We start from the raw sequence: 72,089 nt of genomic DNA, 5'->3' as shown, positions 1-72,089 counted from the left end.
GCAGCAGCTGAAGTTTTTCTCTCCACAGCAAGAAAATGGCGAAGAGATGAAGGATTTTTCACACTCATACCATCAGTTCTGTCCCTTAAGCACAAAGAGAAAAACCCTAATGATCTGGGCAGCTTGCTGCTGCTCTTCTTTTCCTTGAGGGGTTCGGTTTTTCTTCTCCGTATTGATCTTCTAGAAAGCTCCAAAATGCTGGAAACGCCTATAAGGCTCCCAAGCGTGACGCTCCTGTCATGGAAAAAAGACCCTGTAGACTGCAATTATAATGCAGTACCACAAAGGCATGTGGTAATTCAGCAAAAGATCAAAACATTTTTGTCCAAAAATCTCAAGACATTATAATAAAGTACTGTTGCTGAATCTCGAACCGAGTGGGTCGAGTGATCATTTGCCAAATTCAAAAAGCTGTTCAATTAGAATATTAATGTTTAGACAGCAATTTATAATGATTTGAAAACACATGATGTCTAGTCATGTGAGATAAATTAAACTTGTAAACAGTTTTGATTAAACTCAATTCGAGCATTCCCAAGAGTTCATTTATCTTATTCTTCAAAATACATTATAAAAATTCATTTTTTTCTATTTTACATATTGATTTTTACAATAGGTCATACATCATCTTATCTATTTTTTTTCTATATCATTTAAATATTTTTTAAAATATTTTTTATTTATTTTAAATATTTCTTCTAACTACTAATAATTTTGCAAAGGAGAGAGAATAATTAAAAATGTTTTAGAGTTGTGAACAGTATTCACTACATCTAGAAGATTATTGTAGTAAAATATAAAATAAAGATCAAAATACAAAATTTATGGGAAGGGTTATTATGAATGATCTTAGGTTCGCATTGTAATATTATACTAGAGTAATTCTATATACAACCGTAAAGTACGTAAACTTCGCATAATCGTTTTGAAAAAGAATGAGATCCACTATTAAAAAATTCACTTTTTTTAAAACGATTACGTGACGGTTGCACAATTCATAGTTGCGACTATATTTTCTCATTATACTAGAATTGTAAAATTTAACTCCCTCGATCCTAATGAATTGTCTCTCTAGTCGTGAACAAAATGAAGATCAACTAACCAATCAAATGAGATTCGATGAAAATGGTAACGGCCTTAGAGAGATCAGATGATCAAGAAAATGACATTCAAACCACCAAGAATCTTTGTTCATAAGAGGACAAACAGAGAGAAACTGAAAAAGGCAATAGTTCATTCCAATCATGTCAAATGACTTTGTTTGCTTGTCCAGAAATTTGAGATCCCAATAGAAATATCAGAGCCGAGACTCCTGTACAAAATAATGTACGAAAGCAATTTCTCTATTTTTTAATTTAAATATTGCTGACCTCTGTGTCCAAATCCGATGAGGAAGAATCTGTGGAGCACGTTGGGGAGCCAGTGAGTAGAGTGTTGAATGATACTGATCCAGAGAAATCATGGTTTCTAACCAACCCTACTCTCACATTCAATGGCTGCAGACCCAGAGGCCAGCCTTCCTCCTACAATCAAATCAATCAGAAAAAGAAAAATATATGAATTAGACAAAAATGAACAATGGAACTCGGCAATAACAAACAAGACAATGCTCAGGAAAGTCAGACCCACTATCAGAAAATTATAGGAAAAAACAGTACAAAACCACCTCAGAACCTGGGCAGACAGAACAAATCTGAGGGAGAGAACCAGGGAGAAAATCCAAATGAATTAGAGAGAAGACAAACGAATACCTGTCCAGCGGCCATGTCTGTCAAGTACTATAACAGTACTTATGCTGATTGATTATGGTAAAAACAAGTCCAATGTGGTCACTTCAGGTAGCAGGAATGAATGAACGAACGAATGAACTGTCATTTAAAAGAACTGCTGTAATTTGATGGCTACTGAGAAGACGAATCAGGTAAATCTATATATAGGGGTCTTTCAAATGTACAGTAGTTCAGAATTATTACTTGAGAGAGAGAGAGAGAGAAGTAAAAACAAGCAGAAGGGACTAAAAAAGAGTGATAAAATGAGTAAAAGGAGTTATCATTTGGGTGCACACTTTTCTCTCTGCATTCCTTGGTTTTGTTGACCAGAAAACGAAAAGGGAATCATTTTGTTTCTGAAGTAAACAAAGGCAAAAGTCCAGAAGGAGCCAGTTCATCAGAAACTGTCCTGACAGATATACCCTGCCGCGAAATCTTCATTTATTTGTGCCTTTCTACATCCTCAATTGGGTGATCACTTTGAAACCCTAGGCTAAGTTTTTTATTTTTTATTTTTATCTTCATTATTTATATACCCTAAATGAATGATATAACATTTTTATTAAAATTATTTACGTAAATTTAATTTATCATATAAAATCATATTAATTTATAAATTTATTTTTATAGAATAACGTAACATTTTTTTCCTACATATTTATTACATTTTTTTTCAACTTTTAACCTATTTCTATGATAATATATAGGAGAAAACCCATATATATATATAATTATCTTGGGAGGGCTAAAGTAATAAATACACGTGCATGTGTACTACGTGGCCAGGATTAGAGGCTCTTGGGGGGCCAATTACACTCGATAATGAAGGCATATGAGAAAGGAAAAGGACGATTTACATGATGAGGTTGGAAGAAGAGGATCCTATAAAGTGGAAAAAAAGTTTGAAATGCTTAATGCGTATCAAGAAGTCCACAGCCATTGAGTGCAACTTTTCAATTGGAGAAATGATACTTATAGTTGTGAGTATATAAATACTGTATAGTCATTTTAAAATAAATAAATAAATATGAGACTCATATGAAAATAAATTATTTTTTTATAAGTAAACTATATTATTTTTTAAAATGACTATATAACGTTTGCACATTTCACGACTGTATGTAGCATTACTCTTTCAATTGAAACGAGAGATTGTCCCTCTTGTCGTCTACGTTCTCATCATATGGCCCACATTATATGGGCCTTTGGATTGCAGATTTTGGTCTAGTTATTCTTGTGGCCCAATATAAATTATCCTTTATTCATTTACTTTCTATATAATAATAAAATATTATTAATTTAATAATTTTTTTATTTAATTTATTTTTATCACATTTTATAACTCTACCAATTAAATATTAATAATAATTATATTCTAATTAAATTAATATTAAAAAAACATATTTTCAAAAGTCATTTAATGCTAATATAAAAAAATATTTGATTAAACTTATTTAAAATTTTATCTAAATTTCTTAATTACAAAGCAAATAATATTTTTGCTTGGAGTGAAAAACTAATATTTTAATGTTTGCTTAGAGTGAGAAATTAGTATTTTAATTTTTGGTAAATCAATTGTAGTTCTCCATCTTTAGCCAACTACTATAGTAAGAATCTAAATTATTTTAGATTTGCACAATTCAATGTGGGATTTTTTAATATCAATTATATAAATTTTAGCCAATCTTCTTATTTGGCCAAGCCAATGATGCTTTAAATAGATGTATTTCTCTCAAATTTGCAATCTAATTTCCAAATTAGAATAATGACATTATTACTTTTCATATAATTTACCGATAATGCTCATCTCCCATTAACATCGTCAACATTGTGAAGAAGAGAAGCGCTTCATAGCGGTCGGGCTGCAAATCCCACAAAAATAGCCCTCTATTCATTTCAAGTCACGTAGGAAAAAATACTATAACGGAAATACACTCCACCACAGATAATCAATTCGTATGTGCTCCCGTTTCTCATTTGCACCATCATCTGCCCTTTCTTCGTCGCTGCTTTCATCTTCTCTTACCGCCGTCGCCAAGCATCTCCATTGTGGCATTGCCCGTCATCTCCGCCATCACCCATCTCTATCGCCAACCTCCCCCATTTTTGTCGATCATCTCCATCTTCTCTCCATCAAAACCCAATCAAATCAAAATCCACAATCAAACTAAAATCAACTCACAATCAAACCATAATTCATTCAAAATCGCAGTGAAATCCATCTTAAACTTGCAATCTCAGATTATCAAATATAGAGAATAAGCTCAAAATTACAGTGAAAACCATCGCAAACCCGCAATCTCAGCGGCATTGGGTTGGGGTTGATGCCAAAAAGACGTCGGTGGCGACATTGGGTAGAAAATCTCGTCAACGGCACTAGGAGGGTCAAGATTAGGAGCGGGTAGTGAGGAGAGTGGCGGAAAGGGTGGCTTTGGTGCGAGAATCAATTAAAAGGAAGGGGATTATGGCAGAGAGAGGGGCTCAAGTTCCTCGTGCGACGACGGAGAGAGGGGCCGTCGTCGTGGTGGTGAGGCCAGTCGTCGTGGCGGAGAGGATTCTATGGGAGAGAATGGAAGCCAAATCGTCCGAGTTCGTGAGGGAGAGAAGGGAGAGAGGGAAATCACGTAGAGAGAGAAAGAGAAATTCTGATGTAGTGTTAGTCTAGGATAAGTGTGGTGGAAGTCTTAGGTGTTGCTATGTGATTGAGAGGCTGTTATTTGACTAAAATCAACTTGACCGGCTCTAAGAAATTCTCTGTGAAGAAAAATGGTTCTCTTTTAGGGGGGGAAAACGTTATTTGCCAAGGTTTATTTGGAAAAGCTCTGGTCTTTTTTATCCTAGGAAATCATTTATAAATAAATAAATAAAAAAGGGGAAGAAACTAATGCAAATATCTTCTTCTGTTAGTGTCTCGTTTTAAGGCCTAAATAATTACACTCTTTAATTATCTCAAGAACGTAGTACGTATGACCCCTCACCAATGAGGAATTGATTGCCTTGATGAAACAACCCCACTTTTTATAAAATGCATTCAAATTAGAAATTGATTGGTTAGCACTGGCACTGGCTTATGATGCATCTTCAAATTTTGAACAAATGTAAATAAAATGGTCTAGATTGACTTCTTCAAAAAGAAAAAAATTTAAACTATGAATTATAGTAATTTTAAGTATATATTCAAATTTAAAGATGTACCGTTCATATTTAAAACTAATATTTTATTATAAAAATTACCCTAATTTTTTTGCTTTTCAGTTTTAATTTCTCAAGGTTTTCACTTCCCTCGAAAGTCCTTTTACTTTCATTAATTAAAAATATATTATTAATTAATATATAGTTAGTTTTGAAATATGTGAATGAAGAAATATTATTATTAATTAATATATAGTTAGTGTAATTGTAAAATATATAAAAAAATTAAAATTATTATTATTAAAAAAATAATATTATATTATTATTTTGACTAATTCAATGTGAAATTCTGGCTAGAGAGATTTCGGATTTATGAAAAATATGTACTTTTCATCAAATTTTGAAGATGACTTTGATGAAGCCAATCATGTTAATGCTCTAAAGCTTTAGTTTTGCATTGGCTTGAGATTGATCTATACTTAAGAAAAAAAAAAAAAAAAAGATTATTTGCAAACTGGTGTGAAGGATACACTCTTCATAGTGTAGAAGTTTAAAATTTGTAGTAATATAAGCTATATAAAAAGTGCATTCTCGATACTAACTTGCAAGTAGAAGAACTCATTAGAAATAATTACTTGAATACACAGAGAATTAAAGAAGGGAAAAAAATGATTTCAAGATAATGGACCTGGTAGATCCTCTCTCTATAAAGCTAGAAAAAGTACCTAAAATTACCTTTCAAATTTTCCTAGGAACGTTTAAAAGGCATGTTTCTTTCGGCGGGTGGGGTTAAAGAAACATGTCATAAATTCCTGAATCGACTCATTGTTTTTAGATGGGGCTGGAGAGATTGGGCCAGAAGGCTGGGCTTTCAGCTTAGTTACGAGAGTATCACTTAAGGTTGCAATATGGGAGCCCATTACAAATGACGACAGCCCATTAAACTCATTTTATTTAATCATTATAATTTTTTCAAACTCTTAAATAGAATACAAAATCTTATACTACTTTCTCAAACTTCTAAAGAAAAATAATATTTAAATATTTTTTTAATTTTATAATATTTTTATTTAATATTTTCTCTCTCATTTTTCAAATATTATGATATATTCTAAATATTCAAACAAGAAATATATATACATGTATATGAGAAATAATTAGTTGGGACAAAACCTAGATCTGTTAAAAACAAAAGAGAAAAATACCAATGTGAAATATATATATACATGTATATCTATTTTTTTTTTTTTATGAAAATAATGGATGAAGATAATATTTTCAGCTGGCATGCAATATAGACTAGTTATTGGTCAAAACTGACGACTTTGGAACTATGATCAGGACTAAATACAAAAGCTTTTGAACAAAACTCTTCACGATAATTATGTCTTGGACTCGAAGACAAAAGGAATGACCATTGACCAATTTAAAAAATATCTTCCTATTTCCAAATATCTATCATATAAATTAAAAGATGTCGAGTCCAATACTTGATCATCAGGTTCTTATGCTTTATATATCACCTTCATCTTGACCTCCTGATTCTATTAGGGGTGGGCAGCCCGCCCCTGCTACCCCGCTTGCCTCGTACCTAACTCCGCACCCTCTCATATTTATAATAAAAAATATTATTTTTTATATTTATATAAATATATACAATTTGTTATAAATTTAAACTCAAGTTAATGGATTGTCTTGACCTCTTAGGCCAACTTTTATATATGAGATAAAAAAGAACTCTAATGAGTCTATATTTTTTTTGAATAAAATTAATAAATGTATTATATTATAATTTGGATCTAAAAAAAATTATAGATCCAATGAATTACTGGGTTGAGCAGGAGGCGGGGCAGGATGCAGTTTCAACCCCACCCCACCTCCCGTACCGGGATGGGGTTGAAAACCCTTCCCCCCACCCCAGGCGGGGGAGGGGGTGCCCCCGTCCCGCATCCCGCACCATACGGATAACACCCTTAGATTCTATAGGTATATATGTTTTACATTCTCAAAATTAAGGTTTGAAAAAAAAAATTAAAATCGAAAATCATATCATTCAAATCATGAATTCCATTTGTCGAACTGAGTGGTTCAGCATCCTAACAAATTTAAATTGAATATTTTAATATTAATAAAAATATTAAAAAAAAGTACATTGCTGATTTTCAAGCATTTAAAATCACGTATGGAAAAGCTTAAATTATGAATTTCTTGACTTGAATAAAAATATGCTATAAATCTAAATAGTTTCTATAAGAAGGCAATTAAGGTATTTGACCCAAGTGTTCTCCTTTTATTCTCTCTCATCTTCCAAAAAAGGTAAATGCCCTTAAGCTATAAGGTCATATATAGTAATGATCATAATATTTTGTGCACAGTCACATTTTATTACAAAATACTGATTTATTTTCTAATTTGTTCTTCTTTTAAGTAAACAAAGCAAAAACTCCATGAGTTAACTCAAGTTTTCTAAACTCTTAGTGAACATAATTATGAAAAGAGTTTAATATGTGTTTAGTTTTATCATAATTTGATAATAAAGAGAGAAAAAAAAAACTTGCTTTTCAAACCTCATCCAAAAAACAAACCCGCGCAATTTTGATTAAGTTGGTTTCAAACCAGCTTGGAGTGGTTGATTGAACAAGTTCTACGAGCGATTGGAAAAATATGCAAAATCAGACCAATTGAAATAGAATCGATTGAGCATGTGTTTGATGTTGAGGTGATCTCAAATGATCTGAATTGATTTGTGAATAATGGTATTTTGTAGGTATCATTGAGACTTGTTTGAATATAAATAAGTTGAGGTATATAATATATTTGAAAGTATGAAGTAAGTTGAGATGAATTTTAACTTTTATGGGAAATAGAAAAAATAGTATAACTCATTAATGATTAATTTGAGATGTGTTGATCTGATTTTGACATCCTTGAATCAGTCTTACTAAAACCATTTTTCAACTATGAGTAGAACAAAAGAAAAAAATTGAAAAAATGTGCAAAATCAATTTTTTTTTTTGGCCAATTGAAATAGAATTGGTTGAATCGGTCTGACTAAAACCATTTTTCAACTATTTGCAGAACAAAAGAAAAGGAAAAATGATATTATGTACTAAATGTGCCTACTCGTATATTTTTATTTATATATATATTTTTATTTTTTTTTAATGGTTAAGGATGTTTAAAAAATGCTTAAAGAAAAATAAAAAAAAACTCATTTGTACTAATGTGCACATTTAGTAGGCACATTTGGTAGTCACTCAAGCATTATCCAAAGAAAAAATCAAAAGAAGAAACGAAGCAATATATCTCGAAACAAGAATAAATAAACTTATTTGCAAGGATCTTTATTGACACAAAACACACCACTCCAGTCCACTGATGTGACAAATTTTTACATCAACCTATATTAAAAAGATCAGAACTGCTTCTAAGCAGTCAGACTGTTATATGAAGTAGAACAACCCTCCTATCAACTGCTGCCATGTCAGAAATCACACAATAATTTCAATACTCTTAACCACACATAATAGATCATTTGCAAGACACAGATTTCACCCACGAGTCCCTCCCTTGCATATTTTCTTCTTCCCTCTTCCACTGAAGCCCCCAACCCCAGAAATTCTCCTACCCAACTTGTGCGACGAAGATCGACCAAGAGCCGCAATGGAGCTCGACTTCACGGTGCGGCATGAACTCGACCCTGAGCGTGTTTCTCATGGTGCGGTAGGTCATCTCTTTTTCTTCTTCCCTCTTCCACCGAAGTCCCATTCTCAGAAACTCCCCTACCCAACCTGTATGACGGAGATCCAGTACCTCTTCAATCTAGTGTCTGTGCCCCCACCATTGATTTAATTCCAAATCCGATGGTCGAAAACCTTTCTCTTCCTTTATACCAACGATTCTTCATTTTTTTCTTTTTTATACCAAACTTCTATGGTCGTTCAATCCACTTTTATAAGCTTTTATCTCAAACAATTCGATTATTCACAACAACAACAATGAAAAATTATTTTCTTAAAATCAAATACATTTAACAGATTGTGGTTTGAGGAGAAGGGTCAATGCCGGTGGACTAGTGGATGGGCTCTGGGTTTCGTGAGAGCACGGGGAGAAGATTTGGAGAGTTTTGTGGGTTTCGTCCATTGCGGCTCGGTGGGTTGATGTCCGCCCATCACAGATCTTGGGGCAAGCCAGGCGAAGGTAGCCGTGTGAGAGGGGGTACAAAAGGGCTGAGAAAACTAGAGGGGGTGCAAAGGAAGGGCAATATTTTTTGTAATTTGATGTAGTGCATATACAAGATAGTTGTGGTGGAAAGCTTAGGTGCCACTTAATTATTAGTGGGCTGTTATTTGGGTAACATTAACCCGACCAGTTCTAAAGATTTCTCTAAAAAATTATTAGTATTTTGAGTTTTTTTATAAAAAAACAAATTCTATGATAAGTGATAATTCTATACCAGGTTTGTAAATAGTATATTTCAACTAAAATTTACTTGCGATCAAAACAGCAATAACAGTACGAGGGGTAAAAAAATATGAAAATTCTAAATCCAGCAGCACCACCTCTCTTACAGATCAACAAGTCTTTGCTGTTCATGTGTGAAACAAAAGAGTCAGCTGCAATTGGAATTCAAAGTTAGACATTTACATTTTGCCAGTTCCCAATGATTTACCTGTCATCTCATGCTATGAATGGCGACAAAAAAATTCAAAAAGATCAGAAGCGGAACCAACAAATTAATTAAACCAAAAGGATCAGATGCCTCCATGATGATACTCATCTATAGAGAAAGGTGGGGGCCAGCATGAACAGCCTTGAAGTTAGAGATATATAGCTCCTTATAATGAGTACCACTGGAAAAAAAAAAAAAAGCTCCTGTCATCTGAGGGAATATCCCCACATGGGTTTGCTCAAACGACCTTCTGCTAATTTCAATGGAGGTTGTTTTGCTTTCTCTCTTGGGAAAGTCAAAATGCAGCCCCATTTTATCATTTCAACCAAAGTCAATGCAACCCAGAGAGAGAGATATAGAGCTGAGAGATCCACTTTCAAGCTTCTCTCTTATGAAATAATATGACGCATAATATATTTAGAAGAATCATGGTGCAACTAAATGGGAATCCTAAGTATGGCACTACTTCTTTCAAGACTCTTGCTTTAATTAGTTTTGACCTCTTGCTCATGATACATTTATAGAGATTCAGATCTGCGTCCAGTTCGAGATCCCTAGCTACCTGCTTGATAAAATTCTTTCCAGCAAACAAGATAAGAAAAAAGGACAGATCGATATGATAGAGTTGATATGAAAATGGATCGATCGAGGAGAAATAATTCACACTGATGACAAACATGACTATTTTCATAGATAAGATGCCACTTTATGTGGAAAATTCCACTTTTAAAGAAGTAGAAGTAGAAGATATAATTAACCTTCACATAATAACATACAGAAAACCTGATATATATGAAAAAGAAAAGAAAGAACAAAGAAAAAAGAAGATTAACATATAGAAAACCATCATCTGGTTTCATCTCCTTCTCTAATTTTCCTAATCTTACCACTAAGATCTAGTACTTGAACAGTACTTGGAGGGAATAACAATTCAATCTCATTTGACAGATCAAGCGGAATTCTTCGTCTAGCGGCTTTTCGCTTTGTCGTCACTACTGCTTTTGGTTTGAGTTTTCTTGGTGCAGGAGGGCATTGCAGAACCACTGGGATTTTATGATCCAACGAAGTTGGAGTCTTGAACCCGTCATCCTCCTCCCCCTCCATGTCCCTGAATTCTCCTAGAGAAGGAATTCTGACCCCCAGAGATGAAAGAGAAATGCTGTCATGTTTATCTTCTTTTTCTTGTTCTTGTTCTAGATCTTGTTCTTGTTTTTGATATTCTTGTTCTTCTTCTTGCAGTACTTCTGGAATTTTGCGAACCCCGCGATCTTCTGGAGGTTCTGTCGGGCACTCATCTTGAAATTCCAACGCGGGTCTTGTTGCGAAATTCAATTTCATAACATTCAGATCCTTATCAGGGACAAGCATCTGAGAATCGGACACACCCATGAACGAAAAGTACTAACTTGATCTCAGAGTAATTAATGCAGGACAAAGTACATGTTTATAAGAAGACGATAAGAATTGGAATGAAGAAGCAGTACCAAAACAATCGGGTAAGAAGATGATGATGAAGAAGAAATCTAAAGATCACCGACAAGCCTCTCTAACTGGGGAAACAAGAACGATGATCGATGTATAAATGTAACGATGCCCTGAGAATATAACCATAAAATCACCATCGATCTTTTCCGTTTTTAAGTGATTTCTTCGACCTTCTTTGGATGTTCCCGATCAAGATGTTTTTAGGGAGACACGAGTGAGAGAGAAAGTGGGAGAAGCTTTAAACCCACTTCGATCGGTGGAGGATCCAATGCGGATGTAACCTTTCTCTCTCTCCTCCACGAGTCAGCCATTAATATCCTTTGGCCGAAGTCAAATACTACTTTCAATTATTCATTCTTGCAAACAATCACATACAAAATATATTTATAAGTTTTATTTTTTAGTTACGTTAATCAGAAATCTTTTAGGGTGCGGCTACAATGCCGCCCCATTTTGACCGCTGGGCGGTAAAATCTTTTTTTTTTTTTTCACATTTTTTTATATATTTAAATATATTTAAAAAATAAAAAAATACACCAATACATTTAAAATCAATTTCTTAATCATTAAGTAAAAAAAAAAAAAAGAATTTTAACCAGCGGTAAAATAGAGGTGTCACTTTGGAAAGGTAAAGTAGTGTTTCTCAATCTTTTATATCAATTATATTAAAAAAAAAAATTTATTTGTAGTCTTGAGTAGGGGATTGTATGTGCAGGTTCTATTGATAAATAGGAAATCAAGGATAAAAGGAAAAAAAAATGATTTTAAAAATGATATTATTGTAATTTAATTTTTTTTAAAGATAACTCATGTATGGACTTGTATGAGTAATCTCCGGTATATGGCGACTAACTCTATTAAAAATTATCTTTCAATATATATATATTAAAAATTAAGTAATATTTTAATTTTTTTTAAATTATAATGAATTTCACTGTAAATGGTGTGTCAACGCACCAAATTGTATGTTTATATATATATAAAAGACAAACAATTAGTTTATAATTTCATTGATTTTAATTTAGAATTAATATATAAACATTTGCACCTAAAATCCCTTGATTTTCAGTTACTAGTTAAAACCGCATGATCATATATAATTAGCGATGCAAAAACTTTGAAAAATCAAATCAATTTTAAAAAATCTAAATAATTTCATACCACTTGAGATCACACAAAGCTTAGAACTAAATATATGTACAAACAAAGCACTACCACAAGTCGAAATCAGGGGCGGTGGACCCTCCAAAAACTTTGGTATATCATGTATTTTTTTTATGAAGTGACCCCTCCAAAATTAATTTGTTGGCCCCAAACTTCACTTTAATAATTTGATGTGTTCATTCTGAAATTTGAAAAAATACAACCAGATGATCAAGCTAAATTTGATCAGTTGCTTAATTAGGCAGCTTCTTAATCTAATATGCCTCCAAGGTGAATTAAACAAATACATGTACAAATCACTTAAAATTTATGATATTCTATGAATAAAATAAGAGAAGTGATAATTATAGTCGTAAGTGTGTAAGCGCCATGCAATCACTTTGAAAAAAATAAATAAATACGGAACCCACATGAAAAAAATTAATTTTTTAATAATAGACCCCACTCTTTTTCAAAGTAACTGCACGGTGCTTGTGCACTCCACGACTGTATGTATCATTACTAATATTAAAATTTTTATAACGGGATTAACAAAATTAAGAGAAATGCTTTAGTTATAAAGAGATTTCATAAAAATGTAACTCACAAACTGACGTGGCTTAATGTGATACGTCAGATTGTAAAACTATTTTTATTGTAAAATAGATCTAAAATATCAAATGAAATTACATCAATTTCTAATTTGACTAATTTTGTGTAATCTCTTTATTGTTGTAATACTTCTTATTAACTAATATGATCGTGAGCTGATCAACAAATTAATATATATAATCTCGTTCAAGCAATTGTTTTTTATTTTCACGGACCGATTTCTACGGATTTTGATGCATGCATCTGTGCACGTGGTTTTACTACAGAAAAACCATATGATGTTAACGTGCATGCTCGCTGTTCCAACATCCATATTCTCATTTGGCCCAATGTCTTCAAAAGAATCTATCAGAATATCAACTGCTTGGTTGAAAAAGATAACACATCTTTCATTTTTTCAGTGTTGTACAAACTGTGTAGTTGTAGCTTTTCTCAGAAACCTTTTTTGCGGGTGCTTTCTGCCTTCCCTGCATACAATATTGGCCGCATGCAACAAGACAACTTCTAGTAGTTGGTTCCTATATATTGTGGGCAAAACCCATCTGTAGCATGCATCTGCATGCTTCTTTGGCTCTCTTGCTCTAATGTCATTGGTCCATGCAGCATTTTGCTCGTTTCATTCCTTTAGAACCAAAAATTGGAGATTTTGCGGTAAAAAACAAACGGGAGAGAGACATAAGGAATGTTGTCACTGGCTATCCTTAGCTGCTTGTCAGACACCACTGAAAAAGATGATACAGATGATGAAGAAAACAGATAAAATGATAGATTCAGATGACCTAACCTTTTATCAGAATTTCAAAGTCTAGAGTAGGAGAGTAGTTAGTCACAAGATCATGTACGATGGATGTTGTGAAAATGATGATAGACAAAGCAAAGTAAAACACAAGCGAATCAATCACATACACAAAATTAACGTGATTTGACAACGTGTCTACATCTATAGAGCTGGAGATGATTTTATTATACTGAGAAATCACAAAACATACTTTGAGGTGAAATTTCACTGTTAAGAACTCTCAGTAGTACTACTATACTATTTAGTAGACAGTAAGTACATATTTATAGTATGTCATGATGAAAATCTTTATTTTCATTTTTTAGCATTATTCGCTCAAGCGAACTTTCTATCCGATATTCGCTCGAACGACTTGTCAAGCGAACTCTCTGTCTGAGGTTTGGTCAAGCCATCTGTTGTGCAAACTTTCTGCCTGGCGCTTCCCGAGTCACAAACAGCATTGCAACAAAAAAAAAATCCTCCTTCAAAATCTGCCAAAAAATATAACTCATTATTCTCGGATTGGGTCATCAAATCTAGCTGTCACACCAACAAATCAGACTCCACAAATTCAACAATATAGCATAAATGAGGTAATATTAAATTTTTAATAAATACTGGCACGTTATATGTCTATCTCTCTCATTTTAAGCGTTAAATTTTGGGTAAGAATTCTACAAGTTGAACGGTTCAATTTGGGTCCACAGATTATTAGATCACCAAATATATATGTTGGCATCCCTATCATGATGAGATGCTACCATTAAGCTAGACCACATCATCTACTAAGAAAGACTAATTGAGCAATATTAATGCCGATTGGTATCCACCATTTTGGATTCAGAAGATTGCTGCCATGCGTTGCTGCATTCCACTGGCTGTGTTCACATACAGGGGGCCCTTCTGCAGGCCATAATTCTCATGTCGTGGATCATATATAGAGTCGAAGGTCATTGCTTTGGATTCCCAGTCCCAACGTTGAACATGGGAGTTAAGATTTGGTACGTTCTAGTTATATTCTAGGCCATTTCTTTTACCCATATATATAGAAATAATAAAAAAATTTGGCGTGTGAAAGAATCATAAGATTCAATGAAAGCAATTGCTCACCAAATTATAATATGTTTGTCAAACGTATTTATATTTAGTGCTACCTAGTTATCTAAAGAAAGATGGATAAAGATTAACTCCAACATCTCTCCATTTGAATTGTATATATAGTTCGAAATTAGAGATACAATATATGAATCCTATAATATTTAGAGCTCGTTTGAATTTAGAAAGTATTTCATTTCATCTCATCATTATAATTTTATCTAATTTTTACACAAAATGTAATAAATAATTCAACTTTTTTAAATTCTAAAATAATAATAATATAATAATAATATTTTATTTAATTTTTATTTAAAATTATCTTATTTTATCTCATCTCTAAATCAAACGAATCATAATAATATTTATATATTGTACGTGCATATTTGAGATAATATAAAAAGTTTATGTAAATATTTGATGTTGTCATGTATCTCTTTCTAAATGATAAGAAATTAGAGGGAATTTTAATACAAGAAAAATTAATTTGTAATTAAGATAATTTTATAAAAATAAAATTTAAGAAACTCTTATAGTCAGCATCACGGGAATGGAGAAGGAAAAAGAGAGATCACAGAATCTGATCCTAAGGCGAGAAGAGGGCGCAATTAATACATCTTTATTGACTGGAAAGTAGCTAGTGAGGGACCCAATTGGATTGCTTGGATTTCACCGCATCTTTACATCATAGGATTGCTGCTTAATTTCAGGACCACTCTTTTAGCTCTGAATCTCCTAAAAAAAAATAAAGAAATTAAGAAAAATTATATATTACGTATGGATATTTTTATAAAATAATTTATAACAATAATATTATTTTATAAAAATATTACCATATTAAAATATAAAATAATGATACATATAATCGTAAAATATATAAACATTAATTATTTTGAAAAAAAATAAAGTTTACAATTAAAAAATTAGTTTTTTTATTTTATTTGAATCTCTTATTTATTTATTTTTTTCTAAATGACTGAATGACGTTTACGTATTCACGACTGTAACTATCATTTTTTTAAAATATAATTATGAAATATATTGAGCAATTATCATTATTGGTTTGTTGAAGTGGATTTTCACTTTGTTCCTTATAATCAAATCTATTTTTAATTAAAGTTATAAAAATAAATTGGACAAAGATTGGAAAAAAAAAACTTTGGCCACAAGTACAAATTAGGCAATATCTGTTTATTTAACTATTTTCACAGAACTATCCAGAAGTGCACTGATTATACATATATTAGTGTGTCAATGGGTGATCAAAAGCATCAACATGTGAGGATGTGGGGGTATGATGATCCTCAAAATATAAAAGTGACTCTCCCTCTCTCTCTCTTAAATGAGTGCCTGTGCCTGTGCCTGTGCCTGTGCCTGTGCCTGGCTCAGGCTCAGGCTCTGGCTCTCACGCTCATGCTTAATGATTTTGCTTCCCATCTCCGATCATGACCATGTCCCATCTCTAACAAACATCTCACCCCAAATTTCTGCTCTCTTGCTTCCTACTTTTCCTCATAATTTACTTCATTTTATTTTTCCCGCCGGCTGGCCATTTATACTTTCTGGGTCTCAGCCGCGCAATATTAATGCATCTATATATCTACCAACCTATAATATTATTGCATATGCAATACATGAGAATGATGCAAACCGTTGAAATCAAAGGGACCTGACTATGGCATACATAGGATACTCACTATAATAGGTTAACTAACCAATTCCAAAGGTCTCATCTGTTATTATATTGGTTGGCCAGCTCACATTTCCATGGAGATTGATATTTCCTCGGGGAAGCATTACCTTAGTTCAACCATTTTAACTAACATGTACTTTATGTCACTCTCCACAGCTCGATTGCCAATTAAATTAATTGGAATTTTATCATTGATGGTTGATTGATTATAATCATGAGGGGCTAAGTTGCAGTCGTGGAGAACGCAAACGTCATGCAGTTATTTTGAAAAAAAGTGAGATTCACTATTAATTTTTTTTTCACGTGGGTCCCGTATTTTTTTCCTTTTTTCAAAGTGATTGTACGGAGCTTGCACATTCACGACTACAACTATCATTTCTCATAGATTTATTAAGACATTTTTATCTCCTCTTGAGAGATAAAGAGGATGTATTTTTACCCACTCAAATATTATAGACATCGCAAACTTCATCAAGACTATACACGATTTCATGTATGATCGACGAATGTATTGTTAAATTACTAAATAAAAATAATTACAAAAATAGAAAGAACAAGAAGGAAAAATCTGTTAAATTAAGGGAAAAAAAAAGGTGGTCAGCAGCAACCCATGGCACTGCAAGCCGCAAGATTAATGGCTAGGTTCTACAACCCACATTGCTCAAGTTCGCCCAAGTAGAATTCCTGGGGGCAACCCAAGTTGCACCAAGTTTAGGAGCCTAAGCTGATGTGGTTGTCCCACATCGATTGTGAAAAAGGCTAATAGTTAGTTTATAAGTGTAAGGAAAAACCTCATGAGCTAACTTTTGGGGTTGAGAGATGTCCAAAACCACCCAACTCTGGTATTAAAGTCCAGCTTTACCAACAGTTTTAGGCCCAATAGTTTGCAAGAGAAACGAGTTGTGGACTTTTTTTGGATTCATATTTAGCCTATTTTTAAAAAATAATATTTTGTGAACTTTCAAATTTTAATTTTTTCAAAAATTAAAGAATAAAACTAAATCATTCACTGCTGATTTGCTTCTATACTAACATCTAACTTATTTTTATACTAAACTTATACTATAGTGTCTAATTAAATGTTATCATACTATAGTATTGCATATTATTTCTAATGTCTAATTACATGCTATTATACTATAGTATTATAATGAGTTATTAACTTATTATATTAGAATTATTTCTATACTAGTGTCTAACTTATTTCTATACTAGACTTATATTACAGTGTCTAATTACATGTTATTATATTTTAGTAAATTAGTATTATGTGTTAATAACTTATTATACTAGAGTTTTTAGTTATTTCTATACTAGTATCTAATTTATTTGATCTATACAAGACTTATACTATAGTGTCTAATTACATGTTATTGTACATTAGTATTACATATTATACTAATGTCTAACTTATTTCTAACTTAATTATATACTAGATTTTCTAGTGTCTATTTACATGTTATTATAGTTTAGTAAATTAGTATTATGTGTTATAACTTATTTACTAGGCTTATTTCAATATTAGTGTCTAACTTATTTATATACTTGATTATGTATGGTAGTAATACTATGGTGTTTACATATATGTATATATATATTAAACTATTATTAGTTTATTTATATTATAGTATCAATATATTATTTTATAATAATTAGCTCATACTAGTATATTATTGAATTTAGCTACATAAGTTCTAGTTATATAAATATACTAGTATATATGATAAATATATAAATAAATACATATTTTTATAACATATGTACAATATCGAAGTTGGATTGAAGTCGAAGTCGGATTCAGAGGGCAAAGTCGGAGTTGGATCGGATCGGAGTTGGAGTCAGTCCAGTGAAACCTTCGACGTTGATTGAAAAATTGAAAAAAAACTGACTTCGTCTCCGTTTCGTTAGAGTTAGAGCGAAGTTGGAAGTGAGTGAGAGCAAAATCGGATTCAAAATCAAATTTTTTAATTTTTGCCCCTAACATGACTTGGGTTGGAAGACATGAGTTGTTTGGGTTTTGCAACCTAGGCAATGCATGATGGGGAAATTCACTTACTGACCATGACATCATGGAAAAATTTAATTTGTATATCTAGCAAGAATATGATCAGCTACTTCATCACCCTCCCTTCCCACACAGGTTACCTCGTGCCTATTGATCAAAATCTCTCAACAAAACTTGAATGTCATCAATCACATGTCACACTTCTAATTACAGTGACAGTAGGGGGCGGAAGCCATAATGGGCTTGGGTAGTTGCTGGACTTGGCCCGTGACTTTGAGTGTTAATGCTTGGATCAGTGGGGTTGGGCCATAATCCATTTCTTACTTTATTAGGCCTATTATGCTTATGTTATTTCCTTTTGTTTTAGTTGTGCTGGCCTTTGGCCCACTGATTAGTTAACGGTTTGATCACTATAAGTAGGCGAATGAGACTTTTATAATGGCATGCAAAAATATGAATCAAAAGTTATTTCTATTTTATGTCTTCTCTCTCTTTCTTCTGGAAGTGCTCCCCTTGAAGTGAGTAGGTCTTTCAGTATTTTTATCAACCATTTGAGATGTGTTACAAATTAGTATCAGAGAGATACCGATCTTTATATTATCAATCACAGAGTTAATTTTTCAATTGAAAGAAAGTTGTGAAGTGTATTAGCAGCAGCTAGGAAGGTTGGTAGATAAGATTGCTTCCATGAAAAAGAAACCAGCACACAACCATTGATGTAGCCAAGGATGAGATTTATATAGCAATTGAAAACATGATTCAAGAATTAACTTAGGTTGAAACTAGTTTTACGCCATCTGCCGCGATTAAAACTGCAAACGAAAATGAAGTAAAGGAGCCAAGGAGTTTCGTTCCACTATTAGATCGCCTTCTCCTCCTTCCGTCTCTTTCAGCAATTAGGATGGATCTCACCAGGGAATCCGAAAATTTGCTCAATGGAAAGAACCCCAAATGAATGATCACGTCTCACATGGCAGCCTCTATGGAAGACCTATATGGAAGACAACTTAGCCCTACCACCGTTCGGAGTGCATCCTCTGTGGCTAGAAAGCATCACTCACCCTTGGTTTGTGTGTGGGGAATATTAGGTCTTTTTGGCCATGGGTGAGCACTTGACATATCCTTTCTCTCTCCCTCTCTCATAGTAGGGAAATTAACTCTACCCATTGTATTCCCAAATCCACCACCCTCAAAACCCTTATTCCTCAAAATCTCTCTCTCTTCGAACCACTGCACCTGCATCAACGCTGGACTAACCTTCGACCATCTCATTTTTAATTTTGCCCAATTTTTTGATGGTCATGTCTTCACCTCCGTGCTTAGATACTACATTTATCAGGGTACTCACAATGAAGTGATTCCCTTGTTTCATGGCCATCTATTGAATTTGGGTTTAATCTGGATTGTTACTCATGCTATACAATCATAGAGACGTATGTGAAATATGGAGCAGTGGAGGTTGCCTAGGAGTTGTTTAATAAAATGCTTGAAGAAATCCTTGCTAATTGTAACTCAATAATTTTCGAGTACTAGAAGTAGGGGATGAAGCTAAAGAAGTTGAAGAATTTGGGGGTATTCTCAGTGATAAGCACATTTTCTCTATCTCCATTTTCAATTTCTATCAAGATTTGAGTACAAAGTATACTAGTAAAGGCATTTTCCTAAATTGCTTTATAAATTGCTACATAAGGCTGCCTTTGAGTGGTATGAGATTAGTGGGATTGTTGCGCAGATAAGTTCTTTGAGAAATCCATTCCTTAAGTGTGTCGATATCCAAAGCACCATTGCTGAAGGAGAAACATCGTTCCTATTTACAAAATATAGATCAAGGTTCATATCAAAAATTGGTATCAGAGATGGGTTTCAACTTTTAGATTGACATCTCCTCCCTTTGTTTCTCTCCTTGGTGTTGATTTTGATTTTAACAGGGTTCTTCATGATGATGGAGAAGAGTTATTTGAGTTCAAGACAGATGATGGGCAAGTTATTGAGGGGCTTGATGGAGCTGTGATGACAATGAAAAAGGGTGAAATAACCTTGTTGATTGTTGCAACAGAATATGCATTTGGCTCCTCTCAGTCTCAACAGGAGTGTAATGTTTGTGCGAGTTCTAGCAGCGACAAGAATTAATTTATTGGTAGATTTGTGACTGCGTTGCCAAATTTTTCGAAGAAGAGAAGTGCAGAAAATAAATGGTCTCTCCAAAAAGAAGGTTTACAAGGACGGAAACTTACTAATGCTTTGCGGGAGAAGTACAAGAATAAACCATGGTTATTGGAGGATGAAACAGGGCAATTTCAGTACCAAGGTCATCTGGAAGGTGCACCATCCACTACTTACTACCTTCTAATGATGCAAGGAAATGAGTTTACTACTATTCCTATTGGTTCTTGGTATAACTTTAACAAATTAGTTGCACAATATAAGCAACTTACATTGGAGGAAGTAGAAGAAAAGATGAATAATCAGAAAATGATTGCTGATGGATATAAAAGATGGATGAAGGTCCTGCTTGGAGAATCTGGTTTTGATAGAAATCTTGTAGGAGTGAATTGTAATGGCCAAGACGCCATTCAGCTTCTGAAGAACCCCACCTATGAATTGTTTGCAGCTGTTGGGTACACGAAGAAGTTGATCAATGATTATTTCACTTTGACATATTACACTAAAGGGAGCTCATTGACCTATGTTTTCCCTCAGCTCCTTATAATAACAACTCATTGACCATTTGATAGAGGAAGGGGAAAAGAATTTGTGAAAAATCATTTGGTGAACAAAATTTAGGATAATGTATTTCACCTCCTTGGTTTTATTTTTATTTTGGGGAGACTAGATGAAGTAAATTTACATTTGGAACTTTTTCCGTAGAAGCCCAAACAACTGCATTTGCCCTTGTTGCAGGAGGGTTGGGGAAACCTCTGGGATACAATAGAGTAAAAGGGGCTCTTCCAATAGAAACGACCTCAGGGACATGTTTCTTATAACAGTGCATTGAGTCTATTTTGGCTCTTCAAGAAGTTAGTTGTAGACTCGTACAAGGAAATATAAACCAATTAATTTTAGAACTTGGTTTGTACATTAATGAGCTCACTAAAATAGGAGTTATCTTCTTTGCTTATTTAACCAGCCTGGGAATGATGATGCTTCTTCAAAGGAAGCAGCGGCTGTTATAAAGATATCATCATTAAGAATGTTCACATAATCTGAACACATTTGCTATGAATTTGCAAAGTGGTTAGGAGTTCGAACTCCATGGGGTAGAGTCATTCATAGTTCTAATTCAGAGTGGCTCCTGGAAGCTGCAGTGAAACAATGGATGCATCAAGTTTAGAAGGAGACGAAGTTGGGGAAATGACTTGTTTAGAACTTTTGGAAGCATGTGAACTTAGCCTATGCCTTTTCTTTAAGATTTATGTACATGGATCACCCTTATTGGAGAGCTCAATTGTATCTGAGTCACGAGAATATGTTGAAAAATAGCATAAGCTCTTGGCATGGTCTTAATGTCGGACCTCATCAATAAAAATGAAGATAGACTCCCATGTCGTCGAGTCAGATGGTGTGGAAATTCTACAAATTCGTTGTTGATTGACAAAAGGGCCTTTGCAAATATGGATGCACTAAAGGAACTTGAAGGCATAAGCTCATCTTAGCTAAAACAAAACGAGTCGAAGCATAACTGCACCTTTTGAGCAAGGTGCTTTGAAGGGGTAGGGTTTGTCACATTTCTAATTATAGTGAAAGTAGGGGTTGAAGCCATAATGGGCTTGGATAGTTGCTGGACTCAGCCCGTGGCTTTGAGTGTTAATGCTTGGGTTAGTGGGGTTAGGCCATGACCCATTTCTTACTTTATTAGCCTGTTATGCTTATGTTATTTCCTTTTATTTTAGTTGTGTTGGCTTTTGGCCCACTAGTTAGTTAATAGTTTGGTCACTATAAGTAGGCGAATGAGACTTTTGTAATGACATGCAAAAATTTGAATCATAAGTTATTTCTATTTTATATATTCTCTCTCTTTCTTTTGGAGGTGCTCCCTTTGAAGTGAGCAGATATTTGGGTATTCTTGTCAAACATCTAGGGTGTGTTACATCACACAACTCTTTCACGAGAGATTTAAGAGATTAGGATGAGTACTTTGATCAGCAACTCCACCACATTAAACAATGACATCTCGATCGTATCCAGCCTAGCTAAGTGGAAATTAATCATTTTGCAAATCTCACATCAACATTTCTAGGACTTCATCAACATTGCTAGCTAGACACTTGTAAAATCTTCAACCAACGTCCTATAACAAGCTAGCCCTTTCAACAACTTGCATTGGATCCATAAGCTTACCACAGTAGATGCAAGAGTTTCTTCTAAACCAAATTGCCATTGTTTTAAAAAAAATGACATGTCAGTTATAGGAATCACCTTTTCTTTCACATCCCAATTAAGCTGAAAAGTGCCAACAACCTGTGGCCTGATGGCACAACGCCTACATCTCCAAAATGGAGATCATGAGTTCAACCCCCCTCCCCCAATGTATCAAAAAATATTAAGATGAAAAGTGAAAACCCAAAGTTTGAGTAGATAATTAAACTTATGATTGGACGCTTGATTCAAGACAGAAATTGTCATGCCTGCCGGAAATCAAGCAACAATACATGGATATTTTCTTCCATCTACTTTTGCATTTAGATCTGTACATAAACTCACTCTCACAAAATAGAATCTATCATGTAGAGATGGGTGTCCATGGAACAATATTTATTTACAAATAGCATGATATATATGGTATAGATCATATAGCTTATAATCATTTTCTTGCTTACTGTCATTCAATTAGTCTTAAAGAAAAATGAAAAAAACGTGAGATAAAGACGACTTTGTCATCTCATCAGAGAAATCTCGCCACTAATCGATCACTTCCCCCCTTAAATCAATCAATTCCTCATCAATACTAGTTCGGCTATATATGTACATCGTGTTAGGGATTTGAGGGTTCAAGGAACTTGAACATTGAAGATGGAAATTGAAGTTGAGTGAAGGAGAGTTCGTGAAGTATGATTAAGAAGATCTTTAAACGGCACCGTTGTGAGATGATGAGAAGGGGATATGTCCTGGAAGCAAAGCGACGTCGGTTGGGGTGCTTTTATTAGAAGTTCAATGCTGTGTTTTGGGGCCTATCCTAGATGTTGCATTTTGAGTCAATTATTTTCATGTAGTGATTAAACGTTTCATTTTGTGGTTGTGAGCCTTATTTCGTTCGTAGCTGTTAAGATAGAATTTCTGCTTTCTGTTAAGGGTAGTGGACATTATTTCGTTTGGAAAGAGTCTCTGGTATATGAAGGAAGAAGAGGGATAAAGAATATCATCTTAGAAGTTTTAAATTTGGAATGTTCTGGAGGTTGGAGCTACCTTGAATAGCTCTATTGTTCTTGAATTAAGAAATACAATTGAAGTTCTATCCATTTTTAAAGTCTATTGTCATTATATCTGGGTGAATTATTAACAGCTTAACAGTGGTATCATTGAGCTGACGGTCCTCATCGCTGACAATACACGTTCACGACAGCAACAAGAGGGTCTTCAATGGCAGGTTGATGGTGTGACCAAAGGGCTCCAAGAGACAAGGAGAAAGCTAGACCAACTCACAGATTGAATGGAGCAGCTCACAGATCTAGTGTGCACACGGTGGCTAACCAGAATGCTAATAGAGACCTGCAAATTCCAAATGACACAGATAAGTTCTAGAATGCCAATAGGGGGTTTTACCTCGAGGAGTTCATTTGGATTTTCCTCATTTCGATGGGGCCAATCCATCCGGGTGGATATTCAAAACTTCTCAATACTTTGAATTCCACCAAACACCACCTGCCCAACATTTGTTGATGGCATCGTATTACATGGAGGGAGAAGCCCTCGTTTGGTACCAAGACGCCATTGATTCTGGACAATTCACCAACTGGGGACGCTTTTGTTTGTGCAATGCTGGTCCATTTTAGACCTACAGCTTATGACGATCCTATAGAAACCCTCACCTATCTTAAGCAAACGACAACAGTGGCAGCTTATAAAACTCAATTCGAAGCCCTCTCCAACTGATTAAGAGGCCTTCCAGATCACTAAAAGCTAAGTTGTTTTCTAAGCGGGCTCAAAGATGAGATTAGGTTACTTATTCATATGTTTAATCTTCTTACATTAAATTCTACTTTTGGGTTAGTTTGAATTTAGGAGTATTTGGGTAGCACAAAAAAATCCCTTAAAACTAGTACTGAGAAAGGAGGGGGTTGAACATGAGGTATTTTAATACATTTGGCCAATGTGGGGAAGACAACATTAGAACCCAAAAGAATAAGTCTACTAATAGGCAGATATCATCTACTTCAATGGATGAAAAGAGGAGAAAATGCCTATGCTATCACTGTGAAGAAAAATGGAACCAAGCCCATGTGTGTAAGACCTCTAGAATTTATCTATTACAAGGCCAAGAGGAGGTTGATAACACTTTGGGGGAAGGGGATACCTTTATTGAGTTAACCAAGGAAGGAGAGTTACCTTCTCAACCAATGAATATAGAACCTGAAATTTCACTTAATGTACCCACGGGGACACCTAGCTCTAAAATTATAATGTTACTTGGTAGGATTGGATGAGAGCAGTTGGTAATTTTAGTTGATTCGAGCAGTACGCATAACTTTCTCGATCATTCGATTGTTAAGAAGACTAGACTAATGGTGGATGAAACACAGAGGATTGCTGTGAAAATAGCAAGTGGACAGATTATCCATAATGAAGGGTATTGCAGTGCATTTCAAGCAAAAATACAAGGTACTTCTTTCCACACTGCTTGTTATGTATTAGTCCTTGGGGGTTATGATGCAGTGTTTGGTGTGAAATGGCTGGAAACCCTTGGTCTGATTATTTGGGATTTCATTCAGCTCACAATGAAATTTATGTATGGTGGTAGGGAATTGAGTTAGTAAGACTAAGTTTGAAGGAGCTCACTCTAAAAGGGAGTAATAAGTCCTTGTTGAAGTCGGTTAACAAAGGGAAATGGTTGTTCCTGCACTCGTTGATAGGAAAGGAAGAGGTGAAAGTATGTCAATGGGAGGAGGAGATGCAAACAGTCCTCACTAAGTTTCAAGGAGTTTTTGGAATTCCAAAGGGGTTGCCCCCCTCACGTGCATAGGACAACAAAATCACCCTTAAGGAGGGTAGTCAGCCTATCACAACAAGGCCATAACGATATCCTTATTATAAAAAAGAGGAGATCAAAAAAATTGTGGTTGACTTGTTAGAGTCAAGAGTTGTAAGATCCAGTTCCAGTCCTTTCTCTTCACCGGTGTTGTTGGTGCGCAAGGTGGATGAGAGTTGGTGTATGCATCGATTATAGGGCGCTTAATCAAGAAACGATAAGGGATAAATTTTCAATTCCAGTTATTGAAGAGCTGCTGGATGAGTTACATGGATTGGTGGTATTTTTCAAGTTGGATCTAAAATCCGGATACCACCAAATAATGGTAGTACCTGAAGATGTGGAGAAGACAACTTTTAGGACTCACAATGGACATTATGAGTTCCTCGTGATGTCCTTTGGGCTAACAAATGCGCCGTCGACTTTTCAAGCGTTAATGAACGATGTGTTTCGGCCCTATTTGAGAAGATTTGTACTAATATTTTTCGATGACATACTAGTTTATAGTAATGTTGGAATGAGCACTTGGAACATTTGAAGAAGGTGCTGGAAGTGTTACAAAAAACCAGTTGTATGCTAAACTATCCAAATGTCAGTTTGAGATTTCTTAAATTGATTATCTGGGGATGCGATCAGTGAAAAGGGGTGGCAGTAGATTCTAAAAAGGTTGTAGCGATGTTAGATTGGCCTAAACCATTGAATGTGAAATCCTTGAGGGAGTTTTTGGGGTTGACAGACTATTATCATAATTTTATTAAAGGCTATGGGGTCATTGTAGCCGCTCTTACAGATTTACTAAAAAAAATTGTTTTGTATGGACTATGGAAGTTATGAAGCTTTAATAAGTTGAAGTCAGCCATTACACAACCCCCAATTCTCAAACTTTCAAATTTTTCTAAGCCATTCACCATTGAATGTGACTCTAGTGGGAGAAAAATGGGTGCAGTTTTAATGCAAGATGGATAGCCACTAGCCTATATGAGTAAGGCCCTCAAGGGAAAGACACTTCTTCTCTCTACTTAAGGAGCTCCTAGCCTTGGTAACTATTATGAGGAAGTGGCGGCCTTACCTTTTAGGCCAATATTTTATTGTGAAAACGGACCAGCATGCCTTAAAAGCTGCTGGAACAAATGGTGGGGTATAATGGCCCAACAGAGTGGATCAGTAAATTAATGGGATACGACTTTGTGATTCATTATAAAAAGGGGAAGGAAAATAAAGTGGAAGGTGCGTTGTCTCGTAAGGAGGAGCAAGGGGCAATGTGGAAGGATACTTAGCTTTAATCTCATTTCACACTCTAGAATGAGTGGATGAGCTTAAGTCTGTTATGGGGATTCAGTGGAGGTACATGAGATGATTACTAAACTGCAGGACCCTGGTAATGAGTTAAAGGGGTACTAGTTATAGCAAGGTTTGGTTCTTAAAAGGGGAAAAATTGTGTTGGTGGTTGGGTAATTCTTTATGAGAAAAATTTTGCAATATATTCAAGATAATCCAGTTGGTGGACATTCGAGATATTTGAAAACGTATCAAAGGACAAAAAGGGAGTTCTATTGGAAGGGAATGAAAAAAGACATTAAACGGTTGGTGCGGGAATGTGACACCTGTTAGGTTGTAAGGTATGAGACAATACCCCTTGCAAGACTGCTGCTGCCTTTACCTGTGCCCCAGCAAGCCTGGACTGACATCTTTATGGATTTCATAGAGGGGCTGCCTACATCTTACAATGCAATACTTGTGGTGGTCGACAGGTATACCAAAATGGGTCATATCTTACCCTTATTACACCCCTAGACAGCTTCTAAAGTGGCTAAACTATTCATGGATCACGTGTTTAAATTGCATGGCCTACCTAGATCTATTGTTTCAGATAGGGATCCAGTGTTTGTAATCTCCTTTTGGAAATCTTTTTTCTCATTACAAGGAACTGATCTCAACCATAGTACTACTTACCATCCCCAATCAGATGGTTAGACCAAAGCTCTAAATAAATGTTTAGAGACATACTTGAGGTGTTACATAGGGGAGAAGCCTCATAAATGGGCTCAATGGCTTGCATTGGTTGAATGTGTTACAACACTTCATACCACTCATCTACCAAGCTCACCGCCTTCGAGGCCTTATATGGCTACCCTCCACCCAAACTCATATCCTATGTACTAGGAACAAAAACTAACAACATAGTGGATCTTACCCTAAGGTCTAGAGAACAAATCTCAAGTATGCTCAAAGAAAACCTAGAATCTGCTAGAAACTGTATGAAGATGCAAGCTGATAAACATATAACTGAGCAAAATTTTGAAAAAGAGGATTGGGTATACCTTCGTTTACAACAATACTGACATAAATCATTGGCCTCCTGACGAAGTATAAAGCCGTCTCCACACTTCTATGGGCCATTTCAAGTGGTGAGGAAGGTTGGGGAGGTGGCTTATCACTAATCTGCCTAGCATATCACAGTTTCATCCCATTTTTCATGTGTCTTGTTTGAAAAGGAAGTTGGGAAATCAGATCCAACCTTTAGCTATTCTTCCTCTCGTGGACGACCAAGGAGAAATTTGTCTAGAACCTGAGAGGGTTTTGGATCGTCGTATGAGAAGCCATGGAAACCAAGCCATCACAAAGGTACTGATAAAGTGGATGGGAACATCGGAAGAAGACAATAGTTGGGAGAAATTATGGGAGATTCAACAGCGTTATCCCCACCTTGTGGGCAAGGTGCTGTGAAGAAGAGGGGATTTGTTAGGGATTTGAGGGTTCGAGGAACTTGAAGATTGAATATAGGAACTGAAGCTGAGTGGAAGAGAATTCGTGAAGTATGATTAAGAAGATCTTTAAACGGCGTCATTGTGAGATGATGAGAAGGGGATATGTCCTGGAAGCAAAGTGACGTCAGTTGGGGTGTTTTATTAGAAGTTCAATGCTGCGTTTTGAGGCCTGTCCTAGACGTTGCGTTTTGAGTCAATTTGTTTTTCATGTTATGATTAAACGTTTCGTTTTGTGGTTGTGAGCCTTATTTCATTTGTAGTTGTTAAGATAGAATTTATGCTTTCTGTTAGGGGTAGTGTGCATCATTCTTTTAGAAAAGAGTCTCTGGTATATGAAGGAAGAAGAGGGATAGGGAATATTATCTTAGAAGTTAAATCTGGAATGTTCTGAAGGTTGGAGTTACCTCGAATAGCTCTATTGTTCTTGAATTAAGAAATACAACTGAAGTTCTATCCATTTCTATAGTCTATTGCCATTCTATCTAGGTGAATTATTAGCATCTTAACACATTGCCATCCAGGCTAAGGCTGTTCATCTCTTCCCTCTATGCCAATGGTCGTACATGACAATAGTGCTGGAATCAATCATTATGTAGAGTGTACGTTAAGGTAGATCAAGTTACTGTGACCCAAAATTTGGAGTGGCGCGCACCTCATGCACATTGAGAGAAAGAAAGTGTATATTTAAAAGGATTTATTTTTTTTAATATATACAATGGGATAGGGGGTTTCGAACCCATGTTCTCCATCTGGGGAACGAACCGTGTGCCATCAGGCTATTACGCTCTTGGCTAGAAAGATATTTTATTTAAGAAAGATGTTTTCTTATTTCAGAAAAATATCTTATAAAAATAAGTTAGTAAATTGACATGATTTATGTGGTACATTAAATTGTAAAATTTATTTTATTATAAATAAGATATAATATAACACATCTAGACATATCAATTTGTAAACTCTACTTTTGGATGATCTCTTTGTAAATCTAGCATTTCCCATGTATATTTAAGAAAAAGGAAGATAGAGATAGATGCATATTGTGTGTGTGTGCGCGCGCGCGCGCGCACGTGTGCGTGTGCTATATTGGAAAACATTATAAGTTTATGATTGGATTTGTTAATATCTTAATATCATATAGGAAGCTTCATCTAAAAGCAGCCCAAAGAAGTGATACTGCACTCTAAAAATGTGGTTAAACCTTAGCTAACTCATTTTGATTAAATAACAAAGATTAATTTCAGCATAGTCGCTCAAATGCATTTATAACCGACATTAATTCAATATGCACAACATAAGATATGCTTCGGACATGTATGAATGGATAGTTACATGGTACCACCAATGCAAGGGTAGATAGTGGAAATACGTTTCAAAATTTTCGATATTTCAAGCACCCTAATCTTTTTACCTAGTCAATAGGGGTAGGCGGTGGGCTACCACATCCCTCCCGCTACAAACAAATGGTGTGCAGGCGTCCTAGGGTTGGGTAGAACTCCCTAAAACGACACCATTTTATTTTAATATTATATTTTTTTTAATAGAACGACGTCATTTTGGGAAAAACTCTCCAAAATGACGTCATTTTAGAATATGGTTTGTTTTAAAAACACTCCTCCCGCATTGTCTCCCTCTCTTTCTTTGATTTTAGTCACCATCGTTGGTCTCTCGGACTCTCTCCCTCTCGCCGTTGCCCCCACAGGGTCCAGGTATTCTCTCTCTTAATGTCCAGCAGGACACTATAGGTGGTGGGCGGACGGCTTGGGGGCCAATCTGCCCCTCATCAGCCAGATGGAGGCACCCACCCACGAGCGGCAGGGCTGGGACATGAAGGTCCAACTTGCCCCCCTCCCATGCGAGGGCAGAGGGCTTGTCTGTGGGGTGCGGGTAACAAACTACTAGTCAGTTAGTTTTTTAGCATATATAGCTTCTTTGTTTTTGGAAAAATCTCCCGACAATCTGGTGAAGTATTTGACTAATAGAACATGATAGTTTATATATATATATATATATATATATATATATTTGTAAAGCAGAGATCAGGTGGATGGCTAGGGCAGAGTACGATGAATTTGGTCCATCTAAGTACACATGTAGAAGATGCTAATTCTAGCATAGTTTCTTGCCAATGGAGATGATGGTAAGGAGTCATCTGAGTACCCAACTCCTAATCACTTCGATTTGCAGCCCCCATACCACGAAGTGCTTGTTCCCACCCAACTTAAAAGAAATACGACATTTCGTCTCAATATATATGTATGGCTTGCAAGTAGAATTTTTCATTTTTTATCTTTTGTATAAACATTTTGCCTCTTTTTATCCCACTTTTTTCACATTTTTGGTTGATTTCTTTATAAATATATATATATGTATATATAGAATGAGATGTAGAAGTGCATGATGCTTCTTAGGATATTTATTTATTCTCTTATTAAACTACTCTCACAAGCCACGACTTGAAATAAACAAAACACATATTTATATAAACATATATATACATGTACATATATATATATATATATATATACACACACATGTATATCCACTAATTTTTATAAGTTTATTTCAAAGTGTACCCTAAAAATAACCTTTCAATATATCTCCGGTCTTTAAGAAGATATGAAATCGCATCTCTCAATAGTAGTCGTACATTTCGAATTTCGTCTATAAGGTTTCGTCTATAAAATACTTTGATTTATTTTCGTTCTCGTGAATGTGAATGTAGTTTGGAAGAATAGACTTTTTTGAATAAGTTTTATATATGGGTAGTGATAGGCTTACTACCTATCTACTACCCATCTACTACTTGTAGTATTTTTATTTTTTTATCATTTTATTTTAAGTATTTTTTTAACATCCTTAATCATTAAGAAAAAATTAAAAAAATATATAAATTTACTAATTATCACTTCCTTAACTATTAAGTAAAATTACACAACCGATGAAATAGACGTACGTCAATGACAATATTATATCAATTTATTTCTTTGAACAAAAGACGAACATTTTCTTCTACTCTATATGTTTAAGAAGTGGCTCTAATTGTATTGTTCTTTACCTATCAGTCTATATACCCTCTTTCTTCCCAAGTATCAATCTCCACAAAAGTGGCACCATTTGCATAACCACATAATATAACATACGGATAAGACGAGTTTATTTGCTATACAACAATTTTCATTGTATCATCTTCTAATAATTTCATGATGCGGTACACATAATATACGATGTCTCGAGAATGATATATATAGTACTTATGGTACAAATAAACTTATTGTTACATAAATTGATTACTTTGTGAATGTCTAATATGAACAAGCGCTTCTAAGGTAAAACATAAACGAAATATGCGGCTTCTAAGATAAGACAAGGGCTGATGAAAATCGCGTGCAAAGTTGGCTTAAAGAAATAATAATTATAATTTGGAATTTGCAAGACTTCCCAATTAACTTTTTTTTTGTGTACCTCTACCTAACTTGATCAAGTGGTTAGAAGGAGTTGAAAGCATGATTGCGCTTAGTTAATTGAGGCACAGATCGGGGGCAAGTCAAGAGTTGATATTTATGGTAACTATTTTTAAGACCTACTAAGGAGACTTTTTACAAACACGTTATCCGCACCTTTCGGGTGAAAAACGCTAATTATTAGCGATGGCCAATAATATATAAAAAATCTTTACAATTTTTTAACACTCTACACTTTATATATTTTTTTAATTTTTTATTATTTTTAAGACCCTAATAGTAATAGCATGGTAGTAGTACGTACGTACTTCTTATCAAGGGCTAATTAGTGATAGTATATCACACTAGTGTCATATACAAATGATAGGGTGAGTACCAAATGCCCATACTAGTATAAATGAGTTTTTTATTTTTATTTTTCTTTAAGCATTTTTTAAACATTTTTAACCATTAAAAAAATAAAAAATATATAAATTTATTAATAGTTACTTCCTTAACCATTCAGAAAAATAAAATAAAAATATATGAGTGGACATATTTGATAGTCATACTATCATTTTCCAACTAATAATACTAAACATTAGTGTGATTTTTAAATGAGTAATGCTACATATAGTTATAAAAATAAGTAAAAGTCATAGAGTCTTTTTGAAAAAGAGTGAGATCTACTATTAAAGAATTAGTTTTTTTAATGTGAATCCTGTAATTTTTTATTTTTTTTAAAGTGATTATACAGTACTTACGCACTCATAAGTATAACTATAATTTTTCTTTTATAAATGATTTTAAGATTTGGATTTTAAAAAGAGTGCACACTCCAAGTTTTAGTGATTTGAGGGTGTAATATATGTCAATTATGATTGTTTATAATAGTACATGGTGTAAAATATTTATTAGTTGGAAGATGACATATATTCTTCCTTTTTTATTTAATTTTTATGGACAAATATATATATATATATATATATTTTATTGTTCTCTGGCTTATTTTTTTTTTCCTATAATAAATCTGTGAACCTGATGATGCTGAGTAATTAATTATGGGTATATCACTTGACGTGGATAGAATTAGAAACCCTTCATTTTCATCTTTCTTCATTTTAGTAAACACAAATTTCAATTGTCTGGTCGTTGTTGCTTTCCTTTGCGACTTCGCAAGGTTTTTTTTTTTGGATTTTCAGGAGTTTGAACTTTGAACGGCTTTTGTCATTCTTTTGTTGACTTTTTAACTAGGATTCACTAATTTCTTTTTTTTTTTTATTAAAAATAACATATATATAGTAAAAATATATACGATTCTTAAATGCAAAAATCTCGCACATATCTTTTATAAAAAATTAAATTATATTATGAAAAAATGTAAAATATATATATTTTTACACAGTTTATTTTTTATAAAAAATTAATCGTAAATTTTGTACATTTAAGACTTATACTTAATATTTATTATATATATATAATATATATCATTTAAGTTGCGTGCATTGTACAATGGATTGCAGTCTCGAAAGGGGTAACTTTAGGGTAGGTTTGGGGGTGAGATGAGAATTTTATATTTTGTTTTAGTATTTAAAATATTATGTTTTAGTATTATTATTGTATTGAGATTTGAAAAAGTTGAATTGAGATTTGAAAAAATTGAATTGTTTATTATATTTTATATGAGAATTTAAAAAATGTGTAATAATGAGATGAAATAAAAATTTTATGTCTCATTCCAACCCTCAAACTTGCCCTAATTTCAAAGCGTTTATTGGTAGCTATCGCTTTCTATCATGCTGCATGTATTTTGGATTTCCTCTAAAATGTAGTCTCCTCTAGGAAGATATTACAAACCATTGATCAAATTTCAATGTCCCAAAAATCAAGATTTTTCAAACCAATTTATTGATTCACACACAATAATAATAATAATATTACTTCTTGAGTTTTAATTTCTAACTTTTCTACCCTAACTTCAAAAGGTCTTTATTCTTCTAATTAATTCTCAGGGAACGAGTTAACGCTCTATCCTAACTTTTCATGTTTTGAGATTTGAAAAAATTGAATTATTTATTTTATTTTATGTAAAAATTTAAAAAAATTATAATAATTAAATGAGATAAGTTCAGAAGAGTTGTGAAAACAAACGAACCCAATTCAACATCATCTATCTTTTGTTTAGGTTCGTCCAATTAAGATATAGATTAATGTAATTAGATGCATGTCAGAAATATTAATATTCCACTTAACTACCTCCAAATACTTTGAATTTCCTCGTACCAATTAGTTTATTTGTGTGTTTTTTCCCCATCCCTAGTAGAACATAATTTATCACTTCCTCCCTAAAATAAAGCCAATGGTATGTGGCAGGAACTAAGCTAGATCTAAGAATAGCTTATAACTACCGAGGGTGGTGACTGACTCAGTGATCACGGTCATGTTACCCTACTAAGTAGCTTGACTTCGAATCTGGATATGTATTCACCTTAAATTATTTGTATTAACTCAAGATTTATTGAATTTCCTAAGGGGTGAGATCTAAACTATGGCTTAAACCCGATTCGAGCCATCCAATTTCCAGTGAGTAGTGTGGATCACGTACATATTAAAGTCATCTTCGATGGCGTCCTCCTATCTTAAAATATTCATAATTTAAAAAAAATAATAATTTTTGAGAGAAAAAAAAAATAAAAAGAGAATTTTATGAGAGAAAAATTAGTTTCTATAGAATCTACCTTTTAAGAAATCTTAACAATTAATTTTAAAGGATGCTTTATATTTTTTTTCATGTGGTTTCATTTGTTTTCACGATATATCTCATCACATCTTATCATTACGATTATTTTAAATTTTTATATAAAATAAAATAAATAATTTAATATTTTTCAAATCTTAAAATAATAATAAAATTAAAAAATATATTGTAATAATTTTTTATTTTTTATTTTAACTACTTGATCTTTTGGGATTTATCCCTCTTTACGAGGATATTGAGTTTGAATCTTGAGTTTAGTTTAGATTCTGTAAAAAAAATAATAGATATTGTTATAATAGCTAAATAATTGAATAATTTAGGTTTTAAGAGAATAAATAAAATAATAAATAAAGTTTTACAACTTTTTAAAAGAAAAAAGAAAGAGGAAGGAAGGAGACAAGAGTGCGTGTCTGTGTCTCTTACCAAGTCTAACAAAAGTCTACGGCCACCTCCACTAGTAATGACTTCATCTTTATTTTTTTCTTTATATTTATATAATATATTTTTAAATTTATCTATATTGATTTATATATATTTATATAATTATAAATAATACTTTTTCAAGTTTAAAAAAGTATTATTTATTCTCTAAATATTATTTTTAATATTTTTTCTCTCTCTTACTTATTAAAATCAATTTTATAGAATTTATATTAAAATAATTTTGATATATGAAATTTGTATTAAGTTAATGATACAAAATATTTTTTTAGTACATATTAATATTTATTAATAAAATTAGTCATTTTAATATATAAAATTAGTAATATTTAGATATATAAAATTAATATTTTTAAACACATGATATTAAAGGTAAAATATATAAAAAAATAATTTTAAAAAAAATAAAAAATAATAATATTTTATTATTATTTAATTTAAAGATGCATAATATAGATTTTTCTGGGTATACAAAAGTAATCTTCAAAAAATGTAATGTTGAAGATTAAAGAAACCAATGCTACTACACTTCATAGCAATCTCATGGATTAGCGAAGGTAAAAAGAACGAAACCTGCAAAATATATTCCAACGTATCTCAATCTTCCACACTTTCAGCTGCCTCTCTCTCTCTCTCTCTCTCTCTCTAACGTTTTCAAGTCACTGTAAAAGTCAAGGCCACTTGAGAAGACCAACGAAACGAATACTCGGCCAATATCTGCCAAAGAATCCACATCTCTCTCTCCCTTTTGCCGGGCCCTCCGGCAAGAATGAAGCTCTTGCAGCCATCGCACCCTCCTCACCACTCCTTACCCGGTGATCAATTTCACGGGCTCTCGTCCCCGCCGAGTTATCGGTTCGGGTTTCACCCGGAGGTGAGCTCCCGATCTCGTCTGCCTGAGATAGTGGAGGAAGCTGGAGATGAGAAAGTACACTTGGCGGTCGGAAAGTCCGTCGACCGAGCTGTGGCTCTGCTTCAATGGTCTTTCAAGCGGTTTCGGAACCGAGAAATTTGTATTCTTCACGTTCATCAACCTTCTCATGCGATCCCCACTCTCTGTGAGTCTCTATCCCCTCTGTCATGAGTGCTGATTGTTATCCATTAAAGGGGTTCTGTTATTTTTTTCCTGGGATATACAGATTTTGACGTGAATTCTTGTGCTTGCTAATTGATTTCCTTTTTTGTTAAAGAAATATTAGTGGAATTCTTGTGCAGTTGTGCTGTGTGTTTGTTTTGTGTTTAATATTTACTATTGGGTATATGGGTCGAAAAAAAATTGCAAATGTTTTTAATTTTTTTGTTTTTATTTAAAAAATATAAAAACAATATGCAGGCACTAGTTTTCATGATATAAGAAATGTCCTTTGAGTTTCTGTTGTGTTTGTGGGATTATTAATTAATGTGCACTTTGTCGTGGATAGAATATTGTTTGTATACTTGCTGATTTTTTTTTTTTAATTTTTTTACTGTTAGCATATTTACTGAGTGATTTATGTTTTCCACAAGTTGTGAGAAGATATGGGATTCAACGCATCAATTTCTCTCACTTTCCTTAAATTTCTTAGTGTCCTGAATGGGCTTTCCACAAATACATTTTGCAGTAGGAAAACTACCGGCAAGTCGAGCCAACGCTGAAGTAGTGGCTGCACATAGAAGAAACGAATGGGCACAGACAATGAAGCTTGTAGAATATTACGTGAGCATTTGCAGTATAGAAAAGGTAATTCTTTATCTCCTATGCTTTTTGTTATTGTAGCTACTGATTTTATGCGATTCTGTTCCATCAACTTCTTTATCTGATTTTTTTGGGTTCCAACTCGTTTCTTTGTAGTACTACTATGAGTTCTCTCATAGAACTTCTTCTATATGATGCAAAATCAGTTTTTAGGTAATTATTTGCGTTTCCTTGGAGTCAAATGAAGTGCTTCTTGCTATTGATGTTACTGTTTGAGGAGATCGGTGTTCTAACCATGGTTTCTCATCTGGTTTGGGACAAGTATGGTTTTTCCTTTTGGTAGAAGAGAATAATAAACTACAAAGTAATATCAAATATTTATCATAAAATGAAAATCAGAGCTCTATAATTTACCGTCTTTCCCTTGTAACCCTTCTCGTTTCCCTTGGTCAGTTCTTGCCCTTTGTTCCCCAACAGTTGGTGACTTCAAAAATTTTAGGGAAATGTGCATTTCCCCAGACATGTTTTCCTTTTTGAATAATTTTTTGCTGCACTCAATACACTCTCTTACTTTACAGGTGAAAGCAAGCATTGTTACAATAGAAGCTGACCAAGTTCAGAAGGGAATTGTAGATTTGGTGAACAGACATGGCATTAGGAAGCTTGTTATGGGGGCTGCGCCTGAAAAGTAAGTGGTGCATCTGTGGAAATCGTTATATCCTATATGCTAATATTCTAATAAGTGACTTTTCAGGGTATTCAAAGTTTATTTTTTAGATTTAAAAAAATCATTTTTGTAACAATGCTTTAGCAAAATCTAATTTTTGTAACAATGCTGTCTGAGTTCACCAGTACATCTTTAGCAAAATTTACTGGTGAACTCCTGTTTTCTCGATGTTTCTGTACACACAGGAATATCTGCACCCCGTCCTTTTCGTTAGAGCAGCCCTTGGTTGGCTAGTTTGCGGTTCTTTCTTTAGTCCTTTTTGTAATTGCTATATATATGAAAAAATCTTGGTCTGCAATGCTAATCCTTTTTACAGTTGCATGAAGGTGAAAAAGAGCTCCAGCAAGGCAAATTATACAGCTAAAAATGCCCCTTTATTCTGTGAGATATATTTTATCTACAAAGGGAAACATGTGTGGACAAGAGAAGCTTCTGAAAACCCAAATCCTTTGCCTCCCTGTAGTAAACCTGAGATTACAACTGAAGAAACCTTGAGATCCAAGTCATTTCACTGTAGTAGGAATAATGCAATCCATCCAGAATCTCTTCGATCAGTTTCTGCTAGAAGTACCCTCTTCACTGAAAGCAGTAACTGGGTTCAGGGTGAAACAAAACACGTCAAAGTGGATTCATTGGCCGCTTTATCTCATTCATCTCACAATCTCCAGAATTCATTTTGTCCAACAACTATAAGCACTGGTTTAGAAAATAATTCTGCTGAGAGAATGGTGTCTTCAACTTCCGAACCAAAGGTTGAGGAAGAGGGCTTGTATAGTCAGCTAACAGAAGCCAGGATACAAGCCGAGGCTTCAAGGAATGAGGTGCTTGTAGAGATAATTAACTGCAAAAAACTGGAGTTAGAAGCCGTTGAAGCTATCAGCAAGGTAAGCATGAGCTGCATGAGCTTGATTCCTATTCTTCAATTAAGGAACTTGTTCTTTACAATCATGGCTACTAGGAGTTAGGTTGTGGCTGAATTGGTTCTGGGTCAACATAGTTTATGCATCTTAGATTCTGAGAATTAAGTTATGCCTAATAAGGATGTGAACTTCTGAATATATTCATTTTCTTATCATTGGCAAAAATGATTATAAGGTGTTAAGTTTCTTTTATACCTTTTGAAGCATTACTTGAAAAGGATAGGTAGTGAACAAAAGATTATATGTACATGTTTTACATTCTTGCAATGAGCTATACAACGGGAGGCATTTCTTGACCTTTCCTCACGTCCTTCATAATTCCAAGGAGCTCCAATCATGATCTTGACTAATCCTTTTGGAGCATAAGTCCAAATGTGGCTTGGACTTTCATTGGATTGTTACAAATCATATCTAAGTCGATCATAGCTAGAAGTGTGAGATTTAAGCTGCACCACCTACAACAGAATGACCTGACGAGAACGTCAAAGATTTAAGTGAAGGGAGACTGTAATACCCTGGATTAGTATAGGACGGTGGTAGATGGGATCCGACATTTCATGGAAGGAGAAATTCTTGCAGTTTATATAATATAAAGGGACTTCAATTGTGATCTTTGAGTTGTTCTTTTGAAGTATAAGCTCATATGTGGATTAAACTTTCTTTGCATTGTTAAAATGTACATGATGATTTCGAAAATATACACTATAAATTATACTGGATTATTGAGTTCTAAATCTTGTGTGTTATCTCCCCAATCTCAGAATTTTCTATTTCCTTCTCAGGTGAACGTATATGAATCTGCCCATGCACGTGAAGTTAAGCTCAGGAAGGAGGCTGAGGATGCATTGATTACTACACTACAGGACCAAGAAAAGCTCTTGGAAGAAAGAGAAGAAGTGACCATAGAGATACAGAAGACCATGAGAAATGTTGCTCTTTTAGACAGTCGTGCACAGGAAGCAAACCGTAGATGTGACGAAGCAGCTGGTGAGCTAAATTTAATTCAGGCATCCATTGCAACTCTTAGGCAGGAAAAGCAGAGGATCCGACGACAGAAATTGGAAGCCCTACGCTGGCTTGAACGGTGGAGACGTGGACAAGCTGGAGCTGCAAACTGCGATGGGTTCATTGGTTTTGTTGAAGGATTACCCGAGTTAGCTGAAGTTTCATTATCAGATCTGCAAACTGCTACATGCAATTTTTCTGAGAGTTTCAAGATTGGACAGGGAGGATATGGTTGTGTTTACAAAGGGGAAATGTTGGGTAGAACTGTTTCCATAAGGAAGTTCTATCCGCATAACATGCAAGGACCATCAGAGTTTCAACAAGAGGTCAACTACCTCCTTAATCTTCTTTCCATCTCTCTCTAGTAAAATACTTATTGACACTCCTGTAGACAGAGGCAAAAGGCATAGTTATTAGTTGTTATTTGATCCAAACCTCCCACCAGGAATACATACATGCTGTTATTTGTGTGTGCCCGTGCGCTTGTTGTTTAGTAGTTTTTTTTAAGACCTGCCTCTCTGGTTCAAGCCTGTAGGGACTTTACGCAAGCTATATTGAGTACCATTCTAAGCCATTAAAACCTCAATTAGGGGAGCTGCATAAAATTTATACTCTTCCAGCAAGTTTTGTGAAGATTTATAAGTGAGGTATAGAACCCCAATAGTTAGCACTGAGACACGAATTTTGTTCCAATACTGTTTGCCTTTTTTTTGTACTGGATTTAGCAAATTATAATCAGTATTGAATCACATTTTAAACTTTGGTATGTTTCTACATTTTATATTAAAAGATCGTGATATGTTAAGTATTTTTTTGAATACTCCTGAAGCTTTCAGCTGCTTTTATGTGCTATTCTGAATTTCCATCGAAGCTTCAGTACTGATTTGAACTCAAACAAATACAGTGCCACTCAAATTTCTTATTAGTTATAGGGTTTTGGTGCTCTAATCCATATGTTTACTACCAAATTTCTGTTGGACAGTTCAGAAATAGGTTGCACCTCCCATATTTTGCTTTTTCTGTTGAGAACTCCCCCTTGATTAAAGGAGTGGAGTTTACTACCTGCTGGTTCTGATGCGCTATATGTTGGGTAATAAAAATTTTGATGAAAAATTGTTATGGATGGCTGATCTAATCCCATAGCGTAGTAGCTCCCAGCCTCTCTTTGCAGGCAATTTGAAAACAAAAATTATTTACCTCTGTATGAGCCTTTATAATAGATTATATTTATCAATAAACAATTTTATGGAGTACCTATATCACTTATTAAAAAAAAAAAAAAAAAAAACACTTCCGGGGCACTCTATCTGCCTAGCATTGCAGGCTTGTTAAATGTACCATAATTGGCTTATCCTATAAGTTTTTCCCGGATTACCTACCCTTATATTTGCTCTCTGATTGTCCAGATGAGTTGAATAAGATACAAGATCTTATGTTTCCCTGAACTTCAGCCCAAGAAACTTCAGTTTCACATTAGGGCCTCTTTCCTACTCTCTTTCTGTTCACTCGTGGGGGGATCTTGGCTCCACAAAGGGGGAGCTGACTGAACATCTCATCCATTGGCAGGAATTTCACTCGCACCCTATCCACATTTCTTGTTCACCCAAGACGATTGTGTCGGGTGAACTGTGATCTCATACAATCACGTCGGGTGAGCAACTACCCCTTCATCGTAGTACTAATGGGCTAACAGGTTACACTGTGGCCAAGTATCCTACAGAAACTTCTGAGCAGTTTCTTTTATCTATCTGATATTTCAAGTTGTGACGTATAGTTTCCCATTGAAGAAAAAACTATTACAAGATTTAGCAATCAGAAGATACTATTATCTTTCTTGCTTCAATGTCTAGGATACTTTACCTTCCATGTTTCTGACCAACTTTTTTTGTGCATATAGGTTCAAGTTCTTGGTAAGCTACAGCATCCTCATCTGGTGACTTTGCTTGGTGTATGCCCAGAGGCCTGGTCCCTTGTATATGAGTACTTGCCTAATGGGAGCCTTCAAGATCACCTTTATAGAAAAAGCAATATTTCTCCCTTGATGTGGAAGAGCCGAATTCGTATCATTGCTGAAATCTGTAGTGCCCTTTGCTTCTTGCACTCATCTAAACCTGAAATGATTGTCCACGGTGATCTGAAACCTGGAAACATACTTCTAGGTACCGATCTAAGCTGCAAGATTAGTGAATTTGGGATTTGCAGGCTGGTAACTGAGGAGAACCTTTACTGCCCCAGTTTCCGCCGGAGCACGGAGCCAAAGGGTGCCTTTACCTATACAGATCCAGAGTTTCAGAGAATTGGAGTGCTGACACCCAAGTCTGACACTTACTCCTTTGGTCTGATCATTCTGCAGTTACTCACAGGAAGACCACCAGTCGGGCTGGCAGCTGAGCTGCGTAAGGCAGTTTCATGTGGAAAATTGACATCAATTTTGGATTCATCAGCTGGAGAATGGCCTGCATTTGTAGCAAGGCGATTAGCAGACCTGGGGCTGCAATGCTGTCAACTGAGCAGTAGAGAGAGACCAGATTTAACACCTTCTCTGGTGAGGGAACTGGAGCAGTTGCACATCTCAGAAGAGCGACCAGTGCCATCTTTCTTCTTGTGCCCTATCCTTCAGGTGAGTGATGCTTCTCGTGTATAACCTGAGTTGAGGAAGAGGACCAAATGGTAGTTAGTGATGGATCAAATTATTTTAGGGGTTGAAGAGCCAATAAGTAAAGCTTGCTAGCCTAAAAGCAAGTTGTGGTCAAGCTGGGACCCCAACTAAATATGACTCTCTCGCCCGTGAGCTCACCTTTATTCCTCTTTTATGATGGAAAGAGAAAGCCGAAACTCAAAGCTTCATTGCTAAATGTACTGTGGCTCAGCTTGCCCAAATTTGAGTCACAGTGTAGCCCTAGATCTGTCTTCAATCGCTTATGATGCTTTTCAAACAGAGTAATTCTAAGTGCCTTTGCAAAATCTGGACCAAGCAAAGACCCTGAACTCCCAAGAAAACTTCTAGAGTTTGGGTGGTGCTCAAGCTCAACTTGGGCTTAAACCAAGGTTCAATAAAGCTAAGCTGTGCTTTGCTTGGCTACTTTATGCTGGTACTTGTGATTATTTCACGAGGGTGGAGATACTCTTTCCTCTTAGAAAAGATACATTTGAATCCTGTAACTTTCATGGAGATCAAACATAAACTCTTTCACCATAGCCCTTAGGTGAAGATGTAACTGAAATGAAAAGTATCACCTACTATGATTTGTTCACATCAAACAAATCTGGATCTTTCATTCATGCTTATCCTGATTCATATTATGCGTCATGTGGCTTACTTATGTGTAATGGGGTTGGTTTCAGGAAATCATGCATGACCCTCAGGTGGCAGCAGATGGGTTCACATACGAAGGGGAAGCCTTGCGTGGATGGCTGGAAAATGGGCGTGAAACTTCTCCCATGACCAATTTGAAATTAAGTCACTTGCATCTTACTCCTAACAATGCTTTACGGCTTGCCATACAGGATTGGCTTTGCAAATCGTAGAGTTCCTTTAGTATACATGTATGTTTTGTATGTATGTATGTGTGTATCTTTGGTCAATATGTGTGGTGGTGCATTAAAATGCACCCCTTCTTGACCATAATAAGAGGGGGCTGATTGGTGTTGTTTTACTTTGCATTAATTTTTCTTTTAATCTATCATGAAAGCAACCAAAATTGTGGAGTAGCTGGAAGAGCTTCAAGCGTTGAGTATGGAGATGAGGCCAGTTGGTTAATGGTGGAGTTGGCTAACTTTTAAGCTCAAAAGATAAATTCATGAATATTTCTGAGGTGTATATTTAGCTGATAGTATTAGTGGAAGCAAATCCTAGGAAATTTACGTTACAGGCGGTAGCCTGAATGATGAAATAAAGCAACAATTTAATCGTGTTGAACTGGAGAAATTAGAACTAGAAACTAGCTAGGCCATTGCTTAGTTCATAAATGCAATTAAAACAGGTTTGCCAATTTTATCAGACGCTGCTACGTCGACCGAAAAAGGTTTGCACTTTTTTTTTGTTGCTTTTTTTCAAGTATTTTTTAAATATTTTTAAATTTATTTTTAAAAAAGAATTTTATGGGTGATGTTCCATTTTGACCAATCATAATTTTTTTTTTCTTTTTTTCTTTTTCTGGTTCATATCTACATGAACTCGGGTGTAGTACCATGAATCGCATCATTTGAAAGAGAATGAAAGTCATAAATTTCTCTGATCAAACCAATCTTGATAAGAGTTTCTAATAAGAAGCTTAATGACAATTTATCTCTTGGATTCTGAATAAGCATAAACAGGAAAAATCAAAACTCAGCTAGTTGATTGATTATGGATCCTAATATACTCTATTTCTGTGGAATCTGCATAAGCAGAGAGGCAGTGGTTTGATTCTCGGTGCCAGTAAAGGGATGATCCTCTTCCATGGGCATCTCAATTCTGGGTTCATTTTTCTTACCATCCAGAAGTGGGTTAGACTCTCCTGTGAAGTTCCATCTGTGCAACTCTTCCTTTTTAGGAGCCAGGTTTTCTTTGTAACTCGTCAGAGTTTCGGCTTTCGCATTCACCTGGCAATTGCACAAACTGTCCCAAGATCTCTCATTCACCACTTTATTTCCAGACTGGAACATTATAACCTCATGGCTTTGATGTGATTTTTTAACTTCTTTGGTCAACCCTTTGTTTGAGATTGAAAACTGGTTTTCCTGATTTTCTTGACTGTTGAACTGAGAATTAGACCTCCCAAATGTTGTTACTGATGATGATTCAGTTAGCATGCCTTTTGCTGGAGATGACTGCTGGAAGCTCCCAAAACCTTGAATCCCTCTTGTTACATTCCGAGCTCTGTCTCTCTCTTCTTTGAGAAGAGGGCCTTTCTCAAGCAGCTTCAGTATTCTTTCTGATTTCTTTCTAACAGCAAGCCCCCAATCAAATCTGCGTGTGAATATGAGGATCTTGTCACAACTACATAACATAAAACCACGCAATAAACTTGAAAAAGGTTACAATTACAGACCCTTTCTCATCAATATAGTGAAAGCTTTTCATTTCACCAATAGCATCTTTATCACTTTGAAATTCTCCTGCTACACTCTCTGGTCCATGGGTCAACAAGCGCTCAAGTACAATCAGGGAATTGTAAGAGACCCTCCAGTTCTTTCTTTCAAATTTCAAGAATCTGACGCGCAAATATAAACATCACCAATACATCAACATTCTTCAATATCAAATTGGCAAAATAGAAGGAAAAGAAAGACATAAACAAAACCAAAAACACCCTGAACCTTTTGTGCAGGATTTCCACAATTCTCGTATAATCATCTATTTCAAAAGCAGCCCTTGAAATGGAACGCAGGGTAGGCGTGTCTGGAGTCCATGTGTTTCCACTTGTAGCTTCTTCTGTCATTCTGCAAGTATTAAAAAGCATCATCCGAAAGATACCCATATCAGAAACCCAAATAATAGCTAATTCCAACACCACAAACAGACCAACAACTAGCCAAAACAAGAAAAACTAAACCATAAACATAAACTGAGCTAAACAACTTACAGTTGTGCAGGTGTGGCATCTGTGAGAACTAATCTAGCAGTCTTGATTTTCTCTCTGAAGAAGAAAGAAGCTTGTCTTTTCAAGTCATGGAAAGATGGGGTGGCGTCCATGTTGCTGCCACTGTTTTTGCTCAAAACATTCATGTTTAAGACGAAAAATATGTGGGGGAAAACAGTTCCTAGGTTTGCTTCTAAACTAGAATAGAGTTCACCAAAACGAGACGGCACGACTAATCTTTCTATCAAGCAATGTAGGGCGTCTGCAGATGTAATACCTAATGCAGACGAAACAAATAAGAACATGTACTTCTCATTGATAGTCTTAAATCAGGCGAAGAATTCAGAAGAGAGAAAGAAGTTTGAATGATGAAAGCAATTCTGTGGTGGATCACATCTTTGAAAATTCAACTTGAAGTGATGTGTGAAGATCTAATTATTAGTCCCTTTTGCCTTTGAATCGAGAAAATGTATTTGAAAAGAAAAAAGAAAGGATGTAAAGTCAACATCTCTACAGCACTGGACAGCGGGTTACGGTTTGAATTTGAAATGGTATATCAGGTAAATATAAAATATTATCCACAACTATTGTCTTCTCGATATGCATTAAGGTATTGTTTGTTTTTTAAAAATATCTCACTTCATTATTACAATTTTTTTAAATTTTCACATAAAATAAAATAAACAATTCAACTTTTTCAAATCTCAAAATAACAATAATATTAAAAAATATATTCTAACAATATTTTATTCAACTTTTTAACTTTAATCTCAACTTATCTCATCTCATCTTATCTCATCTCTGAAAACAAACGAGCTCTAAGTCCGCAAGAACTCTACCCATTAATCGGGGTGAAAATATATAAAAGAAGAGTTTTATTATGTATAAGTAAGTTTGTATATTAATTTATGTATTAATGTTGTTGTTTTGATATTATAAATTCAAATAAATATTGTTTTTAATAAAATTTACTTTCTGACCAATCATATTTAATGGGTGCGCGTATTAGTGCGTAGAATCGCTTATAATTAGATTTTTCCATAAAAAAATGAATACTACATTGAATGTGTTTGGAAGTTAAATTGAGTTGAGTTAAGATGATAAAATATTATTTTTTAATATTATTATTATTTTAGAATTTGAAAAAATTGAATTGTTTATTATATTTTGTATTAGAATTTGAAAAAATTTTAATAATGAGTTGAAATGAGTTGAAAAACCAAACATACAATCATTTTAAAAAAATAAGATTTAAAAAATTATTTTTTTTTATGTGAATCCCGTATTTATTTCATTTTTTAAAAGAGATTGCACGATGTTTGTACACTCCACAATTATAAATATCATTTCTAAAAAAGAAAACATCCATGTAGAACTTAGAATTGGCTATCTTATCCTATAAAAGAAGAACATATATAGTTATAAATTTTGTTACATATAATCACTTTTATATACTTTTTATGCACTTCACTAATGTGATTGATCGAAACAGTTATTTTATATTAAAAAAATGGCATAGCCAATAACATTAGTAAAGTGTACAATGAATATACAAAAATAACTGCACATAAAACTTTTGTATAACCGTATACTAGTTGAAATACAAATCGATCGACTCTCCATTCCATGCGTTAGGTTTAACTTAAAATTAATGGATATTTCATTTATCTAAGTAATCAACAAAACCCCATGGTAATGATATTCTACTGGTCATTTGAGCCTCACTCATACGTTGATTTAAGGAAATTTATTTAGTAATCCGATGTTTTGGTTAGGTTAATTTTATTTTGTTATTTATCGTCTCACACATTATACACTATATTTATTTTAATTTTAATTTTAATTTTATTTCTATTAAACTAATTAAGTTTTTTTATTCATTATCAATACATCACATATTTAGTAAAGGAAAAAAATCAAAAAATTAAAAAATTATATAATATCATGAAAATGATGAGTAGAATTTCGTAATAAAAACACTTTCATGTTATGATAAGTTTCGGATCAAGTTACTCGATCCGTTTAAAAATTCCATCCACCTTAATTAATGGAAAGCACACGGCAGTCTCAAAGGCTGCCACATGGAAAATTATTTTTCTTATTTAAGAAATTGAAAATAAAATCACTTAATTTATATTATTGAAAAAAAAAAAGAGAAAAAGTTTGAATGAAAAATAAAAAATAAAAAAATAAAAAAAAGGCTGGCCGGGCAAATAGGTATGAGATGCGGCTGAGGTAAAGTGACACTAGTTCACGCAAGGCACCCTGGGCAAGCCCAAACTCGATGTCACTAAAGCCCAGCCCATGCAATGCCACTCTAGTTTAGATTTTGGACAAAGTAGAGCCCTTTATTTTTTGTAGCCACTGGCACATATATCTTTCTTGAATATTGGCCCAACCCAATAATAAAGCACCCCCCACCTACCTCTTCGGAGTTTAGCTACTTACAATCGGAGTATACGTTAATTAAATATTTATACCATATAATTTGATTTAAAAAATAATTTTTTAAATTTTAATTTTATAAATTAAATTTTAATATTTAAGTAACGTAGATGATATACTCTAAATACCAATTTAAAAATAAAAATAAACTAATTCACCAGATCATTATTGAGAATAAAAATACAAACTTTCTACATATTCATATATTTACTTTCTTAATCATTAGAAGAATCAAGATTTTTTTTTTCTTTTTATTTCGATTGAGAAATAGAAATATAAAGTGAGTCTTTCAACATTTATTGATATCATAAAAAAATAAATAAATAAATAAATAAAACTCATTTCGCGTGTCCATTTCTCGTAGTTAAGACATTTAAAGCTACACACGTTTGAATTGGGAATCAAATGTCGTGTAGCCAAGGTTACCTATGAATGAAGGAAGGAAGGAAAGGTTTATAGGGAAGGGAGGGTTGGATGGAGCAGAGAATGGGTAAAATCTTAGTCAGGAAATTTATTGACCAAAAGAAAGGTTTTAATTTGATTAGCCGTAACTATGGCCATATCTGACACGGACATCTCCCAACTGCATCACATTTACTATCCCATTCCAAGCAGATGGCAGTTAAGTGGATTCATTATAATTGGGACCCCCCAACTCCAACTGGGTCTGCACCTGCCCACAGGGCTCTTGTTTCTCAACGTCGTAAATATGCATCAATTGCTTGGTGGGATTTTGATTTTTCCCCAAGTTCTATTTTTTGATTGTGGGAAGCTTCAAAAATGCTGCGAGTCTATATAACTCAAATAGATTTGGGTGGGTTTTAGTAATGTGAAGTATGTAAGCATAGAGTAATTTTTTTAAAAAAGTGTGATTTACTTCTGCTCAAGCTCACTATTGAGTTGCCTTAAACGAACTCTCTAACTTTTCTCGAGTCAAGCGGCTAGAGACTCCGCTCGAGCGATGTGTACCAGACTCCACAATACTCAACAATTCTCCTACTTGGAGACTAATACACCTACTGCATTGCCCTTTGTCTCAAACATGATATCCTCCATCTCTACAACTCACTGCCCCTGTCTTCATGCTGAAGATCAACTGAAGTTGTGAGCAACTTCAGTTTCTCAAGCAATTTTAATTTCTCAAGTGTAACACCATTTGTCAACATATCAGCAGGGTTCTTACTTCCACAAATTTTCTTAAGAAACAACTGTCTGTCATCTAACAATAATCGTATAAAGTGATACATGATCTAAATGTGCTTAGTTCTGAAATAAAACACTATATTCTTGGCAATGAATATGGTACTTTGACTATCGCAATAGAGAGTGTCATTCTGATTCTTTATACCCAATTCCTCCAAAAAGCCCTGTAGCCAAATCATTTCCTTTGCAGCTTCTGATACTGCAATGTACTCAGATTCTCATTCTATAGTAGACAAAGAGACTATTTTCTATAGATTAGAATCCCACAAAACTGCAGTACCACCCAGTGTGTAAACAAACATTGTGGTACTCTTTCTGCTGTCAGTATCTCCAACTAAATCAACATCAACATAGCCCTACACCTCTAAGCTCTCTCCTGAGAAACACAAGCACTTTTCTGAGGAGCCTTTTAGATAACTCAGAATCAACTTCGCTCATTCCTAATGTTGTTTTCCTGGATTACTCATGTATCTACTCACAACTCCCACTATATAGGCAATATCTGGTCTAGTCCAAATCATAGCATAAATAAGTGAACCAATAGCTGAGGCAGAAGGAACTTTACTCATGTAATATTATTCCTCCTATGACTTAGGTGACTGATCATTGCTGAGTCTGAAGTGACTGCCCAAAGGTGTGCCAACTGGTTTGGCCTTGTCCATATTGAACCTACTGAGTACCTTTTTCACATACTCAGCCTACGAGGATCTCAACATGCCTCTGACTCTGTCTCTGACAATTCTCATGCCAAGGATTTGCTTTGCAGCTCTCAAATCCTTCATTGCAAAGTGCTCTGACATCTGCTTCTTCATATTATTAATCTCATCAATACTAGTCCCTGCAATAAGCATGTCATCCACATACAACAACAGAATAATGTAAGAATTGTCAAAGTGCCTGACATAGCAACATTGATATGCCTAACATTTGATGTACCATGCACTGCACATAAAGTTGTCAAATTTCTTATACCACTGTCTATGAGCTTGCTTCAGGCCATACAAGCTCTTCTTTAGTTTGCAAACTGAACCTTCCTTTCCCTGTACTACAAACCCATCAGGTTGGTGCATGTAGATGTCTTCTTCAAGGTCTCCATGAAAAAAAGCTGTCTTCACAACTAACTGCTCAAGAAATAAATCTTTAGTAGCAACCATAGACAATACTAACCTGATGGTTATGATCTTCACCACAGGAGAAAAAATCTCAGAGTATTTAATACCATGCTTCTGCTCAAAGCCTTTTACAACAAGCATGACCTTGTACCTCTTACTGCCATCATGCTCAGTCTTCACCCGATATACCTACTTGTTGTGTAATGTCTTCTTTCCTGATGGAAGTTCTATCAACTCCCAAGTCTACCTCCCTAATAAGGAATCCATCTCATCCTTCATGGTCAGTTCCCACTTGCTAGAATTTTTATCTTGCAAGGTTTATTCGTAACTTTGCAGTTCTCCACCATCTATCAACATAATATAATTCAAAGTAGGTGAGAAACGTTACGGAGGACGAATAATCCTAACTGACCTATGAACTGCAGCTGAGGAATGGACAACTTTGGATTTGACTGCGAAATAATAGGAATGGGTTCATCGGACCCATTGTCCCCGTCACTCACATCTCTGTACTGCACTATGGCCTCTGGTAGGTCATCCAATCTCACGAACTCGGACTCTTGAGGAGTTACTTCAGTAATTGTACTGGACTTGTCCTTGTACACAATCTTTTCATTGAAAATCACATTTTTGCTTCTTATAATCTTCTGACCCTGATCATCCCAAAAAACGATAGCCAAATGTCTAATCTCTATAGCCAATGAAATAACATTTCTTTGACTTAGCCTCAAGTTTACTACAAGCATCAGAATCAACAAGAACTGCATCTGCCCTGAAACCTAGCTAGTCACGTGCAACCTCATGCTTTTAGCATGCTCATTTATAGTTCTGTTCATACGTTCAACAACTCTATTTTGCTGTGGTGTCCCAGGAATGGTCTTCTCCATTCTGATACCCAGAGCTACATAGTACTTATTGAACCCACCATCAATATACTCACCACCATTATTAGACCTCATACATTTCAGTTTCAAGTATGTTTCTGTCTCAACCATGACCTTCTAAATTTTGAACACATTAAATACGTCAGATTTATACTTCCAAAAATAAACTCATACCTTCTTGTTGTGGTCATCAATGAACGTGACATAGTAATGAGAACCTCTAAGGGATGCCACTGGAGAAGGTCCCCACACGTCTGTGTGTAGAAGATCCAATTTTTCTGTCTTCAGTGTTCTGCCACTTTTCAAGAAACTGACCTTCTTTTGTTTCCCTATAATGCAACTCTCACACATACTGAGATCAACTGACTTCAATTCTGGTAGCTTGCCTCTGGACAGAAGTTCTTTCATTCTCTTCTGATTCATATGGCCAAGCCTGCAATGCTACAAATCTGTTGTGTTCTCTGCAATGGTAGTAGTAATAGTATTATTCAAATCAATAGTCATATAAAGTGTACCAGTTTTCTTACTCCGAGCCAGTACCAATACCCCTTTAATGACCTTCCAGGTGCTATCTGAGAACACCACTAAATGGCTACAATCATCGAGCTACCCAACAGAAATGAGATTCTTCTTCAACTCAGAAATGTGCACGACCTTTTGCAAGGTCTATTTGTTCTTGTTAGGGAGTGCAATGTCAATGTCTCACGTCCCCACTATGTTCAAAGCCTCTCCATCAGCCAGGTACACCGTCCCAAAATCACTTGCAACATAGTTCTGCATTATCTCCCGATGGGAAGATGTATAGAAGGAGAAAGAAGCCGCTGAATCTAGTATCCAGTCATCAACTAGACTATTAATTGCAAACAATAGTGCATCATGTACTTTTTCAATTACCACATTAGTACTATCATTTTCGGTCTTATTAGGATTTCTACAGTTCTTCTTTATATGACCAGCTTTTCTATAATTCCAGCAAGTTGCCCGCTGAGCAGGCCTTGACTTACACTTGTCCCTGTTCTTTGATTTTAATCTGTCTTTGTTTGAGTTCATGTCTTGTGATCTCCCCCAAGAATCAACATTCAGTACTGAACCGAACCTGAGGTCTCGCCTGAATCCCCCTGCGCACCTCTTCAACCAAAATTAAATCATGAATATCATCATATTTCAATTTTGATTTACCGGCAGAATTACTGACAGCCATTCTCATGGCTTTTCAACTATATGACAGTGAGGCCAAAAATATCAATGCACGTATCTCATCATCAATTTCAATTTCAAAAGACGACAATTGATTTGTGATAGTATTAAAATCATTCATATGTTGTGTAACAGATGTACCATCTACCATATTCAAATTGAATAACTTTTTCATCAAGTGTACATTATTATTTGTTGACGGCTTTTCATACATACCTGACAAAGCCGCTATGAGATCCGTAGTCGTCTTCTCCTTGATGACGTTGTGTGCAACGGATCTCGATAGGGTTAACCGAATAACCTCCAGACCCTATTGATTCAACAAGTTCCAATCAGCTACTGCCATGTTGTCCAGCTTCTTCCCCAACAATGGAAGATGGAGTCTCTTCCTATAGAGATATTCATCTATCTGCATCCTCCACTATCCATAATCCGTGTCATCAAACTTCTCGATCCTCGATACATTCACTTCTTCTCTAGCCATTGTTTTTCCTCATGCCCGAACATTGGCTCTTGATAACAATTGTTGTGAAAAATGATGATAATAAAGTCAAAGTAAATACGAAAGAGACAAGCAATCACACATGACACAAAGATTTACGTAGTTCGGCAAATTGCCTACATCCACGGGAGCTGCAGATAATTTTTATTTCTTAAAGAATCACAATACAATAGTGAGGGCAACTACTGTTCACACTCTACGGCCATATGTTGTAAAATAACATATATATAGTCAAATGGTAGAAAAATCTTAAAATTCGTGTAATGTTTGCTCGATGCGGGCTCCTTGAGTGGCGTGTCGAGCCCGCATTAAGCAAACCTGTTTCCCACAATTGATCGAGCCATGTGTCGAGCGGCTCTTTGAGCAAACTCTCTGACTTACCTCTGCTTGAGCGGTTCATAGAGCGAACTGTCTGAATTGCATCTACTTAAGCTCACTATTTAGTTGCCTTGAGCGAACTCTCTAACTTGTCTCCACTCGAGCGGTGTGGACCAGACTCCACAGTACTCAACAAGTCCCGTATTTATTAACTTTTTTCAAAATAATTACGCGACGCTTGCACACTCACAACTACAAGTATCATTTCTCTAAAAAAACACATCGGACTTATTCGTAGCAAAATTTTAAAATGAATAATAGTATAGGATACAAATAGTAACTTTCTCTCAAAATAAAAACATTCGAGGAAAGAAGGAATTGTGCACTATTTTTACCTTGCACGATATTCTTTCTTCTACTTCAAAATGGCAATTAGAAATATTTATCGCTATCTTTTACATGGAGGATTGTTGAAAACAAGATTACAATGTTATTCAAAAGGCACCAAAGGGAATGTAGAGGTATATGCTTGTAGGTAATGCGCCAGATCAATGGACAGGAGCATCTCTGGGAGGAGGACCCAATATGGGGCATCTTGATTAAATTAGAGAAAGGATGTTAAAAATGAGTAAATGAATAATAGGTATTGCTCATGGAATATGGTGATGGGATTGGAGAGTACTTCTGACTTTTGTGCAACCAATGCATCCTCGAACCCAAATACTAAAACCTAGTATTCTCTCATATGGCTAAATATTGGGAAACAAGTGTTGATGCTGAGATGACAAAGTGTTGGCAACCTCTTACAGTTGTGATAAAAGAATTGCAGAAAGAAAGAGATGGTTGTGATGATTCCGAACAAAACCCTTTTTCCAAAAGGAATGCCATTTATTAGAATATTACAATTTCTCTATGACAGTTTATAATCAACATAAACCAGCTATTACACCTTTACACCCCTCTCCATCACCCAGTAGATTGCCAACTAAGATCCTTGAGGCACTCCGAGACCTTAAATTGTTAATTTTGCAGAGGTGACCAGGAAGAAAAACAGCAAAAATAGGGGGTTGATGCTGACTTTGTAACCAGATGTCTCTATATCTTCTATCTGTTGTTTTCTCTATTTATACACATGACCTCCAAATCCTTCCCTCTAAAGAAATAACAATTATGGAAACATCATCATGGTAGCGCCGCCGATCCCCTTGTGGTATTTCGAGTAATTCGTGGAAGTCCATACCTGTAATTTACCAAACCAAAATTCACTAAGTTTAGATTTCAAAAGTAGAAGAGAATGCTTCTCTGTCATGACAAGTCTATTACATGCTGAAATACAAAATATATATACCAGCTTTCTTTGCAGCACGAAACAGCACTTCCTCAACCAGATGTTGTGCCGGGTCTCCTTCAGGTTGCAATGAGATAAAAAGTTCAACTTCCGAAACAGCTTCTTTGTTCGTGAAGTATTGATAGAGCCCATCCGAGGATAATATCAAAAACCTGTCTTTTGGGCCTAATCTATGGTGGTATAGAGATGGGACACAGTTTATGTATGGGGAAGTCCCCACGTAGTCTATTCTGAACATCTCCAAAAGTGCATTGTTCCATTTAGGCTGCAGAGAGCCAAGACAAATCAAGTGTAAGAAACGGCAGAACAACTTCTCAATAGTACAAGAAATTTATGTAGATAGATTTCTGCACGAGAAAAAGCAAACATAAAAACAGCACTGTCCATCTATTTTGACAGATTTCTGCTAAGAATACATAATGTTCCTATCAGACACATGCTCATAAACCTGATCTGTGTGGTGGGCAGAAAGGAATGCATATTGCCTGACTAAAGGTTATGACAGAAACTAGTGTTTCAGATTAACAAAGAAGAGACTAGAAGTTCTTCAATTGGCTGATGAGTGACAAGCACATTGAACTATGTGGTTAATCTTCTCTCATTTAAAAATTTTCAGACAAAACAGGTGATTTGTTTCCAATGTTTCTGTCAAGCAATAGAGAGAAGCACGCACGTCACTATAGCTTATGCCAGCAGCAGCAGCAGTCGTTGCATCTCTTTGGATAGATTAAGTGCTCTATTAAGCTAATGAAAATGAAATATACTAGGAGGAGAAGTTATCATTGCTACTCGAAATGTACACCACTGCCACTATGAGTCCTTTTGCTATGTTTATATATGTTGTAGATGAATAGCTGTTAAAACCGGCCTACATCGCAAAGTTAAGTATGAAAATGTTTTCAACAATTTATCAAGCTCTACAGTTTGCAGAGGGGATTAAGTATGAGTTCCACAAAGCCATGTCCTCAGAATTTACTTTTGTCAAACACTGATAAAGGAAGCCCAAAGAACTATCCATTATTAAATTCCAATTATGAAAGATAGCTGAAGCTAGGATGCTAAGAATTTTAAGGTACCTGCTTGAGAAAACCAGCGCCAAAAGCCCGAGTGACCTTCAATGAACCCTTCACACGATCATTCATCACAGCACTAGCATCATCTGGATGTTCGTTCTTTATTCTTTGAACCTCCTGCAATGCAAACCAACATTGATCCATCAAAGACCGAGACGCAGAGAGAATCTACTCAAACCATTCAATCAGCTAAAACAATCTTGATCTAAAAGCGACACTAAAAAAAAGAACTTCGTACCTCTTCCACGCTAGTGCTATGATCCACGCTAAGCTGAAAAGCGGTCAGATTCGGTCTATCTCCGTCGGACACTTCCAGATCATGCGTTGTTTCTTCATTGATCCTCTCCAAGTCCTCCCGAATCTTTCCAAGCCAATAATCGGGCTCGGCCTTCTGAGCCAACACAGCTCGACTATCACCCACATTCAACACATACACATCCTCACCCTTCATTAGCATTATCAGCACACACGAACCCATCAACGCCAACTCTGGATTTTCCACAACCATCTTGTCCGCGATCTCCAAGTAGGCATCCTCTGTCCTCCTCAGAGCTTGCGAAAGCGCTTTCAACACGTCCGCGTGGTTGATGGCTCTCGAACCATCCGACCCAGATTTATTAGTACTATTCAGTAACTGTTCCTTTAATCTCCGGTCGAGCTCCACTCTCTCCCGGTCCCATTCACACTTCCACCGCCACCTTCTCTGATTCTCCTCCCACTTCTTTGTGCTCTTAGAAGTGTTCTTCCCCCCCTTTCGCTTCCCATCATCCCCGCTTGCACACGGATAATTCTCTGGCTGCTCCACTACGCAGCGAACACAAGCATCACCCGCTGTCCGACTCATCGAGCTATTCCCATCGGAATCTTCCATTTCCGAATAAGAGTTCGACTCACAATTGGAAGTTTGGGATAAAACAGGGGAGGAAGTGGCACGGGCAGAAGTAATTGTGCTCGTAGCTGATTCAAACCCGTCGTCCCACAACAGACCCTTGACCTCCTTGTGAACGGCAGAGTACAAATTCGACAGCAAGTAATCGGGCGCGTCGGGGCCGTTGAACCCATCGTAAATCCCAACGAATAACCAGCCGCGCTCTTCCGAAACGACGACGTGGACCCGATCTTCCCCTGCTTTTCCCTGAGCCCACTGAAGATTCTGACTTTCAAAGGAGTCGTCGTCTTCTAAGCTGCCATCGCTGCTAAAATTCACACTGCTCACTGTCAAGTTCTCATTGTGATGCTTCTCCGGCCCAACAATCCAATCAGGCTCTTTTACCACGCCGCCTTTGATGGGAGCGACCATTGAGTTTTGCTGTCCTCGAGCCATGGCTTTTGATATTGCTCGCCGAAGGACCCGAATCAGTTTCCCTTTTCTCGATCTGGGTCTAAAAGCGAAACCCCCATGGGAGAAGCTCCTCGGGAACTGATCAGAGAAACCCTTTTCGATTGGACCAGAGTACAGCCCGCGATCGAGCGGACCTGACATGAAGCTCCTCTCAATCGGGCCCGATAGGAACCCTCTTTCCAGAGGTCCCGAACTTGGAATCCCGTACAGGTTACCTGAAATAGGACCAGAATTCATCAGATTCCTCGGGATTGGTTGGAGAGGAATCGACGCAAAGGAGGTGGAGCTCTCGAACGCCGCGGCTCGATCAACACTATGGTAGGAATAGACGTCTACGATGGACGTGGACAGAGGAGTCCACGTGTTGGCGCTCACTGAAGCGCCGGAGATGGTTTTGAAGGTGGTGGTTTCTTCGGAGTGGACTTTGGATGAAGAGAGTCGTGTCGGGTCTGGTCTTACGTAGCAGAAGGAATGGCCCAGACCCTCGTCAAGAGGTTCCGATGATAAAAACGGGATGTCCGGTCTCCGGCGAGCCTCTTCGCCGCCGGTGAAGCAGACAGTGATCTTTCCCAAACCGTTGCCCATCTCCCAAAAAGAATGAAAAAATGGAACTTTTTTTCCGTCTGATTAACACCCTCTATATGACTATTATCTCATGGCCGATTCACTCAGAAAGAGCCAAAGAGAGAAGATGAAGGTGAGAAGAAGAAGAAGAGGAGGTTGAAGAGAGAAGCGTTGACCTTTGGGGCTTTTGAAAAGAAAAATTCGGATAAAAAAATTTAAAAAAAAAAAGGAAAGAAAAGAAAAAAGAACTCTTTCTGCTTTTTTTATTTATTTTGTATTTTAAACGTTTGTGTTTTGTTTGGGGGGTGGGGCGTTGACTACGGGGTACGGTTTAAGTAAACTCATGGGATTAAGTTTAGATCAGTTATTAAGCCTACAACTGACGAAGGAGCGTGGCTCAAACGCTCCGTTGTTAATGGATGGGATTTGTAAGACGTGGCGAGGGACCCACACGTAGAAAGTTAGATACGAATCTGCGTGCGCGGGTGTGATTCTTGCGCGTGGAATTAGTGTCGAGGGTCATAAATTCTGGTAGCGATCGAAAAAGTCAAAGAGCGAAGCCCAATAAATATAACCTGGAAAGTCGTGCCACGATCGCCGTTGGATCGGGCGGAAAAGGAATCATGGAAGCAACTGGTGACCGACACGTGGCAGTATTATTCCCTTCCCCCTTGTGGGAAAAACAAAAAAAAGTTGGGGTGGTTGCAGATTACTAATTATTCAATACTCCTAATTCAGTACGGTTGTGCGACAGTTTCATGATATTGAATTGAAATTTACCTAAACACTGTTGAAGGATTCAGAGTTTTTACTTGCTGGCTAAGATTTTGAAGGTTGACATTTCTTTGTTCCTTTGCTTTCTGAAATTCAATGGATTACATTTGGAAATTACCAGGCACACTATATATTTTAATTTTTTAATATTTATTAGTGTTCTTGGTAAAATTCTAGATGGTACAGACCCATCAAGTTATTTTATTATAAAATCAGTACAACACATCATTTACATTATTTAAATAATAAAATTTTATTTATAAAATTTGTAAATAGATTTAAAAATAGAATTTTTCAAAAACTTTTAATATTATATTTTTTTAACAATCGAAGCACAGTAGAGTTGGTATGGTTTCAAAAATATACATATTTTTATTGGAATTATAGTGGCTCTATTAGAAAAGAGAGAGAGATAGACATGATGATATAAATTAAGATTTAATATAAATCTTGTAATATTTAATATAAATCTTGTAATATTTAATATTGTTGATAGAAAATATCTAAAACCATGTGTACCTATTTAATTTTATTTTTCTTGACCTGAATTGGAATTTGGATGATCTAATTTAATGAAGGAATTTAGAGCTACTATTTTTTTTTTCGCCCTATTTAAATTCAGAAATGAAATAAGATGAATTGAAATTATTTATAAATAATAATAAAATTTATGAATTAAAATTTATAAATAGTAATAAAATAAGATAAGTTGATCTCCCAATCTAAACTTAACTTAAAGAGGAAGATTGATTTTATTTTCAAAGCGATGTGCTTGGAAGATGTCTTTGAATTTGTGTGCATATTACTTGGAACTTTCTTTTTCTTGCTTTAAATAAAGTCAGCTACAATAATTCGTGCGTGTATAAGTTAGTTTCCTATGCTCACAATCCATCCCATGACAAGTTCTCACATCTAAACTTGCTTTATTGCTAATCCCATCCCGTTTGAAATGACACATTTTGCTGCATTCAATTTCTTTGTTGGATATCAAAAGCTCCAACGCGTTGGAATGGACTTTTTTTTGTTTCTTTGACAACTTCAGGCGCCGTTTGGAATTTTTTCATCTTCAATTTAATTTTAAATTAAATTTAATATTAAAATATTTATCTCTCAAATCTGACAAACCATTAAATTTATCTCAATTTTAAAAAAATTTATTCATAGAATTTATAACTTTTTTCAACTCAATATATTTTTACACGAGAGACTCGTAACATTTTTTAACTTTCCATAAATATATCTAAATTCATCTTAACATCTAAATACATCTAAACTCATATTAAGTGAACCCCACAAAATTTACTATATCATCTCAACTCATTATTATTCATAAAAAACTCAATTCATCTTAATTCAACTCATCATTAAAACCAACCAAGACTCTATTTTTCTTTAATCAAAATAAAAAAAGAAATGGGTGGCAGATGGGTTGTTGCCACGTGGCAATGAAGTCACTTTGGAGTATCATGAGATGGAGGTAAATTGGATCCTAGGGTACATAATTACTTCCCAACACTACCAAAAAGAAAGGGATGGGAGCTATCCCCCCCATATGCTGTAGAAAATATATTAATATTATCTGAGGGACTCAAAGAACCTAAGCTGGGATTAAATTAAAGGGGTTAGGAAAGCTCAATTTCCACTCTCTCATAATAATAATAATATGCCCATTTCATTTGAGAATTCAAAGCAACCATCATTCCATGTTGTGAGTGGAGAAGCCTTCCTAAGCCACCATCTCCACGATCCCCACATTGCTTGCCCCCACCCACTCTTTTTCTTTTTTTTTTTCTATCCTTTTGTCCTCTTTTAACAGCTGCTCAACCTTGCAGTGTTTTGATTAAATTAATCTCAAAAATATTATTATCATGAGTTGCACACTTATTGACTTCATTGTGTACATCTTTTTAATTCATGAAATTTCTTAGAACTTGATCATCATGTGCAACTTGCAAGTTTTTCATGTACATCTTTTTACCAAGTCTTCTTTCCCCCCAACCCTCTTCCTAACAAATACACTAGGAGGTTTAAGTATGGGTCGATAAACACTTCATGTTGTCATGTAGCACTTTATCCATTGTTGCGCGGAAGATTCTTATGTACTTTCTCGAATATGATTAAATGATAGTTTCGTACCGTTGACGAGACAAAATTTGATTCGTAAAACAATTTAAAAATTAAATATCTTAGAAATTAAGTTCTGTCATATCAACAATATGGAATATGTTCTTCATATCATCTTGCAAATAGAAATACTAAGTAAATTCTTATTATATGACAAGTCTTCAATTGCAAGTGTTAACTTCACAACCCTAGTCCAATTGCGTAGGTCTCGTATGCATGTAAATCCTCACTCAATGACCAGTGTACTATTTGGGAATTATATTGCTATATATATATGTAGTAGATTCTTACTTGATTATGTAATTTTTGACAATTATATTGTTTAATATTTTTTTTAATTAGTAAACGCTAGAGCACATATATATATAAACAGTACATATATCAAAATCGTATACAAAATCTTCAATATATAATTGAATAATGGCCAAAACATCTATAATTTTCTTCAGAAACATTGTTGCCGGATGCATTGACTTATCTATATATATATATATATATATATATATATATATATATATATTATTTTAATTTTTTCAGTAATGGGGATATAATACAATAAAACCCAAGAAACTTGAATGGTCCGTATCTTGAACAAGGATTTGCACACCTAAACTCATGATCCATTCAAGCACAAGTTGGTTGATTTTTTAAACTTCTCTAGAAGAAATTAAGATAATGGCCGAATGGATTGACTCATCAACTTAATTTAAGGGAAAAAAAAAGGTAATTAATATTGCTTTGGACCCTTGAATATTGACTTCGATTTAATTATTTCATAAACTGTAAAAAAAAATAAAATTCTTTTTTAAAATGTGGTTTCACCTTTTTCCTGATCCATCCATTGTGGGTGTTCATGTAGTACTCTCATTCTTTTATTTTTTTTGGGTTCTGTTCATTTTAGTGGCTCTTCTTTTATTACATGGTGGACCGTTGGGCGTTGTTGGCTTGCCTGTAATTATTTTGCTTCCATTTCAGCAAAACCCTAGGAGAAGATCAAGTTTAACGTACATCTTTATGATATTTTACCCAAAAATCGAACCAATAATTACAAGTTGAACTTTAAGTAATTTTGGCCATCTTTAAAAAAATATATATAGTGGAGGAGTATGCATGATCACTTAACTACCCAAGTTGATTATAATTAGTATTTGTGGAGAGGCAATAATATTCAGATCAGAGGCTATTAATATTTATCTAAACGTGAACGTTGTTGTCAAATCATTATGCTCTCTCGATCCTTTGATTTAAGATTTAAATTAATAATTAATGTTATCATATATATATATATATATATATATATATATATATGTTGATCTTCTAGTTTCATCTTATAACATGATCAACTTCATAATTAAGTGCTCGAGACTAATAGAATAAGATATTCTGTGAATTCTCAGTGCATTCCCATTATACTGTTAAGGGTATATATATACATGATGTTCAGTACAATATTCCAGAAAACAGAAGGAATAAATTCTGTTACACAACTTGAGACAAAAAACAGATTTTACAATGCTATACAATGCCTACGGTGCCTCTGCAGTAGTAGTTGTTGGTGTATCCAGATCTTCTATATTAATACGCCCCCTCGAGTCTAAGGGTGTGTCGGCAACATTGATACTCGTTTTTAAGTTAGAAAATCTGGCAGCAACCAAAGGTTTAGTAAAAATGTCAGCAAGTTGGTCTTGAGAACTGATGAAGGAGATGTTCAACATTTTTGCAGCAACACGGTCTCTGACAAAATGGAAATCAATATCCATGTGCTTCGTTCTTGAGTGATAGACAGGATTGGCAGCCAAGTAAGTGGCTCCAATGTTGTCACACCATAATGTTGGAGCTTGACTGAGGGGTAAACCAAGCTCAGAAATAAGTGTCTGAAGCCAGATGAGTTCAGCAGCTGCTGATGCTACAGATTTGTACTCAGCTTCAGTACTAGATCGTGCAACTGTGCTTTGTTTCTTGGAGCTCCAAGAAATGAGATGTTTACCCAAGAAAGTACAAAAACCACCCGTAGACTTTCTATCATCAGGGCATCCAGCCCAATCCACATCTGAGTAAGCTTGTAATTTAAAGGAAGATTGAGAAGAGAAAAATAGACCCTGATTTATTGTTGCCTTCAAGTAACGCAATATGCGTTTAACTGCAACCCAGTGTGGCACTTTTGGTGTGTGCATGAATTGACACACTTTATTTACCGCATAGGATATATCAGGCCTGGTGAGGGACAAGTATTGTAACCCTCCAACAATACTTCTAAACAAAGTGGCATAATCAAAACTAGGTGAGTCAAACTTTGATAGTTTGAGATTTACGGCCATGGGTGAGGTAACTGGTTTGGCATGTAACATTTTACTCCTAATGAGGAGATCCTTAATGTATTTTCTCTGAGAGAGTAATAAACCAGTACGCAAAGAGGTTATTTCTAGGCCAAGAAAGTAGGACAGAGCACCTAAGTCTTTAACTGGGAATGCCAAGCTCAAGTCAGAGATGAAAGAATCAATAGCAGAGGCCTTTGACACTGTGATTACAAAATCATCAACGTAAACCAAAACATATATGCACAAATCAGCTTGTCTAAGTACAAAGAGGGATGCATCAGCCTGAGATGCCCGAAACCCATAATCAAGTAACCATGAACTCAATTGGGCAAACCATGCCCGTGGAGCTTGTGTCAAACCATAAATTGCTTTTTGCAATTTACAAACATATTTAGGATATTGAGAATCAATAAATCCTTGAGGTTGATGCATATATACCTGATCGGTAAGAGTTCTATGCAAAAATGCATTCTGTATATCAATTTGTCGCAAAGCCCATCCACGAGCAACAGCAATTGAAAGGATCAACCGAATAGTAGGTGCCTTGACCACGGGACTAAATGTTTCGTGAAAATCGAGTCCAGGTTGTTGATGATAGCCTTTAGCTACAAGCCGTGCCTTCCTTCGTTCAATGGACCCATCCGCATGTAATTTTGTGCGATAAATCCATCTGCAACCAAGAACATTGAATGAGGGATTAGGGGGAACAAGGGTCCAGGTCTTGTTTTGGAGAAGTGCTTTGTACTCCTGATTCATGGCTTCATGCCATTCGGTGTATTTGGAGGCTACGGCAAAGCTATTTGGTGTTTCAGGAATTACTGTGGTGGCAAGACAGCGCCTAGTTGGGTATGGAACAGTTCCATCCATTCGAACACGAGGTCGGGAGGAATGAGTCTGTGCTCGTGTGATGATGGGTGAACGGGGTGGTATGAGAAGTGAGAGATCCGTGGAGTTACGGGAAGATGAGCTGGGGATTTCGGATCGGGAAGAAGAGGAAATTTGGAGATTTTGAGTTGATGGTCGGGAAGAAGATGAGTTGGTGTTTGGGCCTGGGCCTAAAATGGAGGGTTGTGGGTTGAGAATGGGTAAGCAGGTATAAGAGGGAGAGAAAGGTTGAGAGTTAGACGATGAGGAGGGCCAAAGAGTTGAATACGGAAACTTGTTTTCATGAAATATGACGTCTCGCGAGAAGTATAGCCGATTGGTCTTTAAGTCTAAACATTTGTACCCCTTGTGAATTGAGCTATACCCAAGAAAGAGACATGGTGTGGAGCGAAGATTTAATTTGTGTTGATTGTAAGGGCGTAAGTTGGGAAAGCACTCACACCCAAATACTTTTAAAAAATGATAATCAGGATCATGATTGTAGACTTTGAAGAATTGTGTTTTGTTGTTAATCGTTGGGGAAGGTAAGAGATTAATGAGATAAACTGCCGTATCAAAAGCATCAGTCCAATAGAAAAATGGAAGAGAAGCTTGGGCCAAGAGAGCAAGCCCAGTCTCGACTATATGCCTGTGCTTTCGTTCCACAAGCCCATTTTGTTGGTGAGTATGTGGGCACGAAAAACGATGGTGAATTTCAAGTTTTTGACATATTTGTGTGAGTGGTTGAAATTCACCACCCCCATCTGTTTGAAGAGTGATGAGTTTTGTATTAAAAAGACGCTCAACAAACGGTAAAAAAATAGAGAAAACATTAAGAACATCAGGTTTCAATTTTAAGGGATAGAACCAAGTAAAAAGAGTGTATTGATCCACAAAAGAGACATAGTATTTGTAACCTTGTCTAGAAACAAAATGGGATGGGCCCCAAACATCAGCAGAGACCAAATGTAATGGTTTATTTGAATGGGCAGAATGAGAAATAAACGGCTGTTGATGATTTTTGGCTAAGGGGCACTCATTACACTGGAAGCAAGTGTTGCGCAGAATACGTGATAGAGTGGAGTGATGAGGGTGACCCAACTGACGGTGCCACTGATCGACAGATGCTTTTTCACCTATGTTGATAGAAGGAGACAAGATGATGGAGGAACAATCTGACTCCGAAGGAAATGTATAGAGGCCGTTACGGATTGGTCCTGTGAGGAGGATCGTCCCCGTCGATGTGTCCTTCACAGAAAAGAAAGAATCATGAAACTCGAAAAAGCATGAGTTATCCTTGCAAAATTTTGAAACAGAGATGAGATTCTTTGTGATTTTTGGAACATGAAGTAGATTTTTAAGGAGGAAAGAAGAAGAAGTAGAAGAAGAAGAAGAAGAAGATAAAGAAGAGTCACCCGTGTTCTGAATGCAGAGTCCTGAACCATCTCCTACTAGAATCTGTTCATTGCCACAGTAAGGCTCGGAGGCAAGATTCAGGTTGTTGAGGGTGTGTGTGATATGGTGGGTTGCTCCCGAGTCTGGATACCAAGTTGGATCTGGGAGAGGGCTGGGTTGGGTGAAATTAGCAGAGAAGGAAGTGGGTGCACTAAATTGATAGCTATGATCAAAGCGGTGCCTGCACTGTAGGGCTACATGACCTGCTTTTTGACATACTTGACAGGTTGGTCGTTGGGAATTTTGTGAGTTTGGGAGATTGGACTGTGTAGCAGGTGAAAAACTTCGACCACCTCTGTTTGGGTAGTTGTATCTGCCTCGTCCATTTCTGCCATTCCGTCCACCACAATGCTGAGCAGAACCTCGTCCCCCAGTGTGTGTAAAATTCACAGAAGGTTGCGTGGAGATAGAGCTTCGTGTGCTGTGTGCAAGTCTACTCTCATGGACAAGAAGTAATTGAAACAGCTCATGCGAAGAAATGGGTTCAACCCGTGTTGTTATAGAGGTAACAAAAGGGTCATATTCTGAACCAAGACCAGTGAGAAGGTAAGAAACAAAATCAGAATCGGGTAAGGGAGTCCCAGAGACAGCAAGAATATCAGCAAGTGATCTTACTTTACCAAAATACTCAGTGATACTTTGATCACCTCGAGTCAGATTAGCAAGCTGGAATTTAACTTGGAAACGTTTTGCATGAGAATGAGAGGCAAATAATGAGGAGAGAGATCTCCAAAGCTCACAAGATGTTTGAGAGGAAAGGACATGCCCGAGTACCGAGTATGAGAGGGAGGAGAACAATATACTGAGAACTAGTTGATCATTTCTTTTCCAGGAAGCATAAGCTGGGTTAGGTTGAGACTCAAGAAGGGCAGGAGGGGATTTTAGTGAGCCATCAACGTATTGATAGAGATCCTGACCTCTTAGATAGGCAGAGATCTGTACATTCCATAAAGGATAGTTATCGTTGGTGAGCTTAGTGGTGACGAGATGTGAGAAAGAAGACATGGCTGAGACGTTTGTTGGGGTAAGAGAGGAAGAGGAAGTCATGGATCAGAGGACGATTAGTCGTGGTTGCTCTGATACCATAATAGAATAAGATATTCTTTGAATTCTCAGTGCATTCCCATTATACTGTTAAGGGTATATATATACATGATGTTCTGTACAATATTCCAGAAAACAGAAGGAATAAATTCTATTACACAACTTGAGACAAAAAACAGATTTTACAATGCTATACAATGCCTACGGTGCCTCTGCAGTAGTAGTTGTTGGTGTATCCAGATCTTCTATATTAATAAGACAATAGTTTTCTGATATTTTTTGCCCTTGGTGCATGCCAGGTGTGGAACTAGAATTTTCAACTTTGGGGTTAACATTATATATAAAATGTTTTCTTGGGGGTGCAAAATCAATATTTTTGTGTAATGTTTTGCGCAAGTTTCAAATATATTAGCCTCGCGCAAATCCTTTATAAAAAGATGGATTTCACTATGAAATAGTATAAAAATAATAATTTTATTATGTAGAGTCTACATTTTTACAAAGAGTTTAAGCGAGAGTTGTATATTTATGACAATTCAAAAGAAAACAGAAATATTTCAAGGAAAAAGTAATTATGAATCTTTTAGCATGCATGGAGTTTAGGCTAAGTTTGGGATCACAGCCAATACTTTTAGCCTGTACATGAAATTTAGAACTTTGGAGTACTGGATTTGTTGAAGCTACAAAAAGGATGTAGAACTTGCAACTTTGTAGACATGAAATGAACATAATCTTGAAATAAGTAAAAGAAACCAGCAAAAAATAACATAAAAAATAATAATAGGAAGCGTTGAAGAGAGAGTTTTAAATCTTAAGTAGAGAGTAAAGAATAGAAGTGCCAGCCATTGAGCAAACACAATCCAGATACTTTGACTCAGAAGGAAGGAAGGTGGTCATGTAATTTATTTATAAAGCCACCATGGTCACTGTCATTGGCTATCAATCACCACCAGTACCACCACCACTTTCCACTATCAATTTAATTAGAAACCACTTATGGCCATTTTTCTGCACTCTTTGCATGCCGTCCACATCTTGGACGAACTCCTTATATTTTCGCCAACTTTGACAGCAACGCTTTGCTGTGAATTCCTGAAACATCTCCTACTATATATACGTGTGTATCCTCTTCTTTCTCTCTCATATCAAACTTGACCTTGAAGGCCTTTTTTTTGTGTGTTTAGGAATATGGTAGAAAAAAAAAAAAAAAGGGAATGGTTCTGGATTTAATCATCAATGAGAGTTCATGTTCACCCTTTTTTTTTTTTTCCATTTACCCCTCCCTCGTAGATATTGTGAATCAGAAAGTCATTTTCTTCCATTAAAGAGGAAGACGAAGCTCCTGCCAAAACCACAAATTTTTCTCGCAAAATCTCTCCATTAAAGAGGAAGACAAAACTCCTACAAAATCTCTCCCACAAAAAAAAAAAAAAAAAAAAAACCAAATCTCTCTCTGAAATGCTTTGTTTAAGTGTTCAATTTGGGTCTCTAGCGACAACAAAATTTAGATTTTAGAATCATGAATGCTTTTATAAAAATATCCTTTAAATATTAAGTTCAGGCAATAAGATGCTCACACTTGTAGAAATTATAGAAATTGAAACGATCTTTACAGCAATAACTTACTAATTTTTGAAAGCGAACAAAACAAAACTTGAACTATATACTTGAGATTCTAAGTTGAGAACTTGTAAGATTAACTTACATCCCATTTTGATTTTTTTCCAAGACGAGAGATTCAGCTTCACCTTTCTCAAGATTTACTAAATTTAATTTTTTTTTTTTTTCTCCAAAACCCATATGTTCTTTTGCCTTTTTTATATTTTTTTTTTCAAAATTACAGATTTGACTTCACCGATTACCAGCAAAGCACAACCAGCTATGGAAGAATGAGAGGGGAGGGGAGGGGAGGGGGGAAGGGAAAGAGAAAGAGAACAGTGACAATTCCAGTTTATGGTTTTTTCTTCATGTATGCCAATGTAATGAAAATATACGGTGTTACTTATTACTCTTCCTAGCTCTTTCTTTCCGATAACAACTTCTTCTTCTTCTTCTTTTGTATTTATTTTTAATATAAAAAAAAATTAAAACTGACGTCATGTGTGCTTAGTCTGCGGGATGGGTGCGATAAAGCGCCTGTACCTAGCATTTTCCAAAAAAGAATTACATCCTCACTGAAGTCTCTCTCTCTCTCTCACGCATACTCCGGCCATGCTTTGATCATCAGCCGTTGAAAATTGGGTTTGTGGCAGGCCACATAGGTTTTTGTGAGATTTGAATAGTCAAAATTGTGAAGCGACAATTACGTGGTCGATTTGTTGTTATTTGGTTTGGTTTTATACACGTTTTATTGGTCAACTAATGAATTTTGACCTCAAACTAATCGTGTATCAAAGATATTTCTGCAAACAGCTACATATTGGCGTTGGGGGGTGGGGTTTGAAGGGAGGAGAGAGAGAGAGAGAGAGAGAGAGAGAGAGCAGTCTTATCTCATCTGTTTGTACGTACAAGTTCCTAAACTTTGCAGCCAATTAAATGTATCTGCCAGTACTTTCAAAACTGATCTGAATCGAGAAAGATAGCCCATTTTTCAAAATTCAGATGAATTTATGAGAATGGGTGCTCAGATTTCAAACTAGCTAGGGCCCTTGACTTTTAAAACATGGAAATAACAGTCGGGGCCCTATTACCATTAACTAGCACTTGATCAACGTGTACGTAACCTACATTTATTGACCAAGCTCCATCCAACTCAACAATCTGCTCATCCTCGTCATCATCCCTTAAGCTGCATGCATGCATGCCTTTTTCCTTGATTCGGTACTTCTACGTTTAGATTGGCAATTTTGTGCATGGCTGCCTGCCATTTGTAAATTCTGTGCATGTTTCCTTTGTAAATCGAAGTGACGAGAAAGAGCAGAGTAGTTGCAATTGACCTTGGACGCTATGGTGGGGCAAATACACGTGCATCTAGGCTGTTTGTTTCCCTTCGGCTTCTTGTCTTTTGCAGGATCTGAACTTAAGAAAAAGGTAGACATAGTCAAAATGTTGTAATAAAATATGAAACTTCAGCAATTTTAAGAGGATAATGAGAAAAAGAATTCCCATTATTAATAATAGATTGAAAACAATGTTGGGTGGTGGAATTTTCCTGATGGTGATGTTCGAGATTGGAGTCAATACGGTGCAAGCTGGGGGGGAAGGGGTAAGCCCAAAGGTCCGATCTGGTTGTTCAAATGGGCTGAACCTACCGGCAACAGCTGTGCACTTTAAAATGACGAGAATTGTCACCATCGGGGATCCAACGTTATCACCACCACCACCCAATAGATCAAGATTAAAACTTTAGTGGGCCTACAAAGCATATTCTTTAGAATAATAATAGGCTTACTACTTCCTATCACTCATTTATTACTCTTTTTATTTTTTTTTTCTTTTACTTAATGGTTAAAGAAGTGACTATTAGTGAAATTATATATTTTTTAAATTTTTTCTTAATGATTAAGGATGTTAAAAAGTTACTTAAAAGAAAATAATAAAAATTTCAAATATACTATGGAGTAGTAAAGGAGTGGTAGGAAGTAATAAACCTATCATTATTCTATTCTTTATATGTTTTTTTTTTTTTGGGAACAAATTTTAGGGTTGAATATTATATTTTTTTCCTAATTGTTTAGGCCTATATTCTGATTTGGAAAAATTATCTTTTTGGTCCCTCTATGAGTTGGATTTTTTTTAAAGAAAAATTATAGTTGCAGTCGTGAGTACGCAAGTAACGCATAATTATTTTGAAAAAAAATGAATAAACATGATATATACATGAAAAAAAAAAATTAATTTTTTAATAATAAACCTCATTATTTTTTTAAATAATTATACGATATTTACGCATTTCACGATTATATATAATATTAATCGTTTTCACACGTGTACACGTGGCTTAAAAAGTTGGGTACCTATTTCAAAAAGACCTCATTATTCAAACTCTGTTTAGTTCAATGACAGAAAAGCTGACATGGCACATACCTGCCACATCATAACCAACCATAAAAGGGCACATCATACATACATATATATATACTAGTGGTGATAAACGTGCGAAGCACGTTTGCCACATCTATCAAATTAAAAAAAAAAAAAAAATATAACTTTGAATATTAAAATATTTTAATGTATAAAAATAAAATTATTATTTATTTATGTTCATCATTTATTATGAAATTTAAATTATATTAAAAATTCAAATTAATTAGATAATTTTTTTTCTTAAAAATGTACAGTAAAATTTTATTATTTATTTAATGATAAAAAATTAGTATTTTAATTATCTATTTTATGTTAGTTTAAATCAATATTTAAACTTCTATCGTTAGATTAAATCTGAAAATTAAAGATAAAGAGTTGCAATTTAAAACCTATAAACTAATATTTTTCCCCACCTTTCATTTCTCCCTCTCTCTCATTCCTCACGCACGATTATGGTATTACGTCGCATATTGACATTCACATAGACAAACCCAAAAAGAAACAGAAAAGCAAAACAAACGTGAAAAAAAAAAACAAACCTCTTTACTGTTCATTACTGTTGATGAACAATAATAGGATAGTCTCTTTTAAGATATAGGCAGATATATATATATAAATTGAAGTTAATTTTAAGTGTATGATAGAATATTTATATTTTAATTATCTATTTTATGTTAGTTTAAATCAATATTTAAATTTCTACCGTTAGATTAAATTTGAAGATTAAAAATGATATATCACTTTTAGTATTACTCTATAAAAGTCTAAATAACTTAAATAAAAATCTAAAAAATACTTATCACACAAATTTGATCCAATCAATTCAATTATATATACTTGCTTTTACAAATTCTAATATAATCACTAAAAATTCAAGAATAATAAATAACAATTACATAACAATTCGACTATAAAGCAAGCATTTGACAGAAGTAATAATTTATTTTACTCTTTAGATAAATACAAAAAAAAGTCTATTTAAAGAGAAAGAGATAATATAAACATTTGCGGAAAAAAACATGCGAAAAAAAAAAAAAATATATATATATATATATATATATATATATATATATATATATATATATATATATATATATGATCAGCTTGTTGGTGGCAGGCCGGCCGGTAGCTAGCTAGAATCCACGTCATGATCTATTAACTGAAGAAAAACCATTTCGGTCGCTCTAATTAATTTATGTAAAGACACGTACGTACGTTGACTTTAAAGGAAAATTAAACAGGCAGGCCGCCATTGTCGACATTGATTGTACCATGAAAACAGCCCTCTACTACTAAAAAATGATAAACACGTAACAATTTATACAACATTTTATATAATAATATTTTAAAAATATGAATATCTTTATAAAATATCTTATAAAATTAACATCATTTCATAAAAATACTCTTAATTTATAACATATGTTATAAAAAATATTGTATAAAATATTATGCGTTTACCACTACTCACTACTACTACTACAACATTAACGGACCGGGTTTGTTTTCTATCATGAACTGATAATAATTAGATAGATAGATAGCATGCATGGATCGATCATGATTATATGCCTCATGCCCTCTTTTGTGTACGTACGTTTCCCCTCATTCACATGATCCCACAATCATGCATGCATGCATGCTAATCATCGATGCATGAACTCACAATTATATATGACTCTCTCTCTCTCTCTCATGTATGATGTATGTATAAGTCGTCGTTGTCACATAATTTCCTAGCTAGCTACTAATTGGTAACGTGCAATGCATTATGAATCTTTATGCTACTTTTCTCAGTTCCCAAGCTTTGTTATTTTGGTAGTTAGTGTATGTATATATATATGGGGTATCAATTATTATATGCATGATATGAAGATAGATAGCTAGGTGCGAGCATGTTTCTCGGCACGTAGGCTATCTTCTGGCTGGTGTCTATGGCATGTGGGAAAGGAATCTCATGCTCATCTCACTGCACTTGGCATCTGATCTACTGATTGTTTTTTCTAATAAAACTTCACATGGGGGCCGGGGAAGTGCACGTATAATCTTAATGGCTAAAGCTAGCTTCCTAATTGATCTGCTTTGAGGGTCTTTCAACTTTGATATATATTCGTCGTACGTCTAAGATCATAGGAAGCAGAGATTCCAATATTATATTAATCATTAATCATGGATAGATAATAGGTCCAAATTAAAGATGAGCCAATTATATATCCACACTCTGTATCAGTCCCCCATGATTCTTTTACGAGAACCTAAAATCACGAAACCAGAGAAAAACTAGAGTTTCGAATTTATATATAATTATTATAGGGGTATATTGTCTATATATATATATACATATATGTGGGTGTTTATATATATATATATATATAAACAAGATTACAGGCTTTTCTCCGAAAAATTTGGGCGGCGACATAATTGATATATCGTTTTGCAAGGCGAGTCTACCAAGGTCCGAGACGTACGTACGTCGTACGTAGACATGTTAGTTGGAGTTATTTATAGGCATGCATTTCTTTATTTGTCAAAGAAAAATGCTACTCTTATAACTTATTTTTATCGCTGAGTTTTTATTTTTTATTTTTATTTAATGGTTAATAAATTATTTTTTAATAATATTTTGAGTTT

The 72,089-nt window shown here is 35.2% G+C and overlaps 5 protein-coding genes across 5 annotated transcripts in view; 1 reads left to right on the top strand and 4 right to left on the bottom strand.

The window, feature by feature from the left end:
* The window catches only part of LOC108992952 (uncharacterized protein At3g17950-like), a 3,051-nt gene extending 1,148 nt beyond the window's left edge, over positions 1–1,903 (bottom strand). The window contains exons 1-3 of the mRNA XM_018967678.2: positions 1,752–1,903; positions 1,371–1,523; positions 1–260 (exon numbers count right to left, since the gene is read on the bottom strand). The exon at positions 1–260 is cut by the window's left edge and continues 1,148 nt beyond it. Of these exons, the coding sequence (XP_018823223.1) occupies positions 1–260; positions 1,371–1,523; positions 1,752–1,766 (428 nt within the window). The 5' untranslated portion in view covers positions 1,767–1,903. The remainder of the gene's footprint in view (positions 261–1,370; positions 1,524–1,751) is intronic.
* An 8,345-nt stretch (positions 1,904–10,248) lies between these two features.
* Positions 10,249–11,361, bottom strand: LOC108992938 (cyclin-dependent protein kinase inhibitor SMR10-like). Its single transcript, XM_018967664.2, has one exon. It carries the CDS (start codon positions 10,960–10,962, stop codon positions 10,420–10,422), a length of 543 nt encoding a protein of 180 aa, XP_018823209.1. The 5' UTR covers positions 10,963–11,361; the 3' UTR covers positions 10,249–10,419.
* Positions 11,362–35,513: 24,152 nt separating this feature from the next.
* LOC108992987 (U-box domain-containing protein 33-like) lies at positions 35,514–43,108 on the top strand. Its single transcript, XM_035685292.1, has 7 exons — positions 35,514–36,032; positions 36,576–36,694; positions 37,228–37,337; positions 37,693–38,260; positions 39,079–39,627; positions 41,199–41,921; positions 42,647–43,108. Exons 1-7 carry the CDS (start codon positions 35,744–35,746, stop codon positions 42,827–42,829), a joined length of 2,541 nt encoding a protein of 846 aa, XP_035541185.1. The 5' UTR covers positions 35,514–35,743; the 3' UTR covers positions 42,830–43,108.
* A 397-nt stretch (positions 43,109–43,505) lies between these two features.
* LOC108992937 (epsin-3-like) lies at positions 43,506–45,357 on the bottom strand. Its single transcript, XM_018967663.2, has 4 exons — positions 44,869–45,357; positions 44,603–44,725; positions 44,335–44,496; positions 43,506–44,252 (listed from the first exon to the last, which is right to left on the bottom strand). Exons 1-4 carry the CDS (start codon positions 45,168–45,170, stop codon positions 43,667–43,669), a joined length of 1,173 nt encoding a protein of 390 aa, XP_018823208.1. The 5' UTR covers positions 45,171–45,357; the 3' UTR covers positions 43,506–43,666.
* Positions 45,358–53,375: 8,018 nt separating this feature from the next.
* Positions 53,376–57,016, bottom strand: LOC108992999 (probable protein phosphatase 2C 23). The gene is made up of 4 exons (XM_018967753.2): positions 55,186–57,016; positions 54,951–55,064; positions 53,875–54,139; positions 53,376–53,766 (listed from the first exon to the last, which is right to left on the bottom strand). Exons 1-4 carry the CDS (start codon positions 56,872–56,874, stop codon positions 53,651–53,653), a joined length of 2,184 nt encoding a protein of 727 aa, XP_018823298.1. The 5' UTR covers positions 56,875–57,016; the 3' UTR covers positions 53,376–53,650.
* Between the last annotated feature and the right edge of the window lie 15,073 nt (positions 57,017–72,089).

Source organism: Juglans regia, chromosome 14 (assembly GCF_001411555.2).
Source record: "Juglans regia cultivar Chandler chromosome 14, Walnut 2.0, whole genome shotgun sequence".
Classification (NCBI taxonomy): domain Eukaryota; kingdom Viridiplantae; phylum Streptophyta; class Magnoliopsida; order Fagales; family Juglandaceae; genus Juglans; species Juglans regia.
Note: the sequence above shows the minus strand (reverse complement) of the source record. Positions and strands in the feature narration are given on the sequence as shown.

Bases quoted from the DNA above. Each gene is read 5' to 3' on its own strand.
- LOC108992937 (XM_018967663.2), bottom strand. From the start codon at position 45,170: ATGTTCTTATTTGTTTCGTCTGCATTAGGTATTACATCTGCAGACGCC. The intron at 44,726-44,868 runs GTAAGTTGTTTA...TAATACTTGCAG, and splicing joins GATGCCACACCTGCACAACT to AATGACAGAAGAAGCTACAA. The intron at 44,253-44,334 runs GTCTGTAATTGT...ATTCACACGCAG, and splicing joins CACTATATTGATGAGAAAGG to ATTTGATTGGGGGCTTGCTG.
- LOC108992987 (XM_035685292.1), top strand. From the start codon at position 35,744: ATGAAGCTCTTGCAGCCATCGCACCCTCCTCACCACTCCTTACCCGGT. The intron at 36,033-36,575 runs GTGAGTCTCTAT...TACATTTTGCAG, and splicing joins TCATGCGATCCCCACTCTCT to TAGGAAAACTACCGGCAAGT. The intron at 36,695-37,227 runs GTAATTCTTTAT...CTTACTTTACAG, and splicing joins GCATTTGCAGTATAGAAAAG to GTGAAAGCAAGCATTGTTAC.
- LOC108992999 (XM_018967753.2), bottom strand. From the start codon at position 56,874: ATGGGCAACGGTTTGGGAAAGATCACTGTCTGCTTCACCGGCGGCGAA. The intron at 55,065-55,185 runs GTACGAAGTTCT...TTTGCATTGCAG, and splicing joins ATAGCACTAGCGTGGAAGAG to GAGGTTCAAAGAATAAAGAA. The intron at 53,767-53,874 runs GTATATATATTT...GGTAAATTACAG, and splicing joins TCGTGCTGCAAAGAAAGCTG to GTATGGACTTCCACGAATTA.
- LOC108992938 (XM_018967664.2), bottom strand. From the start codon at position 10,962: ATGGGTGTGTCCGATTCTCAGATGCTTGTCCCTGATAAGGATCTGAAT.